The sequence below is a fragment of the Cajanus cajan genome, chromosome 10, assembly GCF_000230855.2.
Source record: "Cajanus cajan strain Asha chromosome 10, NIPB_CcT2T_4, whole genome shotgun sequence".
In the NCBI taxonomy this organism is placed as follows: domain Eukaryota; kingdom Viridiplantae; phylum Streptophyta; class Magnoliopsida; order Fabales; family Fabaceae; genus Cajanus; species Cajanus cajan.
Window position 1 is genome coordinate 49,860,839 of NC_138526.1, and position 72,089 is coordinate 49,932,927.

At 31.0% G+C, this 72,089-nt stretch overlaps 3 protein-coding genes across 4 annotated transcripts; 2 read left to right on the top strand and 1 right to left on the bottom strand.

Annotated features, from left to right (window-relative positions):
- Positions 1-12,013: 12,013 nt before the first annotated feature.
- On the bottom strand, positions 12,014-15,824 carry LOC109806091 (beta-fructofuranosidase, cell wall isozyme). 2 transcript variants are annotated; one of them, XM_020368447.3, is made up of 7 exons: positions 15,610-15,824; positions 15,444-15,452; positions 14,122-14,990; positions 13,700-13,858; positions 12,967-13,202; positions 12,758-12,848; positions 12,014-12,446 (listed from the first exon to the last, which is right to left on the bottom strand). In XM_020368447.3, the coding sequence occupies exons 1-7, from the start codon at positions 15,785-15,787 to the stop codon at positions 12,267-12,269; spliced, it is 1,722 nt and encodes a 573-aa protein (XP_020224036.1). In that variant the 5' UTR covers positions 15,788-15,824; the 3' UTR covers positions 12,014-12,266. The 2 variants fall into 2 exon arrangements, with proteins under 2 accessions (XP_020224036.1, XP_082921713.1); XM_083065587.1 differs by lacking the exon at positions 15,444-15,452.
- Positions 15,825-29,724: 13,900 nt separating this feature from the next.
- Positions 29,725-33,177, top strand: LOC109806334 (protein indeterminate-domain 11). The gene is made up of 3 exons (XM_020368705.3): positions 29,725-30,882; positions 31,003-31,399; positions 32,231-33,177. The coding sequence occupies exons 1-3, from the start codon at positions 30,729-30,731 to the stop codon at positions 32,913-32,915; spliced, it is 1,236 nt and encodes a 411-aa protein (XP_020224294.1). The 5' UTR covers positions 29,725-30,728; the 3' UTR covers positions 32,916-33,177.
- Positions 33,178-45,959: 12,782 nt separating this feature from the next.
- Positions 45,960-60,179, top strand: BGAL17 (beta-galactosidase 17). Its single transcript, XM_020367948.3, has 19 exons — positions 45,960-46,230; positions 46,500-46,601; positions 47,114-47,309; positions 48,075-48,163; positions 49,807-49,887; positions 50,495-50,589; positions 51,750-51,820; positions 53,296-53,386; positions 53,458-53,575; positions 53,657-53,752; positions 53,845-53,893; positions 55,290-55,477; positions 55,551-55,622; positions 55,786-55,935; positions 58,827-58,877; positions 58,956-59,127; positions 59,274-59,419; positions 59,547-59,612; positions 59,909-60,179. Exons 1-19 carry the CDS (start codon positions 46,036-46,038, stop codon positions 60,002-60,004), a joined length of 2,124 nt encoding a protein of 707 aa, XP_020223537.1. The 5' UTR covers positions 45,960-46,035; the 3' UTR covers positions 60,005-60,179.
- Positions 60,180-72,089: the final 11,910 nt, after the last annotated feature.

Consider the following 72,089-nt stretch of genomic DNA (forward strand, 5'->3'; position numbering starts at 1 on the left):
TGCTACAACTATAAGTAGTGATGACCTCAATGGTAAGGCCTTAGTAAACACATCCACTCTTTTGAACAATTCATGAATAATCGACTCTATATGCTCCAATCATGTGACTTTTGATGCTAGATATATTAAAAATCTTAAACTTTCCTTACAAAAAAGTATTTTCATAGCTAATGACAGTAAATCCACTATCATTAGAGAGGGAATTGTCTCTTTTTCAAATAATTTGAACCTTGATACTATCCTTGTTCCTTATCTAAAATATACTTATTGTCAATCTCTCAAATAATCAAAACTTTATTATGTGTTGTAATTTTTGGACTTGACTTTTTGTGTTTTTAAGGACATTCAAACAGGAAAGACGATTGGTTGTGGTATTAAACAATGAAGGTTATATTACTTGGATTTAACAAAAAAAGATTTAGAGAGGCTTGGTCAAGTGCTAGCAACAAAAAGGATCTTAAGAAGTAAGAAAAGGCAAGGATATTTGGTTACGACATAAATGTCTAGGACATGCATCTTTTGGTTACATAAAGAAGTTATTTCCAAATGTATTTGATCAAATAGACACTTCAAGTTTGTATTATGATGTTTGTGAGCTTACAAAGAGTCACAACTTCTTTTCCTTTAGTTTCAAATAAAAGTTCTCTTTCATTTATTATTAATCACTTTAATGTATGGGTCCATCTAAGGTTACAACGTTGGGTGGCTCAACATGGTTTAAAACGTTTATTGAGGATTGTACTCGAATGATTTGGATTTGTATGATGAAGTCTAAAAGTGAAGTTAGAGGACTATTTCATAAATCTTGCAAAATGATTGAAACTCAGTACAAAGCACAAGTTTAGGTGTTGCGCAGTGATAATGAAGGAGAGTATATGCAATCAAAACTTTAAAATTTTCTGATAGCTAAAGGAATTTTTCATCAAAGGTCTTGCCCAAATACCCCACAACGAAACGGCATGGCAAAATGAAAGAAACATCATCTATTGGAGGTGGTCCAAGTTTCACTAATTGGAGCTCACATGCCAACTGTCGCCACCCGCCGAAACGGACATTGGCATTCGCGACGATGGTCGGACTCTTTTTTAGTTTTGAAAAATGATGGATTGTTAGAACGACTTATTCTCAAACTGAGACCTCATCGAACTAACAATTTTATTAAATGATTCACCAATCCATGTTAATCCCAAGCGGGACCCTCCATGGATTAGTGGTTTTCGCAAAAAGAAGGGTTCTTGGAGTCGCCACCAATGTTTTACTCAAAACATTGGAAAAAGATATAAGGCAATTGATTTTCGTAAATCAACTTCGGCCATTACAACCAGAGTTGGGTAAGGGAGTCGGTTACGTGTGAGGAAGGTGTTAGCACCCCACAACGCCCCTTTCGGGTTCCCTATGACGGATTATTTCATAAATAATAGTGTAAAGTTACTAAATTACCCCTATTTATTAGAAACGATTATAAGTATAATATTTACATGATGAAAGCTTTAAACGTGTAATGCAGCAATCAAAAAGCGGTAAAAGAGAGGATTTTGGGAATAAACCTTCAAAGCGTGCTTTTATATATTCAAAACGAAGTTTAGGAGGCTTTTTGGCGCTCCTTCCCACTACACGTCCGCTCGCTCCTTTCCCTAAAGATAATTTTTACTATGGAAATCAAAGAGATTTCCCTTCGACTTGTTCGAGTCTCAAGCTAATGGCTCATGACTCAAGAACTTCGTCGGATTGGCTCTCGGAGAGACTTCTAGGGCAGAGAATAGCTCAAAAACCCAAGAATACTCAGCACGAGGGTCCAGAAGTGTGGAAAAAGTGTGGGAGGACGTGCAAATGACGTCCTATTTATAGGATTGAGGCGCAATACGGCCTGGGAGGTCAATACGGCCCGTACTGGGTTTTTGAACTACAGTACGGCCGTATTGAATTTAGTACGGCCGTACTGAAGTTCAAAAACTTCAGTACGGCCGTATTGAGTTCACTACGGCCGTATTGCAGTTCAAATGGCTCAGTACGGTCGTACTGAACCTCTGGGAGGGTGTATTGAGCTCCAATCCTGGCACACCCTTATTCTAAGCTACTCTAAGACTTCTAGACCTACAAAGAATCATCCTAGGGTCTTCCAAGAGTCCTTCCGGCTGACTTTCCTTCGGTCTTCGAGAGTCTTTGAGTCTTATTTCCGACCCGGACAATTTTAGGGGTCTACAGCTGCCCCCCCTTTACTTAGTCGAACGGCTTTTTGGTGTACCGGTTGACAAGTAAAGGAGTTGACCCAATTGTCCGGGGAGTAAGCCATCCTTCCGACTTGTAGTGTCTTCCGGTGGGAAAATTGTTGAGTGGCCTCTCCAGGTTGAGTATTAGTCGTCGCCTCTCCAGGCTCGTGCGTACCTCAGTGTTTCTGATCACCTTGGCAGCTGCATACCTCCGTGTTTCTGACGACGTCGGTAGCTGAGTATTGGTCGTCGCCTCTCCAGGCTCGTGCATACCTCAGTGTTTCTGACAACCTCGGTAGCTGCATACCTCCGTGTTTCTGACGACGGGGTAGCTGAGTATTAGTCGTCGCCTCTCCAGGCTCGTGCATACCTCGGTGTTTCTAACAACCTCGGTAGCTGCATACCTCCGTGTTTCTGACGACGGGGTAGCTGAGTATTAGTCGTCGCCTCTCCAGGCTCGTGCATACCTCGGTGTTTCTGACAACCTCGGTAGCTGCATACCTCCGTGTTTTTGACGACGGGGTAGCTGAGTATTAGTCGTCGCCTCTCCAGGCTCGTGCATACCTCGGTGTTTCTGATGACCTCGGTAGCGTGAGTTTGCCCTCTCCAGGGTCTGCGGTTTGCCCTCCCCAGGGTTGCATACCTCCGTGCTTCTGGTCACTTTGGTAGCGTGAGTTTGCCCTCTCCAGGGATTTGTGATGATTTTGTCTCCACAGTCCACGATGCTGCTTCGACGGTTGTTTTTGATTTTGGTGCCGCTGAGGGCTGGATAACGCAGGGATCCGTCTAGGGGATGTGCAGTTACTCATAGGTTCTTGTGTCCCAACTTTCCATTGCGTAGTTGGTGCCCACTGGGAAATTCTGATTCCTTGGGGATGTAGACACAAAGATGCTCTTTCTGATGTGAGCGGTGCCTTATGGTTGGCTGACGTCCTTTCGACGGTGGTGGAGTATCCCGGTTATCCTTATTCGGGTGACTCTTTTGATTTTCTGGTTTTGTTGCCTCTGCGTAGGCTGTTATCCGCTGGGGGATTCTGTTGTGATGATTTTGTCTCCACAGTCCACGATGCTGCTTCGACGGTTGTTTTTTATTTTGGTGCCGCTGAGGGCTGGATAACGCAGGGATCCGTCTAGGGGATGTGCAGTTACTCATAGGTTCTTGTGTCCCAACTTTCCATTGCGTAGTTGGTGCCCACTGGGGAAATTATGGTTCCTTGGGGATGCAGACACAAAGATGCTCTTTCTGAGGTGAGCGATGCCTTATGGTTGGCTGACGTCCTTTCGACGGTGGTGGAGTATCTCGGTTATCCTTATTCGGGTGACTCTTTTGATTTTCTGGTTTTGTTGCCTCTGCGTAGGCTGTTATCCACTGAGAGATTCTGTCGTATTGATCTTGATTGGCCTCTTCTGTTAGGCGGATTATCTTGACGTTCGGTGTTTGGCTGAATACCGAATTCCGCTTGGGGAATGGTTATTGATCTTTTCAGATTTTTCTCTTTTTTGAAGGAGTGTCTCTGAGTAGGCGAATGGGGATTGAGGATCTTGTGTATCCCAGAGTATTATTTAGAAAGCCTCTTCAGGCTTAGCTTCACTCGTCGCTTGAGTTGGAAAGCTATCTTCCACTGAGGAAGTCTAAGTCCTTTGACTTGGATATTTTGTTTGGACGATCATGCTTCCATTGGGGAATCTTGCTGATCTTGCTCTGATAGCTTTCACTGGGAATTCGGCCCAAGAGTGCAAGCTGAGATGTCTCTGGGGAGTATTATTTCGGCAAGCCTCTCCAGGCTCAGTTATTCTGTATGATTGTCGGATTTTTTGAATTTTTGCCTTTTTTGTCGATTTTCGGCTTTTTCTGTTGGCTGCTGTCATACACAAGAAATTTTTCCTATTTTCTATTTTATGCGACTGCCTCATGATAAGGTCTTTGAATGTGCAACTAATGTGGTGGACGTTATGGCCAATGCTGCCGTATTCATTTCAGTACGCCCGTATTGAGTTGAAAATTTGTTCATAACCCTAATTTTAGTACGGGTGTACTGAACATGGTACGGGCGCTTTGTTTTTTCTGAAGTTTATATGTTTTTTTGTTTTTTTTGTTTTTTTGTTTTTTGTTTGTTTTTTCAATAAACAGAGAATAAGTGATCTTCTAGTACACCTATCATCTGTATGCATGTATGCGGTATGATGCACCTAATTCTATTTGATTTATTTTTCAAAAGAATTAACCGATGCGTTTCTTTGCTTGGATTTTGCCATTCCTCTTAGACGGGCTGTGCGCTGCCGATTTCTGTAACTGAGGAATGATGCGTGTTATATCGAGATTGGTGTCATCAACCCAGTGATCGTTCCCTTCCTTTAGAAGATGTATCAACCTTCCTATTGACCACTATATCTTCATGTTTCCACTAGATTATTCTAAAATCGTTTGGGACAAGAGAAAAGAAAGGAAAGATATTTTTGTTCAAAAGTTTGTGTTTTAGAGGGGATTATTTATTGTTTTGAAAACGGTTTTTGTAAGAATGGCTGGCCAAGGTAGGCTCATGTGTTTAGGCTTGTTTGATTAAACACTTATGAAGTTAATAAAGACTTGTTATTGACGTTGTGATTCGACAACTTAGATAGTTTCCCTTGAACCTTTCTTTTTGGATTCAGCTCATGGTACCATCATGGATTTCTTTTGTTTTTTGATTGTCCTTATTTTTTGCCTAAAACACCCCTTTTGTGGCGTCTCAGCGGACCTTTGTTTTTGTTCATTTTTGCAACCCTAATTTTTGCCTAGGTTACCCTTTCGTGGGATTCCTAGCGGGTTCTTTGCTCTTATTTTTGCGCAGCCCCCTTTTTGGGTTTCCTGCCGAGCTTTTTTGTTTTTATGATTTTTGTTTTTAAAGGATTTCTTTTTTATCCATGATGGCACTTGTTGAGGCCAAGGAAAGGTGCTCCAAGTTGTTACACACACTTCCACATAAAAATGATACGGGTTTATTGTTATTAAGACGATTTTAACCTCATTCATGCTTATTCAAACAGGGTTAAAATAATGTGGTCTAGAAATTTATTGCAAGCAAGAAAAGAAGCAATAAGAAATAATAAAGAACGATTTTATTATAATTATAGCGGAAACATGTGCCCTATCGAGGCTCGGGGGTCGGGCTGTCCCCGAGGAGTAATCTCTAACAGTCATCAGGTCTATACATCTCTATCGGAAGGAGAAGAGCACTTGATGACGACGACCGGCCTTGACGCTTGTGAACCGGCCTTCCTAAAGATCTGGCTTAAAGAACGTCGAGAAGGATCTTGGTTCCTCTTCGTCCTTTGATCTTTATCCTCGGATTCTTTATTTTCCTCGGTTTTCTCTTTTTCTTTTTCCTTTTCTTTATTCTTGGGAGCTTTATCATGAAGATCTTCGGGAGTGTAGATCCTGCCACTCCTAGTCATGCCCCCAAGTCCAGCGATGTTAGAGATATCGCTGTCGGCAGAAGAATGGATGTCGTATATCCATGGCACAACCTTATTCAATTCGTAGGGAGAAGGTCTTGGAGCAGTGATCCTTAACGGTGTCGGACCTTCCCCTTTATTCGTCTTGATTACCAACAACGGAGTTGATGTGCGTTCGCTTGGCGCGGTTGTTGGCTTACACTTAATAACAAACGGCGTGCGATCCATTCTGAACATACGCATCGATTAATTCTTTCTTTTTATTAATGTTTATTAATGAATTACTGGGAGAGATATATGCAAATGAATGACTATGGAATGCAAAGGCAATTGAAAGATTTCATAGATCTCAAAAATTCGATTTATTAATCAAAGAAAGTGTACAACTTATTATACAATGCTTTGAAGCAATTTTTTACAAAATGAGAAAAGCCGATAGAAACCCACAGGCGGGTTCATGTTTCTTCTCCATTCATCTTCGGCTTCCTCTACATGACGGGCCATTGTTTCGGCTTGCGTATGGACTGCTTGGCTCATATTATCGCTAAGCTTTTGAGCGTCCTTCGCCTTTTGAATGTGGTAGTTGATCATGGCTTGCAATTCTTTAAGCTCGTCTTCGGCTCGATCCTTCTCCTCTCGGAGCTTAGCCATCTGTGCTAATCCTTCCCTTTCCTTCTTGCGAAAATCGGAAAGGCTTGCGGTTTGTTGTTGAGCAACTTCCCGCCATTGCTGCGCATCGGATCGAGTCAAGAGTAGATCATCTTGCATGTCCTTGATCAACTGTGCCTGCCTTGCGTACTCGGCTTCAAGGTGTGCTATCTTTGCGTCAACATCTCGGAGTTGACTATTCGGTTCGACCTTTGGCATTTTGGATGCCCGAATAGCCTTTTCATTAAGGTTAGCACACTCGTCCTTGAGCCGCTCTATCTCATGATCTTTTTTCTTGCACTGCCTTTGTAGACCATCAATGGCGAAACTGGATTCTTCGTTTTTCTCCTCAAGAACTCTCATCTGAGCTCCCATGATTTCCAGCTTCTTGGTCAAGGCGTCGACTTGTTCTTGCAACACCCTCCTTGTGACTGTGGTCGCGCAAGAGGTGGATGGTTGGGGTACCCCCCTCTCGCTCCTCCAAATCTCGTAGTCGGTGGAGACGGATACCCGAGGCTTTCCAAGCTCTCGATCTCCCTCATAGATTGGTATCTCCCACGCTCTAATGACAGCGTGCATGTCCCTCTGATGCTCGGAATCAAAGGAGAAACACAATCCTCCAAGCTCCTCTTTAGTAGGAACAATCTGAGTCCTCATAAGTTGCCTCATAGCCACTCTAGGTGAGTAGGCTATGCAACCTCTGAGGCCCATCAAAGGTATGCTTGGGTAACTGCCGCATCTCATCAATATATTGCTCGGACGGAACCAAGGACAAACCCATGTGAAGTGCTCAATACTCCACTGTTCCATCTCTTCCTTCCATTCGGAAGCATAACGGCGGCATACGGGGATCTTCGAAAAGCTCCTCAATGGATCGGGCAAAGTCCCCATGTGACTAGAGGCGTAGAAGTGTGTGATGCTCCACACATATAACAAGGAGGTGCAGCATCGGATAATCTTCCCTTGCTTCTGCTGAGACAGGTGGACAGAAAGCAAGGTGTCGGCAAGAATGGCAGGCACGGGACTCTTCATGTGCACGTCCCATGCGAAGAAAGCGTCCATAGCAGCATGATCCACAGTGTTAGCGTGAAAGGGGAATAAGACGGTCCCAAACACTGCTAACGCTAGAGTCTTGTTGAAAGCTAACCAATCTCCCTCACCAGCTAAGGAAGAAAGGTGGTCCTCAATCATAGCGAGCTTCCAACCTTTGATATTGTCGTTCCCCACTAAAGCAAATGATCGTGATGGTAGTTTGACTTGAGTAGCGACCCTCTCCACGGCCACATAATTACCATGAAAGACATAGACCCCTGCTGATTTGGGTCATCGCAACATGAGCTCGTACTCCTCGAGAGTAGGAACTAAGTCAAACTGGGGGAACTCGAAGCAATGCAGATCGAGACTCCAAAAATGAACCAATGCTCTCAGAAAAGCTGGATCCACACATATCTTCATCAAATCGAGGACTCGTCCATAAGATTTCTCGAATTCAACACGAGCCTCACGTGGCATCAAAGAACAGAGGTGGTCCAACCTCTCGGCACGGTACAATAAGAAGTCCACTTTCTTCAACTGCCCTTGCATTCCCCTAGATCCCTCCATGATCTACGATAAAAATGCATGATATGAGATGATGGCGTTGAATATGCATGCATTGTGTTTATTCAACTAGGCAGTTATCATGTTTTCGGGATGTTCCTAAGATGATGCATGATATTGCTTGGTTTGGATAAATATATTTTTCTTTTTTCTTTTGGGTATTCTTTTTTGTATTTTTTGGGTGAAAAGGGAAACTACCTATATGAATGTGATGAAAGTAGATGTTAACACCATGTAATGGAAGATTCTTATTCCTATTTATTCTTATTTAAAAAGGGAATGTTGTATGTTTAAATAATGCAATGTATGCTCAAACAATGTCACATAAACAATGCACAAACAATTCACTCATCCACGAACAGTCACGAGCGAATCACGAGGTAGGGGTATCCTGCAGAAAAGTGCATATTCAAGGAGGTTTTAACTGTTCTCACCGGTCCAAGGCCCCCAAGGTGCCCCCATTATAGGGACCCAATTCCTCTCGTCGTAAGTCGATGGAAAGCTCCAATGCACTGTCGGACTCGAGTTCATGGTTATCACCTTGAGTGATGTTTTTCGACAACGGTCTACGGGCACCTATAGACCCATTCGACAACCGGCCGTACTAACATCCACTCCCTATGGCTTTCCACTCATGCCCCCGGGTATAGAGGGAACTGTTGTGTGCAAAGGTTTGTGTGCAATTTATATTTCAAACAATTGCGAAAATTTAAACACGCAATAGTTATTAAAGCCAGCTAGATAAAACATGTTATCATACAAGTGAGGGGTAATGAAGTAATTTTAAACTATTATTTTAGAAACAATCCATCACTAAATGGGACTGACTCTCGAGGCTTCCCCAGCGGAGTCGCCATCTGTCGCCACCCGCCGAAACGGACATTGGCATTCGCGACGATGGTCGGACTCTTTTTTAGTTTTGAAAAATGATGGATTGTTAGAACGACTTATTCTCAAACTGAGACCTCATCGAACTAACAATTTTATTAAATGATTCACCAATCCATGTTAATCCCAAGCGGGACCCTCCATGGATTAGTGGTTTTCGCAAAAAGAAAGGTTCTTGGAGTCGCCACCAATGTTTTACTCAAAACATTGGAAAAAGATATAAGGCAATTGATTTTCGTAAATCAACTTCGGCCATTACAACCAGAGTTGGGTAAGGGAGTCGGTTACGTGTGAGGAAGGTGTTAGCACCCCACAACGCCCCTTTCGGGTTCCCTATGACGGATTATTTCATAAATAATGGTGTAAAGTTACTAAATTACCCCTATTTATTAGAAACGATTATAAGTATAATATTTACATGATGAAAGCTTTAAACGTGTAATGCAGCAATCAAAAAGCGGTAAAAGAAAGGATTTTGGGAATAAACCTTCGAAGCGTGCTTTTATATATTCAAAACGAAGTTTAGGAGGCTTTTTGGCGCTCCTTCCCACTACACGTCCGCTCGCTCCTTTCCCTAAAGATAATTTTTACTATGGAAATCAAAGAGATTTCCCTTCGACTTGTTCGAGTCTCAAGCTAATGGCTCATGACTCAAGAACTTCGTCGGATTGGCTCTCGGAGAGACTTCTAGGGCAGAGAATAGCTCAAAAACCCAAGAATACTCAGCACGAGGGTCCAGAAGTGTGGAAAAAGTGTGGGAGGACGTGCAAATGACGTCCTATTTATAGGATTGAGGCGCAATACGGCCTAAGAGGTGAATACGGCCCGTACTGGGTTTTTGAACTACAGTACGGCCGTATTGAATTTAGTACGGCCGTACTGAAGTTCAAAAACTTCAGTACGGCTGTATTGAGTTCACTACGGCCGTATTGCAGTTCAAATGGCTCAGTACGGCCGTACTGAACCTCTGGGAGGGTGTATTGAGCTCCAATCCTCGCACACCCTTATTCTAAGCTACTCTAAGACTTCTAGACCTACAAAGAATCATCCTAGGGTCTTCCAGGAGTCCTTCCGGCTGACTTTCCTTCGGTCTTCGAGAGTCTTTGAGTCTTATTTCCGACCCGGACAATTTTAGGGGTCTACACCAACAATATATTGGGGAGAAGCCCTCGCATATGTAGTATACACTATCAACCGAACATCATCCATATCTCTTAAGTATAAAACACCTCTTCAATCACTTATGGATGAAATAGTAAGTCCTAACATTGTTGAATTAACACACAAAGTTTTTTGGTTGTGTCACTTATGTTCACTTACACACGCACTAGAGAACTAAGTTGTCTCCTAGAACTGAAAAGTGTGTGTTCCTTGGCTATGCTGCTCATCAGAAAGGATACCGGTGCTACCATCCACAAACTAAGCGAATGTTCACTACTATAAATGTAATTTTTCATGAGACATTGATGTATTTTTCACCCGAGTTTGAAATTCAAGGAGAGAATTGTGATGAAATTTAGACTCTTGTCCCTCAAGAAGTTAATACTGAGGTTAGATTGGAGAAAGGAAGTTACTAAATTGTACCAAGAGAAGATGACAGTGTGTAATAATATGGCAATCAGCAGTCACATAATGAGGAAGAGGTACATCATGGAGGATTTGAATATGTCGAGATTGAAATTTTTCCAATTAATATTGACAATATACCACACTAGTCGTCCCAACAAGAACCAAATACAGTTAGAAGAATCCTACCAGATAGTGTCACTAGAGGTACCCCTAAGCTTACTTATAATCCTAACTTCACTAGTAAGACCAAATACCCTATGAGCAATTACATTTCTAACCAAAATATGTCTAACTCAAATAGCGCATTTATAAGTCAATTATCTATAACAATGTGTAGGAAGCTTTAGCTGACTCGAGGTGGAAGGATGCTATGAATGAGATGAGATCCTTACAAAGAAATGAAATGTGGGAATTTGTGGATTGTCTAATTCGAAAGAAACCAATAAGATGTCGATGGGTACACAACGAAATTTAATGTAGATGGTACAATTGAGAGATTTAAAGCTAGACTAGTGGCAAGGGGGTATACACAAGCATATGAATTAGATTATATTGAAATGTTTGCTCCTGTAGCCAAAATTAACACAATTCGAGTTTTATTATCTCTAATTGTAAACCTTGATTGACCCTTACAACAATTTGATATAAAAAAAATGTCTTCTTACACAAAGAGCTATTTGAAGAAGTTTATATGAAACTACAAGAAGGATGTGTGATCTCAAATACACAAAGTAATAAGGTATGCAAGTTGAAAAAGTCATTGTATGGACTAAAGCAATTGCCACAAGCGTGGTTTGGTATATTTACCAAGTCAATTTTTATATTTGGATATTGACAGAGCAACCAAGATCATACCTTGTTTCTAAAGAAAAAAGAAGGAAAGATTACAATTCTTATTGTTTATGTTGAAAGAATATTTGGCAAAGGAGTTTGAGATGAAGGATCTTGGACCTTTGAAGTACTTTCTTAGAAATAAGGTTTCAAGATCAAAGTCGGACATTTTTATGTCTCAGTGAAAGTACGCATTGGATTTGTTGAAAGAAACTGATGCAGATTTGGTAGGTGCTCTTAATGATAAAAGATCAACCTCCGGATATTTCACATTTGTAGGAGATAACCTTGTCACATGTAGAAGCAAGTAGTAGAGTGTTGTAGCTAGATCCAATGCAGAAGTTGAACTCATAGAAATGGTTCTTGGACTCTATGAAGGTTTGTGGCTTAGACTATGTCCCATTCATTTATATTGTGATAATAAAGTTACATGTGACATTACCCACAACCATGTCCAACATGATCGTATGAAGCATGTGGAGGTTGATAGATTTTTTTTTTATCAAAGAAAAGCTTGATGAGAATATTATAGAATTACCTAATATTCGACCTGAAGATAGTTGATAGATACTCTTACCAAAATTATGACAAGTCAAATTTTTTGGAGATTGTTAGACAAGTTGGGAATGTATGACATTCATCATTTACCAACTTGAGATAAAGTGTTGAGATGAACATATCTGATTAATTAAATTGTAGGTTTGCATAATTTATTTTGTATAATTAAGATTTTCTTAATTTTGTCCATGATTAGTAAACTCCCTTATTTAATCTCCAATTTGTAGGAGTAAAATACTATAAGAATAAAGTATTTTGTATATCGAAAACAAAAATAAAAATTATTGAATTTATTTTATTTTTCAATTAAAAGTCAATACAATAAGTTGTGAAGCATCTTGAATATGTTTACAAAACGTATTGTTTTCATATATTTCTTATCAAATATTTTTTAAGATGAATAACACGCACCATTGTTACAAGATAATAACAAATTCTTAGGCACTAATAAAAGAAAAATATTGGTTATCATGACATGAATCCTTAATTGGGTTCCTCTTTTTTAGTCTTTATCACTAGCACTTGGTTTCAGTTGATTTTTGCCTTGTTCATGCTCCAAGCACTCAAACTTGTGATCTTGACAGCAGCAGTTCCATTATTGAAAGTAAATAGTTGTGCCTTATCATTAATTGCTAATGTGGGATATACTCTGGCTGTGATGCATGCCCTTCCTTCTCCTCCAAAACTCTCCACTATTGAGTGATCAATCTGTGAATGTAAAAAATGAAGCCATGAATAACACGTAGTACATGATTTCTTTTCTTGTATGTATTCTATAAAAATCATATTAACAAATATTATATTAGCTGACGGTGTAAAACTACTCTACTGCGATATACATGACTATTAATCCTAACTTTTATACAATACAAAAGTTATATAAATTGTGCAATTGTAATTTTTTTGAAGAAAATCTAATAACTATAAGCAATCTATGATGGGTCCTCACTACAATCCACAAACATACTTTTCATCCATTAAACTTTGTTTAAATAGTCTCATGAATTACATCAACTTACCAAAGTTCTTAGCGACAGCTTCTCATGAAGAGGGTCTATGTCCACAAAAGTCCCATAGGTGGTCATATCGTTATCTTTATTCAAAGAAGATCTGTCAAAGTATTACATTTGCATATATCAGAGAGAGAAAGGTTTGGACTATCTCAAGTTTGACAAGTAACTAAGTTTGATAAAAAGTATAGGGAAAGGGACAGAGGACAAGGACAAACCTGCTTTGGTCGCTACACATGAGAACCAAATTTTTATTTTGGTATCTAAATATTCTAAAGAAAACAGCTGTGTACTCTTGCATGCCACGAGAAGCAAAAACTAGCAAACCAAAGGGTCCCAAACCACCTTTTACGGATGCACCCTTTCGTCCACACAGGATTTGGGGATCTACCCATTGGTCCAATACTTCGGCCTTTCCAAAATCATTCACTTCAAATGAAATTTCAACGTCAGCCTGCCAACAAAAGACAATTTATTGATATATACAACATTTTTGTATAGGGGATAATGTTAACTATTCATGTGTATTCAATTTTCTTCTATTCTCTTGGTCACATTTCATTTTACTATTTAAGATAAGTACGTAGTGAGTAGAATTTTTTTTTTCTTTTTGTTATAGTGCTCCTTTCCTAGATGATAGCGTAATTAATTATTGAATGCTTCCAACGAGGCATTGCTACGATACTCCAATATGGATTTAATACGTTGTTGAAAAAAATGATTCTACTAAACATAATTTGTCAAGTTCCACTAAAGATAATTCAAGTAGAAGTCCACGTGATAGAACTCATTCCCGGATTATATATTTCATTTATATTCATTCCCACGTAAGATGTATTCATATCCTAGTTCAAGCAACGTAGCATATGGTTGTGCACCAATATAAATGCAAGATTTCACATATTACAGATATAGTATTACTCTTAAAAGATTATAACAAGTGAAAAATACCTGGGATGCAGTAACACCAGTAACTTGAAGCAGTTCACCACCTTTGACCTCTTTGGTGGGCCAGTGGACAGGGTTCACACGCAGGCTTTCAATTTCCACAACCGGCCATTGGACCAACTGTTTTCCCGATTTATGAAGCCAGATAGCCCTTGGAATAGTCTACAAATATAGTATTACATTATTGAAGAAAGTTTAGTCCAATAATTTTATTAAAACTATTCGTTCAACATAAATCTGTGTTTAGTCTAGCTCGCACAGTCTCACTTCACGACCAACCATGCCATGAGCTAGCTCGTGTAATACTAAACCATATAATATATCATAAACCATATAAACTATAATAAGTTCAAGGCCTTTTATGTTTAATCAAGTTTTAAAAATGAACAAAAGTGTAAGAAATAAAGAAATTGAGTCCAACTTACATGGATTCCAGACCATCCTTTCTTTCTATCATCAGCAACACTTGAGGATTCGTTAACCCAACCGAATAAGACCCTTCTGTTCTTTCCATCCTCAAAAATCGTTTTTGAAGCATAATATTTTCCATAGTCATATCTCAAGACAGATTGGCTATCCTGGAATCCCTTGTCCGGAATAAAGATATCCTTGGCAGTGTCATAAGTCCCAATCAAATAATGATCATGTTTGGTATCATCCAAACTAACCTTGAGCACATGCCTAACATCATCACCATTCTCAGATGTGTCAAGGCCCAAAGTTAATGGGTCCTTGTTCAAAACTGGATAGAAATCAGGACACTCCCACATTCCAGTTCCTTCTGCTGAATGTAGGGGGTGTTTGGCTTGGACCCAATTAACAAAGTTTTTGCTCTTGTACAAAATTACCATACCCCTAGTGTTTATTTTGCTTCCAATCAGCACCCTCCAGTACCCATCTTTGCCTAGCCAAGCAGTGGTGGGGTCTCTAAATGAGCTTGCATTGATCTTGTTAGCAATAGTTGGTGCCATCAGAGGGTTTTTTGGGGACTTGACCCATTCCCTAAGTAATGGGTCAGACATGTTTTTGGGAAAGGCTAAGTTTTGGACTTGTTTATTCATAGGATTTATTCCTGTGTATAAAATGGCTGGCTTGCCCCCAGGAAGCATTGTGGCGGAGCCTGACCAACATCCATTGATATCAGACGGCTGAGAAGGGTAGATGGCATGATCTAGTGGAGTCCAATTCACTAGATCCTTTGACACAGAGTGGGCCCACACAATATTGCCCCAAACAGCACCTTTTGGATTGTATTGATAGAACAAATGGTAGAGTCCTTTATACCTCATTGGCCCTACATAAAAGTCCACACACAAGCACATCTTCAACCAAGAGTAAACATGTACACACCTTCACCTGTTGTCTACTATAAGTATGCATGTTTTAAATATATAAGCGGGGACCATGGAGTATACTTTTCGATTATTAATTTAATTTGAGGACAAAACTTAGTTTGTTCAATCAGAGTTAAAATTCTAATTTGCTAATATACGAAATGAAGGATTTTGTTAAATATCAATGGATATTAATAAAATGAAATTTAAATTTTAATTAAAAAACAAAATATCGATAATATAGAAAATGTGTCTAAATTTTGTCCTAAGTTTAATTTTAAGTAAAGGGATTTCTTAAAAAAATATTCATTTTGTCCCTACTAAAGAGAATTTGGATATAAGATTTGAGCATTTCAGTCATTTTGAGAAGTAAAGAGCATAAATGAAGGAGTGTAACAGAGAATAGAACTAACCATTAGGGTCTGCATGATGTCCACAGCATAACATCAAATGACAACCAAAAATAAAAAGCAAAATGAAAAATAATAGTTAGAGAAATGAAATATTTCCCACGGAAAATTGAAGAAAGGTATAATTTAGAAAGAAGATTTAGACTATTTTGTATGGAAATATAATTACCATTAATCCAATTCTTGGGAGGTTGGAAATGATAAGCAGTTCTATAAGGTTGATTAGAGGAATCAGAAGAAAGAGTCTGAAGATTTGTGTAAACGTGGTGGCTGGCTTGAATGGGAGGAACAGCATTGCCAAAAATGAGAGAGAAGATAGCTAGCAAGAAAATTGGAGAGATAGCCATGGTGGTTTTTAATGGATTGAGGTGAGATGTGGGGAACTTGTGCTGCCTCTCGTAGCTATTTATAGATTCGGATCTTTTACAATTTGGTAAACAGTGTGTGTAATCTTGACTGTTAATAATTTAATGTTTTAAAGCAAAGTAATATTATTATAAGCACAGGTGCACAACGAAAAGGAAATTGTAGATTTTTCAACTGTAAACTATCCTAAATCATATTTGCATGGAAAAAACAGATGGCTATTGTTGAAATTTGCAAATGGGATATGACAGAAATCAAAGTAAGAAATGATTAGTCCAATTGGTTATTAAATACTATTTAGAAAGAAAATTCAAAGATCATGTCAGAGAAGTATCTAGGAAAAAATATATAACGTTCCAAGTTTTCTTATAAGTAAAACTAATGTCGAAAGTCAACTATAAGGGGGTGCAGTTTTGAAAATATAACTGCAGCTTATCCATTTCAATTGAAGAGTATGATTTGTGACTTTGTCATCAGATTCAGAGAGTCAATAAAATACAATCATACTGTTATTTTTCATTTCCCGTGACTTCCGTGCTTGTTTGCAACTTGCTCACTTACATTGAATATTTTATAAATTCACTTTATAATTTATATATATGGTCAACATATAAAAACTTAAACATTAGAATTAGAGACATATATACCATGAATACACATTTAACTCAATCTCAAAGGATTAACTTGGTTCATGAGTTATTTCCACTTACTTGTTACTTGTTATCCAATTTACCTAATAAACTTTTTCTCTAACAAAATATTATAGTGCATCTTGATTCTTGATATGAAACACAATACGTAAATTGGTGTACGGGTTGACCCAAATTCAAATATTGTTATTTTTTTTCTTCTGATTTATTAAGGAAGCAACAAGTGTAATTGATATCGTGGATCGTTGCTGACCAAGAAACACAGGAAAAGCACCGAATTGAAGTTATCCGGAAAACATGGTTAACGTATAGCGACCAATTAATCCATCATAAGATTTAAAGGAGGAGTATGAACACATGCAATGCAATGCAACTTCGTGTTGCATTTAAATGACAGAACTTCAATCTTTTTTTTTTTTTTTTTTTCAACAACTGCTCGTGCTTAATTAATTACTTTTAGACATTACCTCAAAATCTGGTGAATTTGCCATGTCCAACTCAGAGTATATCCTGTGCTTATCTACAATACATATATATCCCTCATAGATATGCTGATTTTGTGTGCCAACTTTTGTTTTGGACCATAAACTTTTTTTCTTCCATCAGTTCAATCCATGTATATCCTTTTAGAGAGGATAAAGGTTGAGATTTTCTCGTGAGAGTATTCAAGTTTATTCAAAAGTAAAAGCTTCCGTGAGCTTTATACTGAAGTGAATTTTAATTGATTTGTTTCAACATTTTTCTATCTAATTACTTGAAAACTTAGAAATTATTTACTTCAACAGTTTACACGTACATTGGGGAGTCTATTAAGTGAGAGCTTCATGTTGACTACAGTCGACCACTTTTACAAAATTCGATTTGAAATCCTGACTAATAAAAATAAAGGAACTTAACTCTATTATTTTTACAGGACAAAATAATTAATAAGATTTTTTCAACTAAATTACACCTTTTAAGAAAATTAATTAATTTAATTAAGAATATTAAATTTTTTAATAATTTAAACTATTTTTCTAAAATTAACTTTCTCTTTTTTCATTTAATTATTTTTTATCTAATTAATTAATGCTTGAAAGAGACATACTTAATTATGTGTTTGTTTATTTGAGAGATAAATTTTTTATCTAATTAATTTCAAAAAGTTATTATTTTTTGCCCAAAATTATTTATTAAATAAGGATATTTTAGATATAATTAATACAATTAACAATTAGAAGATGATCTTATAATAAAATTGGACAAACCAAAAAATAAAAAAGAGTCTTAAGGCAAAGATAATATATATATATATATATATATATATATATATATATATATATTTATTTATTTATTTATTTACTAGCTAGAACGGTTCTATTTTAAAATGTGGAAACTTTAAATTTGAGTTATATAATACATAAATAGTTAAGATTAAAAGTTATATAGAAGTCACTTAAAAATTTGTGTATTTTATTCTCTTAATTAATATTGACTATTAAAATAAAAAATTTATAATTTGATTCTCATTTCTCACAATAAAAGTGTTCTTATTTGATATACTCTTAATTGCATAACATATTTAAGTAGTCATTAGTTACTTTTGACCGTCCATGTATACGATTGTAAGATTTAGATTTAGTGTTCGCATTTCTCAAAGGAAGAAAAATTCTTCTCACTTGCTCATATTTCACAATTGACACAGCATTTTTCTGGATATAAAGAACATACATACATACATATATATATATATATATATATATATATATATATATATATATATATATATATATATATATATATATATATAATTAACTAGTTTTAATATTTAATTTGTTGGTAAATGTGTGGTTTTTTATTTCACGACATTTTCAATTCTAACAAAAAAAATACTTACCAAAATTAACTAAAAAAAATAAACTTTACCCTAATGTTAAAATATGAAGAAAAAAAATTAATATTTCATTATTTTCTTTCTAAAATAAAAACAAACGTCCCGAAAATTCTAAAACACTAAATTACATTTTTTTTTTCAATAATAGATTCTATCGATACAAACGTCCCAAAAATTCTAAAATATTAAAATATTAAATTACATAAATGCATGACATGGAGATGAATAAATTTTATAAACCTGGCTGCTTTATATTTTATAAGAAAAAGGGTGGAGAGTTGGCTTAAACATTACATGCCAAAAATATTTCTACTATCAATTTTGACGAGAAAAAAACCAGCAAAATCCAACGACAGTTAGGTTTATTAAATATATTAACAGGGTTCGATTTACTAACCGAATGTATAGAGAAAATTTTGTTGAAAATACAAAATTCACTTCGATAATCTCTATGCTTTGAGGAATTGGTCTTTGATGGTTGTAACATATTCTGATGAGAAAAAAAAAATATTGTAGATTCACATATAAATAGCAGGAGACAAGTTTAGGGATACAAATATGAAATATCTGAATGAAAGAAGGGAAGGAACAAGGAAGTGAGAACTGAGTTTGGTATTATTTTTTTCTTCTTCAGAAAAGATAGGAATTAATGGATTTAGGGACAGAAAATCTCCTTTTCCACCTCATATCCCATCTTGCCCCTTCATATTTACTTAAAGTTAAAACATGAAATTACAATAATGTTCTGCATTTTTATTTAAATAAATACTAGTTTTATTTAATTTTTGGTTACATGAATGGCCGTTGAGCCGAAGAAAGCTTGGTGAAAAAGTGGTTTACGAAAATGTTTCACAAAACTGTTTTATGCATTTTTAATTTGTTTCATTTGGAAATTAACTTCCACAAACCATGTTAACATTCGGTTAATCTTCCTTGTTTACTTCTCCAATGCACCAAAAACAGGTTTCCACAAACCCTTTTGAAAATCGTGTGAATTTGTATTTCAATTTATGGAACTATTTTCACATCAAACCTTTTCCATATTTAAAAGTTTATGACGGTGAAATTATTAGTTTTTATAATAATTTTTTTAAAATGATAGTTAAGATAATTTAAGTTAATGAACAATGTAAAGATATTTATATAATTTTAAAAAAATTAAACTATAAATAAAATGAAAAGAGTGTAATGGCAAGTGCACATTTATTTGTCTCAACTGCTCATCTTTTTTCGGTTTTCTAAATCCAAAGTCTACAATGTCAAATAAGATTCTGCAAAAAAAAAAGTATTAATTAAAATAAATTACAGCGTAATTACATTAAAAATACGTAAGAAAAATTTAATAAAAACTTTTCATAATATTTCTATATTTTTTATTTTCAACCAGTACAGGGAATTTACTGTTTGGATGCAAGCAAAATCTCACAATTGTCTCCATTGGTTGAGAGATTTTTTGGGTGGTATCCAAAAGCAAAACTGTGAGAACTTTGACCCAAAACAAGTAATATCTTGCCAATGTTGTCCCCCTATCATGAGAGAGGTCATGTATGATGTATGAGTATGTGTGTGGTAACTCCACACTTAGAGCATATATATGCATGTGTGTGGTAACCCCGGGTGCACAACACTTACAGCAACAATGTCAAATAATTTTCACAAAAGCAAAACTGTGATGGTTTGGATCAAAAGCGGACAATATCTTACCAATGTTGTCCCCCTGTCATGAGGAAAGTCATGTATGTGTATGTGCGTAATAATCTCGCACTCAAAACATATATATCTATGTGTGTGTGGTAATTTCGGGTGCACAACACTTACAACAAAAATTTATGATCAAATTATTCAAAAGTATACTTTTCTTCGATGCAATTTTCAAACTTACTATGCTATATATGTGGGTCTTATATATAATATTGTATTGGAGAATATAATTTAATTAGCCACATTCACATATGATCACCATTAGCATCGTTGTGTCAACAGCGAATGGGCCTTCCTGAAATGATTGGAGTGTCTTGGGCTGAATATAGCGGGCCTTCAGCTAGAGTCCAATTAACGAAGTCATTGCCCAGCCAAGAAGTTGTGGAGCCTCAGCCACTAATTGCTACGACCAATTGGATTTGGCTGATCATATATACACCTCCTATTTTTTATAAGTACATCTTCAATCTCTTTTTTTTTAAATAAAATTTTTAAAATATCTTTCTAACTAAATTTTTATTTTAAGTTCTATTTTTAAATTTGTTTTTTATTGATCCCTTTTTTCATCGTTCTTCTTTTTCTTTCTTCTTTTTTTTATTCTCTTTTTTCATCACTCTAGTCATTTTTTGATGATTTTATTATTTTTCGTTTTTCATTCTTGATTTTTCTTCTTTTACAATCAACATAATCATATTTTATCTTTCTATCTTTTAAATTCTATTTTTCACTTTCTACTCTATTCTTTCTTAAACCCTAATTTTTCATTCAATCTTTATTAGTCTCTACATTCAATACAAGGTACAAATTAATATATTAAATTATATTTTATATTTATAATTTTTTTAACTTATTTAACATTACTTATGGATAACAGGATTGTAGACGACGATGATAGATGAGGAGATAAAGAAACACGTAAGTTAAATTTGTCATACCGAAAAGTAAGATTCGAAATTTAATTTTAGCATTCCAGAAAGTATTTTCTGAAATAGTAAAATTATTATTCCAAAAAAACATTTTCCGGAAGTGTGTTTCTTATATAATTCCGGAAAGAACTTTCCGGAACAGTAACTTTAGTATCCTGGAAAGTACTTTCTGGAATTATGTAACAAAACTTTTCCGGAAAATACTTTTCGGAATAAGAATTTACTATTATAGAAAGTATTTTCTGGAATAAAAACTTTATTATTTGGGAAAGTAATTTTCAGAACAAAAACTTTACTATTCCATAAAGGGGGAGTGTGAGAAAAAGAAAGAAGAAGGGGGTGAGAGAAAAAGAAAGAAGAAGAGAGGTGCGGGGAAGAGAAAAAACAGGGGTGCGGGGTGCGGGAAAAAGAAAGAAGAAGAGGGGTGCAAGTGCGGGAAAAAGAAAGAAGAAGAAGGGTGTGAGGAAGAGAAAGAAGGGGGGTGCGAGGTGCGGGAAAAACAAAGAAGAAGAGGAGTGCAGGGAAGAGAAAGAAGAGTGTGGGGTGCAAATTTAAAATTTTTTTATATATATATATATTTTTTAAAAAGTAATTTAGAGATTTTATATATATTTAAAAAAAAAGTGTTTATACGAAAATGGAGGTGTATTTATCATCACCCATTGAATTTTCTAGAGACTTAACCCATTCCTTTAAGATACTTTTCTTGGCCCAGTTATGAAGTGTATCTATAAGTATTCCATTATTATAAATTTAATTATCTCTTTTTAAATTATTTATGCACGTAATATCTCATTCTCCCTTGGAAAAGGTTTGCCTCCATGAAGCATTGTGGCAGAACCTGAAATATCTTTATGAAAATCCTGAGATGGATACAAGAATCTGGCCCCTCCAATTCACCAAATCCTTTGATGCAGATTGATACCAGAAGAGAAGACATGCTAAAGTCTTTTCTACCTCATTCTTCTTATATAAAAACCCATACAACACACTTCTAGTTCTAGCCGAGCCAACTCATAACAAACTTCTGCACAATTTTATAAAGATAGAATTCTTTTTTGCTTTTGTTAGCCGGTATAGAATTAAAGGCTAATTTCTCAATATATTAAAATTCATTTATAGGACTAACATTTTTAATCTTTTTTTGTTTTTGTTAGACTGTAATTATTATATTGTTACTATTATTGGTTGGTACGACCTCGGCCAACTTAATTATCACTCATATTTATGTTGTAACATATAATGTATAAATACTTAACTGCCATTATTTTGGAATAATTAGAAAGAAAAGAAAAAAATATTGAGAAGACCACTTTGTGAGTCACTATGAAACGGAGTGGACCATAACCAAATCCATTGTCTGCATATAAGGGAAAAAGGTTTCAATTGAAGCTATGGGAAATCTTAATTGAAAATCGAGCTTTGAAATTTGAAACATGTATAGACAAGCGGTGTATGCATGATTGAAGGACTTGGATGCACCATTACTTAATTAGTTTGATAATTTTTGTTTGGATCATGTAGAAAAAATCAAAATGACGAAACCTGAGATAAGGAAAGAAAAGAGAAAACAATAAGATTTTTTTTATAAACAAATCACTCTTATAAATGAGTAAAAAATAAATAAATAAATAATAAGGATATGAAAACTTATTTTTTCGTAATTGTAATTTCTTAAAATAAGAGTGATTGAAGGAAATTCACGTGATTGGTACGTATGTGTGTATGATTTATTGTTAAATTAAGTGTGAAGGAAATGTGAGGCATATATGAGCATAAACATAAACTTTTCTAAAATAATAATTTATTAAATTTTTTATTTTTATTCTTGATAATTAATGTGTATTTATTAAATAATATATTTATTCATTTTTAATATATCTATTTCTTCTCTAACTACCTAAAGGGCATAACAAGAAAATAAGTAATAAATATTCTAAAAAAAACTAAAATATCAATTTTTTATTATTATTCTACATAAACTTTAAACGTAAAAAAAATAGAGGAAATAATGATTATAATATAATATAATAAAATTATTTTAATATTAACAAATATACTTAAATAGTACATGTAGATACACTTTCAATTTTCAATCAATATTTTTTTTTATTAATTATTCGTAATTAATTATTATTCGAGTAATAGATACAAGTGTGGGTACTTATATACCTAATGTATAAGAGTACAAGAATTAAAATTATTATGACATGTTTGGATAACTTTTTTTATAAATTGTTTTAGGTAAAGAAAATATAATAAGAATAAAATAATGTTTTAAAGTTACATAAGTAAAAATAGAAAAAAAAATGTTATGAGAAAGTTGTATAATTTAATTTATATGAAAACTAATTTTATTTTTAAAAAAATAATTTTCTTTTTTTCTTTTTTTGTTGTATATTTATGGAGAAATTCATCTAAAGAGATTTTTAATATGGATGATGGATCTAGATTCAAATATTTCTTTTATAATATAATACGAATATAAGAATAAATATTAAAATACGTACGGTAGTCATTGTTATTCCTAAATGAAAACATATTTTTAATCAATATTTTATAGATACTTTATTGTTTTTCTTCATTTGATTCTAAATAAATTTGAAAGGCTGCACAATTTTTAACGTACATTTAGGCGCAACATCTTTTTGTGCTGCCTTTCTAGTTTCTACCACAATGAGTGCCCAATAACGTTGTTAGCGTCGTTAGTTGAATATAATTACTACCATATAGACTTGACTTGGATCACTAAATAAATTTAACTTGGTTTAATACACAATCTCTTCCGAATAAATACTATATTTAGATTTAGCAAAGGATTATAAATAATGAGAGGAAAACACAAAATAAAAGAGAGATAGATAATGGTGAGAAAATACCCAAAAAAAATTATATTTTGTTTTTAGTTAAAGAGACATAGTTTTCTCTTGTTTGTTTGTCCGTGGAGAAAGAGTAAGGGAAAAAAAATGTAAAAGTTAACCATTTTAAATATAATTTAAAATTATTTATGTCAAATTCTGTTTATGATAAAAACGATTTTGAAAAGGATTTAAGCCTAAAGTATTTGATTTTTTTTTACCATCAAACATTAATTTGCGCAAAATTTATTATTAGCAACTTTAAATTAGGGGTGTAAACAGGTCAAATTAGATCGGATTTGGATAAATCTGTTATCCTATCCAATTAAAATTTAGTAAGTTGGGTCGAGTTTGTACAATTTTTTAAAAACCCAATCCAACCCAATCTAATGAGGATTGAGTTAATCGGGTTAAAATAATTAAATTTATTTTTTTTAAAACATTTAAATATTTTAAAATATATGTAAATCATTTGATACATTACTGCAAATACAATGTTATTAACCTATAAAATAAATAATGATACAAAATAAATTATAAAATAAGTATATTATTTTGTTATATTATTATCAACTCAAAAATTAACATTAATTAATATAAATAAATTTTAAAACAAATATATTGTATTTTTATAATGTTTCCAACTTAAAACATAAAAACTTATTATTAAATAAAAGTGAAAGCGAATATTATTATGAGTAAATGATCATTCAAATATTATTATCATTATTATTGTTATTATTGTTGTAGTTGTTGTTATTATGATCGGGATGAATTAAATAACGGGTTAAAAAAATAAAATTCATTATTCAATCATATAATACCGAATTTTGATCAAATTTAGTTAAATTTAATCCAAAAATTAAAAAAATTTGATACAAATTTATTGGATCAATTCAAATTAATTGGGATTCACATGTTATTATACCTACTTACATCCTACTTAAAAGTGATTCATTTACATCCATTGGATTACTTTAATTTCATTCGGCCCCTCAAAATTTGAATGACCAATAGAAGCATGTATCTTTTGGCATGTGGGTTATCATATGATAACATCACACAATGCAGCACTTAGAGCAACAAATTATTAATTTCAAGGGTGTGGTTCAGCGAAAAGAATTGATCCACATTTAAGTAATGTTAGAGGTTCGAATCTTAATTTGTGTATGCAGTTGCGTTAAATCTTGGGACCAGCTATCCCACCCTCGACCCTAGATATTCCTGGGAAAAAAAAAAAGCAACAGATTATTGCACTTTTGTTTGTTGAGTAAATTGGAAATAACACCAATATCAAGCTGCATATATATTCTTCAAGACATTCATGTGATCTAGCTAGGTACTTTACTATAACGGACAGTAACAAGTGTGTACTCTGCCTACAACCATTCCAATTATAAATTTTTTGTCAGATAGGATAAAGAAACAAAGACACTCGGGAAAACGAATACTAGAATTTTCAATTTTAGACTACATGACATGCAAGGAAGAAAGAGCATGCACATGTTTTTTGGGAACTCGCATGTAAAATTAAGAAAGAGCAACCACAAAAAAATATATTTTAGACCATTACAAATGTTGATTTCCATTCCTTTGAAAAAAAATATTTATTTTTCATACCTCTAAAATTTAAAATTATTATTTTTAATATATATTATTATATAATTATTTTTAACTACTTATTTATTCATTAAAAGGTTAAGTAGCTCTCTTATATATCACAATAGTTAATGAAATAATGTATGTGTGGGACATCTTTTTAGATGTCCTTATAATAAATTTTATTCATATACCTTAAAAGTATTGTTAAGGACAAAAAATTATGACTTTATATTTTAAAAAAATGAAAATTAAATAAATTTTTTTATAAAAATTAAAATCATAACTTACTCATTTTATAAAGATAAAAAATATTTTACAAAAATGAAAAAATAATGTTTATAAATTTTAGAAAGATAAAAAAAATTACAATATCAAAATCAAAACTTGCTTATTTTATGAAGATAGAAAATATATTTAAATCTTTTTAATTTAAGAAACTTACATTTATCTATCATTTTATTTAAAAATATTAAATTAGAAATTAGATAATTATTAAAATTAAAAAAAAAATTCTTTTGATTTTGATTTTCCCGTCAACACCTAACTTACAATCATTGACATATCTTAAATCATTAATTAGTCACTACTGCACAGTGAACCCAATTAATAGTGAATTAACGTCCCTTTACGTACTCTTCAAATCTTCATGCCACCAAAATAGTTAATTATCCCCTTTATTTTTTAAAATATTAATTAAAAAATATTTATGAAAAATGAAAAAAAAAATCTCATTTTCTTTTTGTCTCGAAACCTAACTTTCAAAGTTCGTAACACATGTATATTAAATCGTTCTATGATGAAATCTAACCCTCAAATTAAAACCACCATGTAGAACAAAGTGGTGAACCATAGCAACCACCAGCAGCTCCACCTAGCTTTGACTTTGACTACCCAACATTCCTTTATTTCCACACCTCTATTGGCGAGCTCACGGATGAAGAAGGTGGCAATGACAAAGTTGATGGTGACATTCATGGATGCCAGAGATGGTGATAAGGGAAGGTACGTAAACAAATGAGAATAAACAAATTTTCGATTTATGTTTCCATCTTCATTCATATGTATTGAAAAGGAATTTGAATGTAAGATTTTTTATTTCCTTCTCTTTCTTTATTTTTTCCACTTACTAAACAAAATGTACATGGAATTAATCATTGTTTTTGAAACACTACTTGTAATTTGAATTCGAGTTCGATGAATACAGTTGTTTTAAATATTTAAAAGGAACATTTTTTTTTGCTCAAGATACAGTTCATTTAAGTTAAGCTAGATTGCTTATAAAGAATACGTGTGGTTTCTATAAGAAAAATGCTATAATAATATATGTAATATATATATATATATATATATATATATATATATATATATATATAACCATTTAAAACATTACTGCTCATATTTTTATTTTTTAATATGATAAATATATTTATTTATACGTTTTTATTTTAATACACTAAAAATATTCGTTAGCTTTTTTATAAAAGTAATTAATGAACTTTTTTGCTTATGAAATGAGAGTAATGATATGGAAATTACAGTTGTAAGCTGTTTTTGTTTTATGTCAGCCAATTAATGTTTTAGAATATTGGTTAAAAAGCAAAATGATTTAACATAATCTATTTTTTTAAAAAGTATTATTTAACATGATATCTAAAATTCCTCTTTAAAAATGTTATTAATACTTTTTATATTAGTAAGATCTTTAGGTTATGTCTGCCAAAAATAGTTAAAAAGTTAGTTAAAATTTGCAAAGACTAGTTAAAAAATAAAAATAAAATAAAAAAGAGAAAAATGTTAGTTAATTAAAAGTTGTTAAACTAGTTTATTAAATTATAATAAGTATGTAGTAAAGTTATCGGTCGAAGCAATTGATAAACTTTAAATGATGGAAGTGAATGTATTTATGTAATATTTTTAATATAAATTTTAATTTTATTTACAAATAAATAATATTTTTGAGTAATTATAACTTTAGTTTATTGTTTAAAGATCAAGTTTTTAATTATATTTTTAGTTTCAATTAATTTTTTTTCATACTTGCATTTTATTAACAACCCATATGTTATATCACTACAACACAAATGGTATTTAGCAACATTTGAAAAATGTTACTTAATTATGTATAAATGTTGCTAATTTGTTTTAGCAACATATTATCAAATGTTGTATATAGTCCATGTTGCTAAAGACTTTTAATAACATTTTTGCATAATTAGGTAACATTTTTTAAATGTTACCAAAGTAGTATTTTTGTAACATTTTAATAATTTTTTGTAACATTTTAATGATGTTACCAATATTTTGTTAATCTTATAAAATAAAAATTAATTTTAATTAATATTACTATCAATTATTACCAAAGTAGTATTTTTGTAACATTTTAATAATTTTTTGTAACATTTTAATGATGTTACCAATATTTTGTTAATCTTATAAAATAAAAATTAATTTTAATTAATATTACTATCAATTATTATATTTTTATGTTTCCTAAACTTCTAAGAGTTCCTTAAGTTTTTAGGGAAATACATTTTTAGTTAGTCACCACTAATTATATATAGAATATCAAATTTCATTTATCTTAAATATAACTATATGAGTATATATACTCTTTATAAGTCATTAACCTATTCGATGTGGGACTTTAATTATGAGTTACAATTAGATATAAGAGAAATATATTTTTTTTTACTCGATGTGGGACTTTGATTTTAAAAGCAATTATAGTAACATTTTTCAAAAAAATGTTGCAAAATAACTTATGTAAAAAAATTTATTCGATATGGGACTTTGATTTTGAAAACAATTAGAAAGAATAATATTGAAATAAAAAATGTTACTCTATCTATAATGACATTTTTCAAAAAAGTGTTACAAAATAATATTTATTTAATATATAGTAACATTTTAACAAATGTAAACAAGAAAATGTTGTTAAAAGATTAAAATCTAGTAGTGTATATTCAATTATTCCTAATCAAGTTTAAAATAATAATAAAAAATACTCAAGCAGACATCATACTTTCATTGTGTTAAGTTTGTATCTTAATACCATTACATATTAGTATTTTATATTAATTAATTATCAATATTTTGAAACACAATGTTAAAACAACAAAAAAATTATATATAATAATATATTAATATGGAGGAACTGAATGCTATTGCATTCACCTTTGTTCACTTTTATTTTATTTATTAGTAAATGGTATTTTATTGGGACAGATGAGCTGGGAGAGCATGTGTTTCGGTCGTGCAAGATCCCATTTTCAAAATCCTAATCACCGAACAATAAAACAAGATAATGACAAAAGGAAATGTTTTTTCTATTGCCATTTTTTTAAAGTTCATACGTGGTGCAGGCAACACAAACTCGTTGAAAGCTGAGCAAACATAAAACAATGTAGTTCTGCTGTACCCACATACCTTAAATATTGCAATAATAAAAATTATTCTTACATAAATCAAATTGTAATATATATATTTAGAAACATTCATATATGTTACATTTAATATAATATAATCAAGCTCAATAACCAAACCAGACATATGTCAAGTGGACTGATCTAAAGGCTGAAAACATGCATTAATTATTAGCAAAACTTTCGATTAGTTTATATTTTCAGCGTTCGCCAAACGCCAGATCTATTTGTGATACAAGTTGAAAGCATCCTAATACAGACTAACTTCAATCAATTTTCTACACCATGAAACTTGAAGCTGAAAAGTCCAATATTCAATCATTCAAAAATTCTTCTCACGAGTCACTCTTTAATTACAATGCAAGGAATAAAAAAGTAATAAAAAAACAAAATTAATTTTCAGTCAAGACTCGTTTAGTCGTTTTCTATTGATTTTGGAGTCAACTCGAGCACAAGTATCGGCAATTGGCAAAGCAACGTTAGCCCAAGTAGGAGTGACATTTGTTTTAACGTAGTTGGATATAAACAAGTATAGGACGGTGGGAGTATTGTCGAAGATGATGGTAGTAAGATGAGGTTGTATCCGTACTGTAGCTGCAACATTAATAGTTGTTATTAATGGTGATAATGACCATTAGGAAATGAAAATGACAAGGCCGACAAAAAATTAGTGGTCGTATAAGTTACGATGGCGATACGAAGGATGCAGAAGGGGGGGCCGATAAGGATTTCGGTGTCTGTGTAGATCCATAACCAATGTGTTTGTCTGTTTAGAATTTAATTTAATTCGTATCCATAACCATGCAAAAAAAATGTCGGAAATTTCAGCTTTTTTTAATAGGCAATGATAATGAAATGAAGTGTAGAAAAGAAAAAAAGAATTAAGGGCAGAAGTGAGAATCTTTTAGCCATGCCGGTTGGAATTGAATCAATGAATCAATCATGTCACTGTAAAATTTGGAAAGCAGGGAGGGTCCACTGCCTATGATGTTAAGTTACATAAGGGGACTTCTCTCATGCTATCATTCTCTTTCTCTGTTTCTCTCTCTCTAAAATGTTTACATCTTATACATCTTTTCTTTCTATCTGCATATACAAATCGATGATATGATATGATACTCTCTTTTTACATGCTTGCTTTTCCTACCCTTTTTTCTGTTTACTTTACGAGAGAAGGGAAAGGAGTGTATGTATGTGTATATTAACAAAAGTTCATAGCAAAAATAATTGAGCTTGGTTGAAAGCAAGCAAGCAAAAATATAAACAATAGAGAAAGAAAAGATTTTTGTGGTTCTGAGAAAGAGAACAGAGGAAAAGAAAAGACAGAAAGCGCAACGTCAGAGTTAGCCGTAGGGTTCTCCTTGCTTTGTGGTTTCCGGTATTCAGATACAGAGGGAATCCTTCTTCTCATCTCTCATCTCTCTCTTTTTCTGATTTTCAACTTTCAGTACCTTGGTCTATATTTTTGTTCATATTACTGTGGCCATCACTGGATTTAATTTCTTGGTATATATATAAAAATAAATAAATTCTCTTGGGTTGGTGCCAAACAAATTTTGCTTCATAGATGTAGAGAACTCTCTCCACTTTTCATTTTTTCCCCCATGTATACTAATTTTCGTTCTTTGTTGGGATTTCAAAGACTATATATTCCTGAGCTGTCTATCAATTTTGCCTCTATGTTCTGTTGTTTTTCCCACTAGTCCAGTTCATGGTCCTTTCTGTTTTGGATGAGGGCTGTCCTTAGATCCTAGATTTAGAAGCTAGCAAGACGTGTAAGATAAGAAAAACTCAGATCTATGGCTCACGACAAATCAAATAACTCCAAATATGAGAAAAGATGATGAAGGGTTTGATACTTTGATGTTCCAATAACAAGTAGAAGAAAGCATGTCTAATTTGACTTGTGCATCCGGTGAAGCTAGTGCTTCTTCAGGCAACAGAACCGAAATTGGCACTGATTACTCTCAACAATACTTTGCTCCACCAACAACTCAAACTCAGCCTCCACTAAAGAAAAAGAGAAACCTTCCTGGCAACCCAGGTTTCTTAATTATATCTCTACACAAACTTCGAAACATAGTTTGTCTTGTTTGTAGTATGTCCTTGTCTTGTTTATCACAATTGGGTGTTTGTTTTTTCTTTACGTGAATTGTTTATTTAGACCCGGAAGCTGAAGTGGTCGCGTTGTCTCCAAAGACCCTTTTGGCGACCAATAGGTTCATTTGTGAGATCTGCAACAAGGGATTTCAAAGAGATCAGAATCTTCAACTTCACAGAAGAGGGCATAACTTACCGTGGAAGCTGAAGCAGAGAACAAGCAAGGAGATAAGGAAGAAGGTGTATGTGTGTCCAGAAGTTACTTGCGTACACCACGACCCTTCGAGGGCACTGGGGGACCTAACCGGTATCAAGAAGCACTTCTGCAGAAAACACGGCGAGAAGAAGTGGAAATGTGACAAATGCTCCAAGAAGTATGCTGTTCAATCTGACTGGAAAGCACACTCCAAAACCTGTGGCACTAGAGAGTACAGATGTGACTGTGGAACCCTCTTCTCAAGGTAACTAACCCTTTAGTTACAGCTTCAGTTTTCAAGTCAAACACATCATTCATTTATCAAGGATAAGTTGACTCAGATTCACATCTCTCTCTCTTTTTTTTTTTTTTTTGCTACAGCGTTAAACCCACATTCCTTATCTCTTCTTATGTACAGATGATCATTATATCCTCAACAAATATACCTAACTATAATATCCCTGTGAGAGAATGTTATAGTGTTTTGCATGTCCTAGATGAGTTTTTTATTTTTTTTTATTTTTTTTAAATAGATATGTTTAACAACTATATAAGCTCATACAACTTTGAGACCTATCTTTATCTTGATGAGTACTCATAACTTAATTCACCTAAACTTTTAAGCACAAAAAAAAATCTATGTTTGTGAATGAGCTTTTTTTAGTAGACATGATTCATGCATATGTCAAAGTGAGAATCAAAGATTAATTTACTGTTTGATTTCAATTTTTAAACGCAAGTTTTTCATCTCTCTCCACGTTTAAGTATCAATTTACAGAGAAGTTGCTATTTTTTCCTTCCATTCAAACGTGAAAAATCACGTTTTGACGCTGAAACAAACACACACTACATATGTGTGTGAGAATCAATTTTTGCATATCTTATAAGTTTCAAAATTTTAAATTTCTAATTTATAACTTATAAATTAGTTTAATGAAATAGAGCCTAAGGAAATAAACTAAAATTGAGAAATTTGAATGCAGTGGCAGGTGCCTAAGATGGAGTAGGTATTAGGTGTTGGGAAAAGACAGTAAAAATAGTATAGTTTAGGGAGATGGTTTGGTAATTTGTTTGTATGTGTGTGAGAATGATGCAGGAGGGACAGTTTCATAACCCACAGAGCCTTCTGTGATGCATTAGCAGAGGAGAGTGGAAGATCTGTGGCAGGCACAGGCACAGGAATAGGCTTAGGCATAGGCAACTCAAGTGAAACTCCTGAAGCAGCTCATGCAGGAATGATGATCTCTTCAGCTTCAGCCACTCACGATGAAGACATATTCCATGGATTGAAGGAAGAGCAACAAAGTTTGATGGCCCCTTGGGTTGGAGCACCATCATCATCATTCTTCTCTCCTCACGAAAACCCTAACCCTAGAGGTGGTCCCACTCTTCCTCACATGTCAGCCACAGCGTTGCTGCAGAAAGCAGCGGAAATGGGTGCAACGATGAGCTTGACTAGGACCCACCAACAACAGCAACAGGCTCACGTGTGTACCAATGCTGCTTTGGATTTGTCCTCACGTGAGGACCAGATGACCCCCACACTCCTTCACCATGTTATCAACTCTTTCTCTTCTCCCTTTCAAGGGACTTCTTTTGACCACACTTTTGGTGGCTGTGCGCCCAAAACAACCACCGCTCATGCCGCCGGAAATAATAACAGTGAAGCCCTCACCAGAGATTTCTTGGGTCTTACATCCCTCTCTCACAATGATTTTCTCAACATTGCTGCCATGGGAAACTGCATCAATAACCAAACCCAAAACCCTTGGCAAGGTTAGTTACTTTCATATTTTTTCTTTAATAAAATCACACCTTCCACAACGACAACCGAATCTATCTCATAATCCGACCAAGGGTGGTTGCTTATAGGTTAGCTCAGATGTCTTACATATACATATGTGGATTTTCTTTTTCTTTATTTCATTAATATATATACATATATTTTAGCTTTTTACTTATTTATTTTGCTTCTGTGTATGATGTATTGTCCATCTTCTCAATGGGAATGACCTTTCAGAATCCCAATATTTTCTTTCCTTATATATATAGAGAGAGGTATTTCACAAATGTCTATGACCTTAGTTCAATATTCTTGATCCTGGATGGTTAACACACACTAATGTCGTCAATGTTGATGCCATCAATTTTAAATATTGTAATGAAATATGATATGAATAAAATATAATTATAAAACTGGTTATAATATTATATTAAAGCATAAATACAACTAAAATAAATGCATCAATGTTTCATAACTCATTTTAGTTGTATTGGTATTTTTTTTTTAAATAATTGAACTGAAGTATATAAACATTTTAAAGTAACAATTATCTGATATGGTATGTTTTGGTTACCAGAACGATAACTGTTTTAAAGTATCGTGCTTCTAATTACTTGTGCCAGCAATGACACCCGTGAAATGATTTTTTGAATTACTCTTGTGAAGTGGATAAAAATGAGGTTTTTTTATTTTAATTTTTAATTTTTTTTATGGTTTTATGAAGAAATGTAGTTTAGAACAACAAGTGTAAGTATAATATTATTATATTGGGATTGTGAAAATAAAACTATATATGATAAATACTAGGGCTTGTACATATCAGAGAGTATGATGTATATATATGTTATTCAATTTTCATTATTGCTGTATTTCATAATTTAAAAAAAAAATGAGAGAAACACCGATATTTTTGTGATATAACTATTCATCTTTTGTTATTTTCCACTTTTAGAACGGGGTGATACTTTTTTTTAATCAAACATTTGGATTTTAGCTTAATATTCTTTTCTGACAATATTTTGTCATTTATGCTTTCTTGCCATTGGCTTTAAGATGAAGTCTGTTTGTTATGATAGGAATAACATGATCAGTCCTTATCACATTTGCATTCTTTATTTTGTACCACGCAGCTTTACAGAGGTTAAAGAAATTAAATAGAAAAACATTAAGTATGATAAACGTTAATGGGCAAAATGTGTCATCCATGTCGTGCGTCCTTTTCATATTTCTACTTTTATAGTTTAGCAAACCCTCTTATGCATACAAAAAGAAACATGATAAATAATAAATAACCTTGAACATGAAGAACCTACGCCAAAGAAAAAATCAAGCTGACCTGACCATCCAGTTCAACTGAATTTAAATGAACTTCATTACTATATAAATGAGTTTATGTAGTGTAATATTCATCATTTTTAATTGAAAATCCTTCCAATTCAAATTCTACTTCAACACAAGTTTTTGTTGTGTTTGATGGGAAAGTGTTAGAGTTGGTCTTGTATTCTGTCAAATGCAATTTTAGTAAAGATACAAATATTTAGTTACTGTCAAATAAAATTCATTTTGCTTTTAAATTTTGATTAATTTATAAGTGATGACAAACTAAGTTTAATTTACATCATGTTTTTACCTTCTAAAAACATTTGAACATAAATCATTTCACTTTAAAACCAAATTTTTTTTAAAATTAATTTTACAAAACACTTATCCAAATGCAAAGACATACTTAAAGGACAGATAATTAACTTATTTTTTTGTTTTGAACCGAAAATTTTACACAAACTTTCTCAGTTCAAGTGTTCAACACAAAAATGCAATCTTTTCTTTCAATAAAAAAATAGCATTAGTATATGTCTTACAAAAATTATCACGTATTAAAATTTTAAAATTGCACATATATGTAGCTGTAAGACTTTTTTTTCCTCATTTTGTTTAAGAGATACCAGGTAGTGATTTTAATTGTATTAGTTTTCTAATACCTAATAACAAAGTGGAAGATTTGTCTTTTGATGGAGTAAATATACTATTTGTTCCGTTGACTCTCATTGTGTGGTATTAGTTTTAATCCAATCTGTACATGGAATGGAGGACTCAACAATCAAATCTGCATAATATGTTAGCTCTTGATCACTGTTTCTTTATTTAGGTCGGTAATTATGAACCAATGAAATGTTCTCATGATAGCTTTGAATCTTTATAGGATAGTAGGCCTACGTGAAAATTTATCCACCTTTCCACTTTTTCTTATATCAAAACCTTGTTTCTCATCTCTGCTACCAAATCTTAATCATTAACCTTTTTCTTTAATTATTTGCAATTTCATTTTTTAAAATAGCTCATTCATGCAAATATATGATTCAGAGATTAATTTAGATAAATATTCAGTCACGTACATTTAAGTCTAACCATTAAAAATTAATCAATTGTACCAAGCCAACACTACCAGTATATTTGCTATTATATACGTCCAAACACCACTTCAAAATGAGTTGGACGCAAAAGCAATTCATTCATTTGAAGTCCGTCAATGCTAGTTAAATTACTGAAGTTCAAAACATTTTAGCTCAATAAAGATACTAAAGAAACAAGACATGGCTATGGAAGCAACATGGATATTCGATAAGAATTTATGGAAAAGTTTGATTATGGAGACGTATGCATGTAAAGTTTATTAAGGGATATATGATGGATGGGATGGGTGTCGGGTTTTAAAAAAGCATTGGATTCTTTGTGATGGGAAGGATTCGTGACTATGATATGCATGTTAGCCTGATTTGGATTTGTTGCTGTTTGATTTTTGAGAAATTTAAATAAAAGAAAAGAAAGATGTGGTTTGATACCCAATGTAGGTGCAAGTGGGATTCAATCCCGAGGGAGAATCCATTCATATCCATCCTCTTTTATATATATATATATATATATATATATATATATATATATATAATGTTAATTCCCAGCTCTAGCAGAAAAAACTTGCTACCATTGGGATATATATCCTTAATTGTAAAAAGTTGAAGTAATATCTACATTTTTAGACTCGAATTCTGTTGCGGTCCTATGATAAAAATATATAAATATAATCTTTCTATACTTAGTCGTGTTGTGGTTGACAGTGCGGATTAATGGTTTTCTTTGAAAAGTTATGTGCAAATTGAATACCATCTCACCTGTCGATTTTTAAATGATATATATATGGCTAGCTTAAGATAGCAATTTCAATTCAAATTAAATTAAGAAATTCAAAAACTTTAAATTATAACATGTCCACAGACACAAACATCTCATGATTAAAATGTAAAACATTCTCTTCTTATTCTTGAAATATGAATAAATGAAAGTTTAACTCGAAAGTGTTTTATGAAGTTCACGAAATTTGATTTATTTATTATTTTCTTTTTACATGAAAAAAAATAACTTGAATCTCAAAAATAATCAACAAAAAGTTACTTCACCTCTTTTTACTTTTTATGATATATTGACTAAATTAAGAAAAAATAAAAAAAAATAACATTGAAATCTATTTTTATTGATCAACTCGAATTCCCTCCTAGGTACACAATGTGATTGCAAACTAAGTAAATAAACTTTAGTATATTACCAACGAAATATTTAGCTAGAAATTAAAGTTCATGTATAATCTAATACAAAAACTGTTACATAATATTATTATTCGTAAAATAACGTTTATGTTTATTATTTTCCTTTCAAATTAAGCATATGTTTAATTTAACAAGATATTTTATAATAACTTATAATTAAAAAAGCCTTACTTTCACTAATATAGCTTCTAGTATATTTTTTCAAGAGAATATATATATATATATATATATATATATATATATATATATATATATATATATATTAACATTATGTAGGTAAGGTATTTCAAAAGACCAACAATCTCATAATGCTTGCAAATTCGTCGATATCGGCCTCCTTTTCACAACATTCTGAAGGGTGTGTTTTTCCTCTATGAATATCGGCTTTACTTTTCACCAAAAACTAATCACTTCATTTCTCCATCACTTTACAAAGATACTCTAATGTGAACGCCGTCTGTGACTTCAGTCTTCTAAGCCTAGAATTTTAGTCTTCTATTACTTATATTTATCAATTAAAATTAAAAGAAATTATAAAAAGCTAAGGTGTAGCTGAAGGTTAGATTTCAAAATTTGTACAATATTTCATGCTAGAAAAAGGCTATAAGGTGGAGGATATTTATGAGAAGTTGAGTGGATAGTTCTTCGATATGTTGGGGTGAGAAGAGAATTTTGTTTTGATGGGGCGTGAATTATTTAGAGGATTTGCTAGAGCTAGTAGAGGAGTCTTGTACATTACACTTGGAGGAACAAGAACAATAATGTTGGAATAAGGATACAATTGGTGCTTATATTATTTATTCAACATATAGTTCAAATGTTGGATGTTTAAGAACAAGTGTGAAATAAGGTGGCCCCTCTAAAGATATCAATATGAATAAAAATTATTACACAATAAGTTCGTTTCCAAAGTCAATCTTAATCAAATAAATAGTACTTTGCTAGTTGAGGAGATTTGGTGCACCAATTGTAAAAAGGAGATGGAATCAACAAATCAGTTGTTTCATGAGTATTCTTAATTTTCAAAAACATGATCTTTATGCTTATCATGGATAAGGTGTGAAACAATTTTTCATAATAATGTTTAGTGTCAATTTAAATAATTTATATGCTTATTTAGCGACTTTGAGAATGATGAAGAGGGGTGGAAGATGATTTGGTTTGTTGCAGTGTAGGTCAGACTAAAAATTGTTGTTTAAAGATAAACAAATAAATTTGTTTAGACTTTGTTAGGAGGAAAATATCCACCTGATATGTGCTTTTGATCTTTAATAAAGATTAATTATTATTTTTAGTAATGAATAGTTCCTACCAATATTATGATTAAAAAAATGTTAAATATTGTAGATTGAACAAAGTTTAAAGCTTGAAGTTAATTGAGGGTAAAAAGGGATTCATTTACTAAATTTGAATACTATTGACTTGTGTGAAAGTAATTAGTTAAATGGATTCATTGGGAGTAAAAGGAAATAAGCTAGTGTTGATGTGATGTGGTGGCATGGACATTAAACTTGCAAAACTCTCAATTTTGAAAAAAAGTAGTTAGTTTAGATTTATATCATTAAATAATATGCTTTAACGTTTCGGTATATTTCAGAGCATGTAATTTGGATTAGTACACACTTTATATTTGTTATATTCTATAGAAACATATATTATACTTTATTGGATATGATTTAATAATAAAAAAAACCTATTGTACTCTTAAAAAAATTAAAAGACTCATAAAATGACCGCACAATAATGATTAATGTTAATCAATTACAATCAAATAATATAGCTTCATTGTTACAATTTCTTTTATGTAAATAACTCCTAGTCGAAGCAATTAACTTTTTTTTTTTTTTTACAACATCAGAATCATATTCATTCCGTTAAAAGTTCAATTAACTTAAAAGTCAGTAATATGTAAACAAATCCAATATGGATTTTTTTGGGGGTACGGGAGAGGTTTGCACCAAGATAAAATTGAACTTCTTTTATATTTAAATTATCCAAGCATCTACCAAATATGTGTTGGACCTTGCTCATATGTAATACGTTCTTTTAGTGGATGTGGATATGGATTTAGATTTTGGACTTGTCATTAGCATAGTTTGATCAGTGCAAAATGCGTCAGACACTTATCCCTGCCCTAAGATTTTGGCACCTCTCTTTTTATTGGTTTGACAAAGGCAAAACATCTCCGCAGCAAAGGATTCCTCTGAATCTCAATGCATTAGTCTTGCGAATCTTCATCTTAGTACCTTTCAGATGAAAAGGAAATGATATACATAAAAATAAACAATAATGATCTATATATAATCATTCAAATTTAAAAGGTAAGATCAAATAATTAAGTGTGTATTTGATTTATTATTTAAAATATTCAATCAACTTTCACTCATTCTAATCTTTAAAATATAGAAATAATTATTTTGTCATATAGATTTAATGTAAGTTACGTTTAACATAACTTTTTTACAGACACAATAATAATTCCAAAAAGTATTCTATTTAAACTCTAAAACAAAAAGAATATACATGTCACAAATTTTGGTCCGTCTAATATTTCATTTAATGAATCTATCATGATTTAGTAGAAAGAAGATACAAAATTTTATGATTTCTGATATGAGGTAAATTACTATATATATAATCAGTGATGTTCTTCTGTAGCTTCACATAGAAAGGATCAATTTTATTCTTTTATGATAAAAGGAAAGGGTAATGAGGTAGCTAGACTTGTAACGTAACAGGAAGAGTGAATAAAGCACAGTCCACTAAGGCTGCCTGAGCCTGAGACTGTTCTTGTATGCATTAGTTGTACGTCATTTTATTGGGGTTGAATTGCTTCATTTCGTCTCGGGGCCAAATAAGAATATGCATATTTTGGATGTAAATTTGAGATTCACATGTAAGAAAAAATTATATAAATTGATAGATAAATTACTCTTTATTGTTTATGTTAGATGTGCAGAGAAAATGATGATCTACATTCTAGATTTAGTTTCAAACCTACACTAAAATTAACAAAAACATATGTTAGTAATATATAAATAAGTGAATTTATTTAGTATGCATATAGATGAAAGTTCAATTCTTTGTATGTGGGTATATAAATGATTTTGTTAAGAAAGACAACCAATTTTGATAATTTTCTACGTACCCTTCAAAAAGGAATTAGACTTTCAATATTACTAGTAAAAGAATATGTATGTATTTAAAATAAAAAATTTAGTCATTATTAGATAATTATTGTTCTACGACAATAATTTTATATAGATTCTACCAAAAACGATATAAAACATGAATATGATGATATTTTTTAATTAAATATAAAAAATTAGGACATTTACATCAACGTATCTCATGTTAATTTTAAAATAGCTATTTTATTACTTTAATATTTTATATATTAATAAGTGAAATTACGTGTTTTAAAACTTTGAAGCAGATAATCATGTACACTCTACATAGTTATAAGTCTAAAAGGCGAGAGAATGATTGAAGGTTTGTGTATTTAATTGGAGGACATGTAGAGGACATGATCCTAGTTGACTTGTCATTGTAAAGACGCTTCCCCTTCGGCAAAAATAATGTCACCACCTTTTCTCTTTGACTCCACTTTCCTCTATCCTATGCAGTGTCGATCTAATATGTATTTTTGAGGTCTAAAGTAAATTTTGAAATTAAACCTTTTTTAAAATTAATAACAATAATTTATTTTAATTTTATTTAAAATTTATTTTTTAAACTTTTTGGGATGTAAAATTACTTAATAAGTTATTATAATCAAGAGAGGGATTGAGAAAAAAGAGAGGGAAAGAGGCCGGGAGAGAAGATGAAAAAGATAGTAAGTTTAGTCGGTGACTTCATAATTTAGAGCTTAATTTAGTGGAGGAAGAAAAATTAATAGAAAAGTGGGTAAATAACATTAAAAATTTGGGTCTGATTTAGTAGGGAAAGATGAATTAATAGGAAAATGGACCTAATTTAAAGATGAGAGAGAGTGACAAGAAAATTAACGGTCACTCATAAAAAAAATGAACTTTCAGCAAAAAATCATAATACTAAGATCAAACCCTAAAAATGAATCCCCTGACTTTATGGAGGGAAAGTTATGATAACTTAATGTATTTAAACCGTTAGATTTAAATAACCATCAAACCCCAGTCCTTACAATATTAAGTTTAAACAATAACCAACAAACCAAAATTAATATTAATATAATTAATTCATTAAATTTTATAAATAGAAAAAATATTTTAAAACCCTAATTTACATAAGGCCAGCCTAAAATATTTTTAAGGGCCTAAAATTAGAATTTGGGCTGCTTACGCCAGGCCTAATCCTATGTACATCAATGCCTGCATGCGGGCTTTCAGTTTTCTCTCTCCATTCACCACTTCATCTCAAACTCAAAGGGGTTACCAATGAAGTGAAAAATCATTTTATATATATAAAGAACCAAAAAGTGAAGAGGACTAAGGCTCAGGAGCCCAAGCCCCAGGTTTAGATTGGGCTGGATGTTGATGAATAATGTGAATTGAGGGGCTTGGAGCTATAATGATGAATAGGCTTTTTGACCAAAGTGGGGTTGTTTTAAAAGTTTATTACGTAAATGAGGTTGTTTTGAAACTATTTACGCCTTTGGGGCTGTTTATAACGGTGTCGCTATGGGCCATAGCGACACCGGTGACACGTGGCATTTTTTTCACTTCAGGGAAGCCATGAAAACCATATAGATAAAGTCGTTACAGCCCATAGCGTCACTAAACGGCTTAAATAAAGTCGCTATAGCCCATAGCGCCACCAAATGGCTTAAAAAAAATAAATTCAAATGTAAAAAAAATTAAGTTAATAATTTAAAAAAAATAAAAAATAGTGGAGCTATGGCCTATAGCGACACAGTGTCGCTATAGGCCAAAGCGCCACTGTGATAAATAATAAAGTACATATTTAATTCGTGATAAAATAATCTAAAGGAAAAAAATATATATAAAGAAAAGAAATTACACAAAAAATAAGTTTATAAATAGAAATTAATATTTAATTTGTAATATAAAATAAATAAATTTTAAAAATAATTAAGTAAATAATTCAAATAAAAAAAAATAGTGGCGCTATAGATATGTATAAAATAAACAAATTATAGAAATAATAAATTTATAAATATATATTTATATGAAATTGGTAATATAATTTACTAGAATGTTGAGTATATAATAATTTTTAACAGATATATTTTATTTAAAAAAACTGGGCAAAAAATAAGTGAAGGAAAAAAATGTAGAAAAACAAAAATGAAAAAGAAAAACTGGTAGAATAAATCTGGAGAAAAAAAGAGACTCAATAACCAAAAAAAAAGAAAAAAAGAAAAAAAAAAAGCTAGTGTCGCTGTGTCGCTGTGGCCCATAGCGACACCAGCCTTTTTTTTTATTTTATATTTTTAAATTTTCGTTTTTTTTTTCTACTTAAAGTCGCTATGGGCTATAGCGACAAAAAGTCGCTGTAGCCCATAGCGACTCCAGCCTTTTTTTTTTTTTTTTTTTTAGTTTTTCATTTTTTTTACCTCAGTTTTTTTTAAAATTTTTTTTTTTGTGTTTTTCGGTTATTGGGTCATTTTTTTCTCCAGATTTATTCTACCAGTTTTTTTTTAAAAAAAATTTTGTAATTCATTTTCTTTTGTTTTTCTACAGTTTTTTTCCTTCACTTATTTTTTGCCCAGTTTTTTTTTTTAAATTTACATATAAAAAATTATTAATAAACTTAAATAATAAATTTTCTTTAAACTACACAATTAATTATTTTTAATTAAATTTATTAACAAATTAATGATAATATATTAATTTTCTTTATTTACTTATTTTTGCCACAATTTTTTTTAAATTTAACATATTATAATATAATTTTATTTTAATTATTTAGTTTCTGTACTTTTAATTTTAAATATAAAAACGCAAAATTAAAAATAAAATCTCATTATTGCACAGTGTCGCTATAGGCCATAGCGCCACTTAAAAAAAGCATTAAATAATAAAGGAAAAAAATATATATACACAAACCTAATTACAGAAAAATTAAGTTTACAATTACAATATTATTTAACTGGTAATATAAAAATAAACAAATGGTAAAATAAAATAAGTAAATAATTAAAAAAAAAAACAAATTAAATAGTGTCGTTGTGGCCTATAGCGACACTGTGTCGCTATAGGCCATAGCGCCACTTAAAAAAATAAATAAATGCATTATTTAATTTGTCATAAAATAATAAACAAAAAAATATATATACATAAAACTAATAAGAGAAAAATTAACTTTATAACTACAAATTAACATTTTTAACTGGTATTATAAAAATAATTTTAAAATAAAAGAAAATAATAACTAAAAAAAAAAACAAATTAGTAGTGTCGCTATAGCCTATAGCGACACCGTGTCGCTATAGGCCATAGCGCCACTTGTAGAATAATTATATATATTTTTTATGATTACGTTTTTAAATAAATATTTTTTATTTTTATAAATATATAAGTTCATTTCATTATTTTTAAATTTAGAAATTATTTTACTTTTTTTTGTTTTTTTTCTTAAATGGTGTCGCTATGGGCTACACCATTTTTAATGGCGCACAAACTGTGTCGCCTCAGCCCATAGCGACACTGTTTTGGCTCATTCGAGCCCACCCCACACAAAAAAAAAAAAACCACGTGGCATTGGTGTCGCTATGGCCCATAGCGACACCGTTGTAAACAGTCCTAAAGGCGTAAATAGTTTTCAAACAACACCATTTACGTAAATAACTTCTCATTCAACACTACTTTGGTCAAAAAGCCTGATGAATATGCATTTACACCTCCCTTTTTTTTAGCACCGATTGCTTTTTCCTTTGTAATTCTTTTAACAAAAATGTCAAATAGAAACTATTTTTTCTTTTTTTATCTATTTGGATTAGATATAGTTTAAATACGCAATAAAAACTAATACAACAGAAATTCATTTTTATAAATGACACTTTTATGAAGAAAACTTACAAAGGAAAAGGAAAGCGTAAATTATATCATACTCGTGTAGCAAAAACTAAAATTTCATGGCATTGACTGAACTTTTGGTCCTACAAAACCAAAAGACTCCTTCACAAATTTTATCAAACATTTTTAATTTATTGAAAAAAAAATTTCCATCTCTAAACTATTTTCATTATCTTCCAACTATCTTATCATTTTTTTTCTTATACTATAACTTAAGTCAAATCAATTGCATTTCGTAAAAATATTAATATTCCTATATTTGTAAATATGTAGTTCATAAATTCAATATTCCAGCATATATATAAAGTTTAAAATATCCCATACAACATATATCAGTTATTCTTGAAAAACACATAAATGTTGCGATGCCTTGTCTGGTCTAAAACGTGGATGACTCAGTTTGACATTGATGCGATTGTGTAAACATGGCCAATATTGGTTAATTAAGGAGGCTTCATAGTGTCTTAGATTTTATATGTGCCTCTGCTCAGGAAGGATACATCATATGATGGGACGAGAAGGGTCACAACCCCTTTTGTTTACCTTTACAGTTTTTTTTTTTTATAAATATTAAACATAGACTACATATATCTTTTATAGAAAATAATTTTATTCCGTCGGACTAAGATTATTATTAATAGTAAAATTTTCTTATAAATATTTGATGTAATTAGATATTCAACTCAATTTGAATAAAACAATTTTACACCATTTAATTTGCATTCTCAATAGTGGTTTACAAGTTTTATTGTTGGTTAGGGACAAGTTTTTATTTTTCAAATAAAACATAAATAAAAGAGAAAAGTTTGAGCTTAAATAATAGATAGGGATTTAATGATAAGGAAAAAATGTCTAAAGCAAAGAAAAGTAAAGATAAAAAGTTGTTTATGTTATAAATTGTAAATTTATAATTAAATGGTGAAATATCTTCTATATATATATATATTTTATCATTTAGGTTATGCCAAAAGTTTATTCTGATCATTTATTTTTACAAGATTTATATTTTTATTCTTTAACTCTAAAATTGAATTAATATTGTCATTATGAAACGTTATTTTTTACTTTAAGATATCGTGAAATATATTCTATTAGATTCATTTGCATTAAAATTATAAAATTTTAATTAATGTTCTAAATAAAAATATCATAAATATGATAAAAAATTACATAAAAAAATGAATTTTATAAGACTAATAAAAAAATTTGATATTTTTTTTTGCTTTATTGCGAAATTCACTTTTAACATGATTCTTGTTTTGTTTATAATTTTTTATATTTAAACATTAGTTGAGTTTTATATTCTAAAAATCAACATTATGTTTAAAGGGAAATATTCACCTTATGTATACTCACAATTCCTAACAAAGATTAGTCACTCATTTTGACAATGAATATTTTTTAATAATATTATGATTATCCAAAAAATATAAATAAATCTAATAAAATAATTTTTATGTCATAAAAATGTTCAAAATCATGTTTCAAGATTAACATAATATTTGTTTTGAAAAGGATATATTAACTCAAATTTTAAAGATAAGTAATTAAAATAAATATTTTAATAGTTAGATAGTAAAAATAATTTTTCACAATAAGATAAAAGGAAAAAATATATTTCAGCCTCTAACATGTGTTTGATACATTGAAAGTAAAAATATAAATAATAATAATAACACAAGAGAAACACTTCAATCACTAAATAATTTTTTTTACTTTTGTTTGATAAATAATCAATACAAATAAAATAATATTAAATTTATTATAATATCTCTTTTAATATTGATTATTTTAATAAATTATTATTATGTAAATAAAAATAAAAATAATTATAATAATGATAATGATAACAAAATTTTGTACGTTTGGAATATCTTAATAGTTGAACTAGATGATTATATTGCATTTGAGGATAAGAAAAATGTAATTGAACAAAAATCAAGTAAGATAGTATCAAAGTTTCACATGCAATCGTATATTTATTCCACAAGTGTTTATTCATTCAATCTTGCAATAATTTTTAAGTAAGCTATTTTTATCCATATAAATTATTAGAAGGATGCAACAACAATCGGATCTAGATTTTTTTGTTTCTATTCTAATTCCTTCCTTTAACTACTAGGTTAAACCCTAAACACATAGAACAATTATGATAGATAATAGTAATAAGAGTTACAATAATAACATTGTAATGATAATGTTAAAGATAATATTAACAATAATAATAAAAAATAGTGACAAGTCTCGTGGTGATAATGATAATAAATATTGAATAAAAAAAATTGTGATATATTTTTTAACTAATTTGTCTGGTCACAAAGTGTTCTTTCTATAAATCAGTGGTGAAAATAACTCTATTTGTGTCCTAGTTTTAAACTTGAACGAATTAAATGAACCCCAAGAACAAAAGAGTGTATTATTACATGCTGTTATTGATTATAAATGAGAGTAAAGGGGATGGTAAATATGAAATATGACCCCCTAGATTAAAGTGTGTGGGTGAATGAGAATCGAATTGAAGAAGAAGAAGACCAACGCTCCAGGTTCCAAACTGCTATCCATGGCCAAGAAGCTAAACTCGAAACCCACACTTTTCTTCATCTTGGTCTCTTTCATGCTTTTATGTGCCTTTCTCCCTGTTTTCGCTCCTCTTCCTTCTTTCAACTCTCACCCTCACCGTCGTTCTCATCGCAATACAGTTAGTTCCTTTACTCATTCTCTCTTACACATTCAATTTTTGCATCTGAGTATTGCCAATTAGTTGACATGAACTAGCACTCTGCTAAATGCTAAGGAAACTAAAATTGTTGTTGTAGCTGATAGAGTTTTTAACTTTTAGTTTACCCCTTTTTATTTAAACAAAAAATGCTATGATATAAGTTCTGTCTTCGATTCTAAATTTCTAATATTGCTTGAACTAGTTTGTTCGTTATTTTATAGCTTAAGTAACTGATTGTTTGTTATCAGGTTGAGAGAAAGTTTGAGATCGCCAACGATAGGTTCTGGAAAGATGGTGAACCTTTTCAGATCATTGGTGGCGACTTGCATTATTTTCGAGTGCATCCAGAGGTACTATACCGGTTTCTGACATCTCTTATTTTAGTGAGAGGAATTTTTAACATTCTGAACATCACACATCATAATTGTTTTACAGTCAATGGCAATATTATTGCTTCTTCCTCAACACTTTGAATGTGGAATTGAGTTTAACATATCTTATAAAACCGATTTGTAAAATGATGATTGTTCCTCAGCTATGTACTATATTTTGACCATATTACTAGTGGATGTGGGAGAACCAACCTAGGTATTTTATCTTGGTATTTTAACCATATTACCTGGATATTTTGACCATATACTTTATTTTTAAATACATTTGAGTTCTTTTATCTTGGTATTTTGCACAGCAGAAGAAAAAAATGTTGTGACCGATCATGATCTCTTGTTATCATCCTAATAAGGATGACACTAACTGATTAATGAAGTTTGCCCCACTATGAGATGTCATAATTCATAAGCAATTTATTTTGTTGAAGTTAAATGCTTTTATATAGTGGTATCATTTTTCTTCTAATTTGCAGTACTGGGAAGATAGACTGTTAAAAGCCAAGGCTTTGGGCTTGAACACAATCCAAACATATGTTCCTTGGAATCTGCATGAGCCAGCACCGGGAAAGCTTGTTTTTGAGGGTTTTGCTAACATTGAAGCATTCCTCAACCTTTGTCACAAACTTGGTCTCCTCGTGATGATTCGACCCGGACCATACGTATGTACAGGTTAGATATCATATCTTACAACTTAAATGCCCAATCGCTCAATTTATCAGGGAGCTTCAAGTTTGTCTAGGTTGCCAAAACATAATTTGCTTATTTTCTTGTATATCTTAACGGAGGATAATGTAATTTTTGGTATATTCAGATTTTTATATTTCTTTTTAACAAAAAGTAGAATTGTAAAACCCATATCAAGCAAGTTCCATAAAGTGCACAAAGGATGATATTTTTAAATTCCCTCACTGATTTATTCTATTCAGGTTCACCTTCAAGATTATATGGAATATTATAATTGTGTTAGATTCACTTGCTGAAATTTCTTGTAATATTTAACCAGTCTTAAATTGAAATTCGTAATTACCATGTTTCTCTTTGCTCTGCCTTTTCAAATTGTAGTTCTTTGAGAGACCTGTCTAATTTATTATCCTGATCCACGATGGCAAATAATTATTTCTTCCTGTTTAATATGGCTGGCAAAACAAAGCAACATGTGTTTCCTGTTGTCGCCAAGCCCATTGTCATCTTTTAGCACAGTTATTTCCATTTCTTATTCTTTATAAACAATATAGAAAAGCAAAAGAGTATTTGACTTCTATATGCTCTGCACTAACTTTGACAATGTTCTAGAATACAATCTTATTTCCTCTTTTATATTTATTTAATAGCCCCACCCCCCTCCTCTGGTTGCCTCCTCCATTGGTGTTGATATTTTGTGTAAAATGGTGAACAAGGATTCAAGATGATGATGTTACTGTTGATTTATTTCAGAGTGGGATTGGGGCGGTTTCCCAGGTTGGTTCTATTCCATGAACCCAACCCCCAAACTAAGATCATCTGATCCTTCTTTTCTTCAACTGGTATGCGCTCCTCAATATATTTTAAGATAATGTTGTTAGCGTTATTTTGTTGGTTTTGTTTGATGGGATATATTTTTATCAAAAAGAGGGTTATATCTTGTTATTTTTATTGGGTATTTAAGGTATTTGCACATACATCTCCACATTGGTATTGATATTGTCCACTTTGAACTTTTACACTCATTATTTTACTTTTGATTATCACTCAAAAGGCTTCTAACCAATAGTGTATGTATATGTTATATAAACTCTTATTTCTCCTCTTGTTTTAATGATGAGAGACTTGGTTTGTATCTCCAACAATCATCCCCTCAAATAAAGGACCTGACCTCCCAATTAGTAGAATCTGTCTTGCATTGCATTATATTTTTGTTATTGCTTGTATGTATGGTTATGGGTTATTGGTTGTCATCGAATCCAATATGTGACTATCATACCACTGCTATGATTATGTTATGCTATTGGTCTTTGAAAGAATATATTTATCAATAGGAGAGAGTTATATCTTGTTATTTTTATCGGAGTATTTATACACATAATTTGACATTAGTTAGATATTGTCCACTTTAGATACGGACAAAACCATATTCATAAGAAAATTTTTCTCTCATTATTATATAGTATAGATTATATTATATTACATGTTAATTATCTTTAATATATTTAATATATTAGTATTTTATTCACACTTTTGGATTAAAAAAACCTATTTCCTGTATATTGATGTTATAATTTAATTTATTAAAATATCCTGTTTTTTAATTCTTTTATTTTTGAACCCTTTTGATCTTATATGGTAGGTATAATATGTGTTGGTAGGGGCTAATTTATTTCCAAAATAATAGGTACTATCCCCGTAAAAAAACATTTATATATATATATATATATATTTAAAATGAATGTAAAAAATTAGGAGAGATGAAAAAGAAAATAAATTAGTGCTAGTTTTATTCTTTTAATTTTTACTATTTTGTTTCTCTAATATTAAATAAATCGCACAAAATCATAAATTCATACTTTAATATAATCTAAAATAAAGAAGAAGAAAAAAAAAGGAAAATTTTGTCATTTTATTCACGAGATAATTATAATTTAGAAAAAAATAGATATTTTAGATTTTTTATCACAAAAATATGTATTTGATAAAAAAATATTATATTTTTCTTCTGTATAAATATTATAAAATATTTTATTGCCCCCACTACTCATGATTTGCCTTTATGTTATCACCCAAATGACCTCTCAACCAATAGAGCATGTATGTGCTTTATAAACTCTTATTTTTTTTCTTATTTTAATGATATGAGACTTAATTTGCATCCTCAACGAATGTTGGTCTTCCATGTGACTGACTTTTGTATTCACAAATCTTATGATTGGAGTTGTATTTTTATGTTTCTTCTTCTACATTTCTCTTTTAATATGGCTGGCTTTCTGTTTTCTGCTTTTCCCTTTCATGTTTTGCAATTTTGGGAACACAAAAAAAGTTCACCTTTCCCATGTGATTATTGAGCTCGTAACATTTTGTAAACAATTCTAGATTGTGACTCTAAATACTATGATTTTCATTATGATGTTTATGTTCACCATGTTTATACATTACTTTTATTAAAGTTTGGACTTATTATAGTTTGGCATTTAAGGTTGAAAGATGGTGGGGTAACCTGCTTCCAAAGTTTGTTCCTCTCCTATATGATAATGGAGGCCCTATAATAATGGTTCAGGTATGTTGTTTTTGGTAGAATTTATTAATTGTATTTACCTGGTTGGCATTATTATACCAGATGTTTACAGAACATAAAATATATGAAAATATGTGCTTAAGTTGGAAAATGGAATAATTTGCTTCTTGAAATTATAGAGGGTATGATTGGAAATGAAAAGAGATATTCTGAATAATAGGTATGAATCATATGATGTGTATTTGAGACAAACCACTGATACCACGCTCTAATAATTTAGGTCAAATACTAATTCTAATGTTGTACATAGAACAAGACTTGTATAAGCCCGGCTAAATAATACCAGTAACATCACAAGATTCAAAAACAATAAGAATCCTATTATTTTAACATTCTCATCCTATATGTTTTCTCCAAAACTTAAATTATGTGTGGTTTGCTTACATTTAGCGGAATGTAGTTTGCCTAAATACGAAAGTATTACTCTACTGTTGTGAATTCCTGATTGCTGGATTTTCTTGATTACAATTGGACTTAATGTCAGCATGATTGAATATTTTTTAAGATTTAGGCATTTCTTCTCTTTTGAATGTTAACCAATAACCACTTATCTCATGAAAGGATAATTAGATTAACTTATATGACACAGATCGAAAACGAGTATGGTTCTTATGGAGATGACAAAGCATATCTCCATCACCTGGTCACCCTGGCTAGAGGTCATCTCGGTCATGAAGTTATTTTGTAAGAGTTGTTTAGTTTTTAAACCCTCTCATATCATTGTTTTTAAAATGAAATATCCTGCCGTAATATGATGTAGATGTTATAGTAAAAGATGTTGGTTTGTTATCAATTTATCTAAACACAATCATTTCAGCCAATTTAATTGGTCTAATGCTCTAGTGTGCCATCCTTGTCATTGTAGGTGTACGGTCATTTGAAGAGTTGGCTCATAGGTTTTAGTTCTCCTTTTTCTGTCTATATCTATCAGTCTGATAGTGATTTATTGCCAAAATTTCAATGCAAAGAAGATAGTGATAAGAAATGGACATAATTGGAATAAAAGAGAGACAGGTTATAAAAAGAGGAGGATGTAGTGGGAGAAGCTAAGGAGAGAGACAAAAAGAAGTCATTCAAGACTCTCTGATTATGTAATAATCTCTGTATAGGAACATTTTAGTAGTCCTATTTCTATTGAATAAAGAGAATTTCAACCCCAAATAGTCCCAATTTTGAGCTATTATTAAATCCTGGCATGAGGACAAGTTTCTAGTCAAACAATTAAATCAATAATTAGGAACATCATAAGTGTTCCTAGTTCTTGTTTCATTTTTCTACACTTAATCTTACTTTATCCAATACATCCTTCAAGGAAGACATCCATACATGTCCTGCACCCCTTACTATGGGTGTATCTAAAAAATATGCATTTTTTTTTTAATTTTCTTGTATCTTCATAATTAACTTTATCAAATTTAGTTGAAAGCCTCATTCATAGGAGTTCATGTCTAGAGACTAGAAATATTATAATTTGGGCAAGGAATGAAAAGATGTAAGCAATTTTTTGTAGAACCAATCGTTTGGTGACAGTAAAAGTTCTCTTGTCTACTACACAAACACTTTTGGTGGAGTGATCTTCTGAATGTTGACTTTTTAGACAAATCAGATAATGTGCAATAGTGGTATATTTTTCATAATAAGATATTGATATGTTTATCTATTGGGAAGGGTTGGTTAATAATTGAAACATGAAGTTGAATTCCAAATTTTAAACTTCTATTTAGTGGAAAAGATACCCCTAAAAATCCAAAATTTAAACCAAAATTTGAAAAAAGCAATATCTAGGTTAGTTTGAGGGAGATCTCCTTTTTTATTAACGTTTTCCTAATATTCACTGTTTTCAGATACACTACAGATGGAGGCTCTAGGGAAAATCTTGAGAAAGGAACTATTCGTGGGGATGCTGTCTTTTCAGGTGAATTTTGATATTATAAATGTTAGTTGTAAGGTTTACAAACATGTTTTCTCATCCTCCTCTTTTTCTCCATCCCTCCCTCCCTGTAAAGATAGGTGAATGAGGAAAATACTCAATTTGTGATACAGGACAGATTTGTTTTTGTGAACTCCAACCTTATTTTCTTATCCTTACTGTTGACTGACATGTGTTTCTTATGTGGCAATGTGTGAATACTTTTAAATCAGGATATAACATATCTTAACGATTCCAATTCATTAAGCAAAATTAATTTAATGCTGTACCATATTAAGAAATCTAAAACCAAAAAATAACTGGATGTTGAATTAAGGAGTACTATACACATTTCTTTATAAAATGTCAGTACAATATGAATCATTCCTCCAATTTTAATTTATCAATGCTTCACAGTGATCATGTCACTGTTGCTGTTGATATAGTATTATACATTTTATACTTATGTAATGCATAGACTTTGCCCTTTATGCCCCCACCCCCCCCCCCCCCCTCTCTTTTTTATCCATCCTTATTTCCCATTTAATACTTTGCTAATGAGTTACTTGTGCCTTACGTCAAAATTTTAGGGTCTGTTTACTTTGAGAAATGTTTTCTATTTTCATTTTATATTTTCACTTTTAATTACTAAACTGCCACCTTATTTTTTATTTGTATCTTGTTTTCAAAGATTTGAACAAGAAACAATGAAAACAACTATTTGTTTTTGGTTTCTCTGATTCTTGTATAAATCTTGGAAAATAAGAAACAAATTGAAAACAAGAAATGAAAACAAAAAAATTCTTAAAGTAAACAAGACCTTGGATAATCTTAATCATATTATTAATATTTTATTTTTCTCATTCATATTATAAATATATAAATATTTAAACAAAGTATTGAAATATATCTTATTTTATTCTTTCCAGATTTAATTTATGTTGTAAGTTATTGTTAATAATAGAATTATATTAAAAATATATAGATTAATTAAGAAAACTAAAAGATAGATAAGAATGTTAAAACTCAAAAAGAGAGACAAAAACAACAAAGTCTTATCCTGGAATTGCAAGATACCATTGGGCTTGGTTAAAAACCAATTTTTTCCCTATTTTGCTAATACATTAAAAAAAATTACACGTGGCAGTGGGTTTTGTAATAGAGAGTAGCATAATAAATTTACTATCAAGGTATAAACTTGTACTTAAAGAACATATGGCATTCAAATTGGGAATTAATATAACAATCTTTCAAGAAAAAATACTCAATTCTTATATATCGGTAGATTACATCTTTAGAAGTCTCGAGAACCTTGCAAGTTTATAGTATTTTTAGGATAGTTGAGATTTCCATTAGTTGATGCGAATAAGTGGATCGACCTATTTTTACTGTAACTGCTTATTGTTCACATCAGTTTACGCCACAAACATTTCATTGACCATATTTGATCATGTAACGTAATACATATTCTCTTTTTATAGCTGTCGACTTCTCTACTGGTGATGATCCTTGGCCTATATTCAAGTTACAAAAGGAGTTCAATGCCCCAGGAAAATCACCACCTTTGTCATCGTAAGTTTACTACTATGAAATATTATTTTTGTTTATAAAATGCTAAATACTGAAAGTGCTTGTCATATCAGCGAATTTTACACTGGGTGGCTTACACACTGGGGAGAGAAATTTGCTAAGACTGATGCTGATTTTACAGCTGCTGCACTTGAAAAAATTTTGCAAAAAAATGGTTCGGCAGTCCTCTATGTACGTCTCACACTCTACCTTTGTACTGTTTGAAAGTCACATTTTGAATAATCCTTTTGGTTTGGATTTTCTAATTTTCAGATGGTGCATGGTGGGACAAACTTTGGATTTTACAATGGAGCAAATACTGGTGTAAACGAGGCTGACTACAAAGCTGATCTCACTTCATATGATTATGTTAGAAATCTTTTAACCGTTATGTGTTGCACCTTCCATAGTGAACTGTCATATGCACATATCATAAACTGGACTAACTATCTCATATCCAGGATGCACCAATTAGGGAATCTGGTGATGTTGACAATTCAAAATTCAATGGTATGGATGTCGAATTTGTCTCTTATTTTCAAACTATCAACTGTATTTTTGAGGTTGCTAATATTTACATCTTTAATAATTTTTGTGTGTATGTTGACTATTTTGCAAATCTCTAGCCCAAACCACTTTTTCATGGTATGCAAGCTATAGTAATTGAGTCAAATGGAAACCCCATGTCCAAGAGTTTATTTGGCACAACTTATTTGTAACTTAATTTTTACTAATAAATAAAGTTGGGCCAAACAGTTGTATAAACGTCCTTAAAATACATAAGTAGCATATTATTTGTGAAGAATTAATAAAAAAAATTGTTTTTGGAAAACTAAAATAATTTCAGCAGTTTTTTTTTGTAAGTATCCCACTTTGAATCTCATCCATTGCCATTTGCTTGCATTTTATTTTATTTTCTTTTATTTTGTTATGGGTTTAAAAACTCTTGCTCTATTTTATTTTGTTGAAACTCTTGTTCTCTAAAAACTCTCATTAGTTATTTTTTCTCTTGCAAGATTGTTTTTTCTTATTTTAACTAGCTGGATTTCCTTTTCTGAGTTCTCCATCTGTGGGCATTTCAGTAATATGTATACCTTCTTCTAAGAAGGGATTTTTAATTTCCCCCTAGTAAAGTGTATCACTTCTGGAATTCATGTACTACTCTCCATTGTTACATGGTGCTAGGGTCGAAGGAGTTCTTGAACTCTAATGCGTATCAACTTTAGTTGAAAACTCTACATAAATCCTTTAGCATCATAATTTCAAACTTTTGAAAGAGCTGTGTATATGAGATTGCAATGAATCCAAAACTTGTTTGAGATGCATATATTATGTATTGCTGCAAAAAAAAATGATGTCACCATCACAAATACAGAAAGTTTAGCAACTTCTAGTTGAAAGTTGAAACTTTAAAGTTCTAAGTACTCAAATTACAACTTCTAATTTCTACTTATGTCTTTCTATGTTTTATGCTTTTCATTTTTATTATGTTGTTTTAGGCATAGTCGAGGTTTAAAGCCACACCCTTTGTAACTTAGGCTTTCAGGATGAAGAGATTCCTCTTATTTTATAGGGAAAAGAAAATATGATATTTGTTTTAGTGTAGAGATAGAAAACATTCCCCCTCCCCATAAAATACATTGGACAAGCCAGTTTCAACAGGAGTTATGCTTTTCTCAGCAGTCACCCTCTCACATATTATGAATCCAATTTATGAGGAACTTAAAAATCTATAATGTTTAATACTTTAATCCCTTCTGTACTGTCATAAAATATTATGTATTCAATTGCAGAATATCTTTTCATTGATCCAACCCCTTCTGGTTTTTTCATTATTTGTTAAATTTTGTTATTTCACTATGATCATCTCAGCAAAATTTTAAATTTGTGCTTGTGTATGTTTCAGCTATTCGAAAGGTTATTGCTCGATATAGCTCAGTACCTCTTCCATCTGTTCCCTCTAATATTGAAAAGGCAAGATACGGACCAATTCACTTACAAAGAAAAGCGCTTTTATTCGACATGTTAGATTTAACCAATTCTACCAATGTGTTCGAATCCGAAGCTCCAATGTCAATGGAGTATGTGGGCCAGGTATGTGATTGCTGTTCATACTGGTGCAAGATTCCTAATTTGTATATTATTAAAGCTTAGCCTTTGTGTTCAGTTTTTTGGTTTCACACTATATGTCACTGAATACAAAGCAAAGGGAGGTGGAAGAATTTTGTTTATACCAAAGGTGCTATTTGAATTCTTTCATTAATTCTCATTTTGTTTTCTAGCTATTTTCTTCAGATACTATCATCTTATTTCTATAACCCAATAGCTAGGAAGTTTACATAATGTCTCATCTATCTAGAAGAATATAGATTCTCTAAATACAATAAATGATGAATGTGCAGTTACATGACAGAGCTCAAGTATTTATTTCATGCCCTTCTGATGACAGTGGTGCAAGGCCAACTTATGTTGGAATTGTTGAAAGGGGTTTAAATAACAAACTAAATCTTCCTGATGTTAAATGTCATTCTAACGTCAACTTATTTATTCTGGTATGTACCTGCTTTCTTTATGTATTCTTATTCCTTTTTGTACAAAAAAATACTTTGGCCATTTTTTAGTTGAACAGCTTATGTCTTGGACAGAGCAAATATTAATGCTTTTATTGTTTCGCATGGTGGGAATTCATGATCTCATCCCCATCCTTCATAGTTGAGATGCAAGGGAGTACCGGAGAATTTAAATAATAATTATTGTGGACTTTAACTTTAGTTTCAATGGTGCTTTAAGAGAATCACAAGTTCATAACACTTTCCTTTACGATACTCAAAGAAGATACGATAAATTAAGGTAAAATATGTTTAGTCTTTCAATGTTTTCAAATATAAGTTTTAGTCGCTATAAAAATTCTACACATTTTTAGTCTTTACGTTATAACATAAGTACATGTTTTTAGTTCCTCTCGAGGGACTAAAATCATCACTTTTGGTAAATGTGAAGTCTAAATTTATTGAGTGGTATCAAGAACTTGCTTCCTACGGACTGTGAGAAAAAAAATTATTGAGTGCTAAACACATTGAGATTGAGTGCAAATATTAAATTGAGTGATTTATTATTTAGACAATTTTTGGTGCAAGGATGTCTACTTTCACCAATTCACCTGTAATTCCAATGTTTAATGGGGAAAATTATCATATTTGGACCGTCAAGATGAAATTTGTTTTAAGATCTCAAGGTTTATGAAATGTTATAATTTCTGAAGCTGATCCATCACCATTGAGAGAAAATCCAACCATTGCACAAATCAAAGCTTATGAGGAGGAGAAGCTGAAGAAAGATAAAGCCATCACTTGCCTATATGCAGGACTTGCAGATCATATTTTTACTAAAATCATGGACTTTGAAACACCTAAACAGGTGTGGGACAAGATTCAAGATGAATTTGAAGGCAGTAGCAAAGTCAAATATGTTAGACTTCTCACATTGAAGAGAGAATTTGAATTGATGAAGATGAAGGATAATGAATCTGTCAAAGATTATTCTAGCAGATTAATGAATGTTGTGAACCAAATGCGACTTCTTGGTGAAACATCATTTACAGATCAAAAGGTTGTCGAAAAAATCATGGTTTCGATGCCTAAAAGATTTGAAGCCAAAATTTCTGCAATTGAAGAGTCTTGTGATTTGCAAACTCTGACAATTACTGAATTGACTAGTAAGCTTCATGCACAAGAGCAAAAAGTCTCCATTAGAAGTGATGAAGCTATTGAAGGTGCCTTTCGAGCAAAGCACAATGGAAGGAATTTTGGAAAGTCACAAACTTTCAACAGGAACAAAGGAAAAATGAAGGTTCTTTGAGAAAAGGGAATTTTTTGCCTTGTTTTCATTGCCAAAGAACCAACCATTCTAAAGAAGATTGTTGGTTTAAAGATAAACCACTTTTTAACTGTAATTTTTGCAATAAAAATGGTTATTGTGAAAAGTATTGCAGATTAAAGAAGAATCGGCCTGAACAACAGCTAGAAAAATAAGCAAATGTGATTGAAGGAAAAAAATGATGATGAAGATGAGTATTTATTTATGGCATCTCAAGAATTCAATTCACATGAATTGAATACTTGACTCATTGATAGTGGTTGCACTAGTCACATGACTAAATATTTATCGTTTTTTACTTCCATTGACAAATCAATTGAGTCAAAAGTCAAGATGAGAAATGGTGAAATTGTACAAGTCAATGGAAAAGGATAATTTCTATTGCAACCAAGAAAGGTATGATAATTGTTAAAGATGTTCTCTACATTCCAAAATTGGATCAAAATGTTCTTAGTGTTTCATAAATGCTAAGGAATGGTTATGGAATCTCTTTTAAAGAGAATTATTGTTTTTATCATGGATGAACATGGTTTAGAGATTGCAAAGATTAAGATGACCAAAAACAGTTTTTATTTGAAATTTGATTTGGTTGAAAATCATGATTTTATTGCTAAAATTGATGAGAGTAATGTTTGACAAGGAAGATTTGGTCACACTTTTATGCAACATGTATTTGATATGACAAATTCCAGCAAATGGTATTCAAAGACAGGAGGAGGAGTTAGATTGAATGACTATGAAGACAATGATTTGGGTCAAGAAATTGATGTGCAACAACTTGATGACATAACATTTCAAAACTCAATTTTTGGAGTTCATGAAACTAAAATTTGTGATGTTCATGGAAAATCTCAAGGAGGAGTTTTAGATTTATGAGATTTTTCTTTATTTAAATTTTGAATTTTGAATAATTTTAGATAAGATATTTGTTATTGTTACAATTTTATTTTTTATATTTTATTTTCAGTTATTCAATATAATCTTAACAAGTAGAGTTGTTAGTAGATGAGATTTGTTAGGAATTTTAAATTGATTGTAAGCCTATATATAGGCATCCTCTTCTATGAATTTTCAATGGTAATTTTAATGATAATTTTTCATCTTCAATTTTAATTTTAATTTGTCTACAAGATCTAATTTTTCTATATTTTTCACAAAATATTTTCAACAGTTCCTCGCGAGAGACTAAAATCATCACTTTTGGTAAATGTGAAGTCTAAAATCATAAATTTTTATAGGAACTACAACATTGTAAAATTTAGGGAACCAAAATCACATTTTACTTAATCAATAATTTAATTATATATATATATATATATATATTTTTTTCCTTATTTATTTCTAGTTGTAAAGCGAGTCATGGTAATTAAATATTGTGGCTAATAATAGCATCGTCAATATCAGAAATTAGTTGCTGAACTGGTACATTTCAAATCTATTTAAGTTGACATTATTTATTAATTAACTTCTTACTTAGTTATATAGTTGAGTATTTATGATTAGAAGTTATGTAGATCAAGATGTCATACATGAACTTAGTTGAATCCTCTCTTCCCCCCTTTTGTAGGTTGAAAACATGGGTCGTGTAAATTACGGGCCTTTCATGTTTGATAGGAAGGTAAAGGACATCTGAAGTTGATGCTGCTGCGCTAAATGTTTGACTGTAATTGGTTGATGTTTGTCCCAACTTCTACAGGGCATTCTGTCTTCTGTTTATCTGGACGAGGAAAAAGTAAAAGGGTGGAAAATGTTCCCTATTCCTTTGCACAACCTGAATGAATTATCAACCTACAATCCCATCAAGCAAGCTGCATATTCTGCGTTCAGTGAAATTTCATCGTCCAGAAAGAAGTTGATTCATAAGTATGGTATGTACAAAAAATACATTTGAGAGGAAAAAATACATTTTTCTATCATTGCTCTTTTGTATCTCGTACTTTGTTCAGTCATCACTTCCATGGTATTTTGTATCATTTGAGAGGAAAATCTGTGATCGAAGTCTCTTTTTCTGCAGAGAATACTTCAAAAGAGCCTGCTTTTTATTCTGGCAAGTTCTCAATTGATAAATCAAGTCAGGTCAAGGATACATTTATATCATTCAACAATTGGGGAAAAGGCATTGTGTTTGTTAATGACTTCAATATAGGAAGATATTGGCCGGTAAAATAGTCTTTTATTTCTCTTAAATGAATCATAGTACTACTATTTATGATTATGTTACAGACTAAAACAGTTCTCTTACTCTGATGTTTTTTGCTTTCAAATATTAATTATGGTTCTTTGATAGTTGAGAGGACCACAATGCAACCTCTACGTTCCTGCTCCAATCCTTAAGCAAGGAGATAACTTTTTGGTATGTCTTGGGAAACATTATTATTTAACTCTAGCATTTGTTATTGTTTCATGTAATGTAAATTCATCTATCTTAAGTTAACATAAATGCAACTATTCAAGGAAAATCCTAATCTTAAGCGTAGCTTCTAACCGTCTTGAATCAAATTGTTATCCAACTATTTATAGTTGTCATTTATCAACTTGATTTTATTATGATGAATTATGTCAGAATTAAATCCACTTGTATATATAAATGAGAATCAGAACTTGATTCGTAGTGCAAATGTGATTACATTTTTGTCAACCAATGTACAGGTAATACTCGAGTTGGAATCAGCAGACCCTGAACTTGTGATACACACAGTTGATGAGCCGGACTTCACATGTGGTTTTAGTGTCCATCAGCTGTAATAAAATGTGCTTGATCTTTGAAAATACTTGTTCAAGTTGGAGGTTACTGAGTCCATCTGATCTAATAATTTGCTTTTAAAGCAACGTAATACATATACTTAATCTTTGGCTCTGTGTATACTTAATCTTATTAACTGTATATCTTTTCTCGATAATTATTTTATTTCGACTCTAAGTTTGTTGACATCATTAAGATCACATATTAGGCTTGATCTACATCTGCAGCTGTCTCCCAAGATACTTATGGTGGATTTCAATAGATCTCTTTTCCACCTAGGTCAAAGTGGGGTATGCGGCTATATACGCTACACCGAAGTATGCTCCTCGGTAAGTGTCTGCCTTTGGATCTGCCTCTCGAGCACGAGGGTCGTATTCCTAAAAGGCTATTGATCATGAAGGTTTGCCAATGGCTCAGTATCTACCTCTGTTTGCTGGTGCTTATTTTGATAAGTTGGATCAATGTCTTAAACTACTGCTTCTTCAACGCCTCCTGCGACTTGTTCTCCTTTCGTCCTTGCTCCTACACGCACATAAAGGTATAGTATCTAAACGTTCCTCTACTCTTGGGAAAGGGGGCCCAAGGCTCATCCTTATATGCTTTCGGTTTTCGAATGAAAAACAGAGTTGGGAAAATCTATCAAGCTTTAGGATAACGCTTTTCAAAATAGATTCTTGTAATAGAAGTTAAGCCTTTATACCGAATCGGGTTTGTTGATGGAATCATAGCCGGCCAGAACTCTTGATCTATCCATAGAAGGTGAGAACTCAATCAAGAACTCAATTAGGATTACTGCTTTTGAAGTATTGCTTGCTTTGGTGTTGGTTGGGTCATCACGAATCATTATTTTGTTTTTTAAAATGTGTCTTAGTGGATTAAGAAGGAAAAATGTTTATAAATTATTTTTAATCTCAATTTTTAAATAATATGAGACTTTTAGACATATCTAAAAATTATGGGGTAAGAGTGACCTAAATCCTTCTTCTAACACAAATGTTTTGACTGTAAGTCTATTGACATTGTTAGGATCATTACATCTAAGGTATTATCTATTGACATAAAAAACATTGAAAGAACACCATATTCTTCATATTAAACATTTTAAAATTATAATTTATGTCTGAATAACAATAAAATCATAATACAATATTCAAATAAATTATAATAGACTACGTTACATGAATTAAAACCAATTTGAATATGTAGGATTTCATCATGTACATCATCAATCAGTTAGGTTTAGCTTAGTTCACAAATAAACAAAATTATCAAAAACTAATTTATATATTATATGTACTTATGTGTTTTATAAGTTTGGAATTATACTATTTTTTATGCAATTATTATTTGTACATGTTTCAGTAAAATGAAATTTGACCTTAAGAAAATGAGATGTGAGAATTAGATACTTATCCTTTTATTTCAAGCTTGATGATAATCGCATAAACCTGTTGGAGGGATCAAAAGGTGTCTAATGGCAGGGTTGGAATTTAATCATGTGATTGTGGATTGTAGTTGTAGTGGTCATGAGAAGAGTTTTCTTGAAGTATCGTAGTGGATGCCAAAATGTTCCAGTGTGGAAATCGCTCTAATAAAAACCTAGCTGTTATCCAAGTTTGAAACATTTAAAAATGTGAGTTCTAGGGTGTAGTACCCTTGAAACAAAGTCTTATACTTGTTTATCCTGCATTTATGAGTCCATGATTTTTGTAGTTTCCGCCTAAGTCTTCGAATGATTGGCATTGCGTTATGGCATTCAATCCGTATATTAATGATGTTGATTCTCATATTAAATCTATTGATTTAGTAAATATTTGACAACTTTTGAATACAAACGATTAACTTGAGCATTGTACAATAGGTAGGTCTCTTAGAATATTTCTGAAACGATACACTTATCCTCCAACTTTAAGCACAAGGTGCGTAAAGGCTGTAGGTGTCTCTCTTCATTTTTTGTTGATTAGTCAATGTCTCTTGAAATATTACTGAGATAGTAAAATAACCTTGAAGACAATTGTGTATCAACTATAGTGAGAGAAGATAAAAGTCTTGGAGTGAAATGAAAAATAAGACATGATAAAAGGTAGGGAAAAAAGACAATTATGTGAATGGTTGGAAGTTCTCATTTGCAATAGGAATATACTGTGCAGTTACTTAATTGAAGTTTTCATTTGAAGAACAAAATGGTTCTATTAAGAATGAAGATCAAAAGAAGTTGAGGAAAAAAGGTATCCTTTTATCTATAGTTATAGATTTACATTTAATTTGAAATTTAATAATTTAAAAAATGTTAATACTTGTTCCCAAGCGTGTGGTTCAGCGGTAGGGGTTGATCCACGCTTAAGCAAGGTCAGGGGTTCGAATCCTGCCTTGTGTATGCAGCCGCGTTAAATCTTGGGGCCAGCTATCCCACCTTTTGAGGTGCCTCCAACGTAGCGAGGAGATTAGTCACTGCTGTCGGCGGTGGATACTCCAGGGACGAACCAAATATGTCTAAAGAGTCTTACATCACTTAAGAAGCGGTGGATACTCCAGGGACGAACCAAATATGTCTAAAGAGTCTTACATCACTTAAGAATTGAGACTAAGGGTAGTTTATAAATATTATCTCACCTAGACCTACTAAGACACCTTTTTAAGGATAAAAGCATAACGATCCAATAAGTGTCAAAGCAGACAATACCTTGAAAGTAGTAATCCTAGTGATGTCAACAGACTTACAGTCGAAACAGACAAAATCCTGATGACCCAACAAGTATCAAAACAGATAATATCTCGGATGCGGTTATCTTAATGATACCAGCAAAGATGCTAGAAGGAGGGCTTAAGTGACTCTTGTCCCTTAGCCTTGACTAGGGGCCTTGTTCCGGTATGTCTTCCCTCCTTAATCCATTGAAGCATCTTTTTAAAGACAAAAACGTGATAATCCAATGAACGTCAAAACAAACAATACTTTGAACGCAGTGACTCTAACGATACCAATAAACTTACAATCGGAATAACACTAATTTATCCAACTTGGAAACACTAGGTCAACCTCCATGTCCAATATGATAAGAATTTATTGGATTTGAATTTCTTTTTCAATCTATCCGAATCAATTCAAAATTTTCACTTTGAATTGTTTTAGATTCATCAATTTTTCATATTGATTTGAATATGTGACCACTCTTAACCATAACCACTACCACACAAACACACTTTAAATTAATTTTAAAGATGACAACATATTTTTTAAAAAAATTAGTTTAAAAATAAATTTAGAAGAAAAAAAAACTAAATTTTAAAAAACTAAAAATCAGCTATATATTTGAAAATCTCTTGACTCAATAGTTGTAAGACTTGGTACTCTCAAGTTTGATTCTTGTTTGTATTAAAATAATATTTGACCATCGGAAGTTATGTCTCCTAAGCGTAGATTAATCTCTGGTTATTAACTTTGAAACATTATATGAATTATGTCTATAGAAAGAAAAAAATACTCGTATTTAAGTACTTATTTTATAAAAGAATAAATTTTACTCCCTTGGTATATCTCTTATATTTCTTTATAGCAATGTATTATCTAGCATGCAGTAATCAATTATCAAGCTATATTTGGTAGAACACAATTAAGATTTTATGACTCAAGACTGGATCCTCACGTTTCAGAGTTTCAGCATACCAAGGAAACTTTGTTGCAGACGGCCTGGCAAAAGAGTAGTTGATCTTCATGGTCCAAATCCAATGATTGTGTATTCTATTTGCCTTCAGGATCTGCAGGATATGGTTTTTTTTCCCCAGATATAGTAGGGGTTATTTCCACAAAAACCTTGTAATATGCTTTCTTTAATTTCAAGATGAATCAGAAAAAAATAAAACAATTAAATATGAAAATAAAATATATATTTTATCTTTAAAATTCAAATATTATATTTTATATCATTTTTATATTTTTATTTCAATATTTTTTAACTTCTTATTTTTAATATACTATTTTTATATTTATTTTAATATTTTTATCAAAAAATATTATCGATAGTCAAAATTAATTTTGAATCACAATATAAATTATTTATATAAATCTAAAATATAGTTTTGTTCAAAATTATTTATTTATTATAAATTTTAATTATAATACAATACATTTAATAAAAAATATTTATTTTATAATTTAATTATATAAATAAATAATTATCATATGCATTATATAGACTAAAATATTAATTTATGACACTAGAATTGCAAAAAAAGAAAAAAAAAGTCTCAAACTAACAATATTTTACCATTTGTTTGTTATGTTAACAATATAATTTATGTTGTATTTTGCATAGCGATTTTCTAGAGGAACTTATCATATTTGTGTTCATGGTCTTTCTATATATAGTGAGTGCAGAAGTGAAATACAAAATTCAAATTTAAATATATTCTAATGTTAAAATTACTAATAATATCTTAAATTAACATGATAAGAATAACATCCTTATTATTATTTATTAATGAAAAAGAGACACATCATGATTCGTGCCATTATAAATTTTGTTTAAAAATAATAAAAATAAAAATAATGAAGGTTATAACATATAAATTATTTAGTGAGTAATATATAATTAGAAAATGATAATGTATAATTAAAGAAAAATGAAAACCAAAAGTAATTACAAAATAAGTAAATAATTATTATTGATTGAGTGGATTATTAATTTTTTTTAATTAACTACATGTTTCTTTTTCTATTTTAATCTTAAGAGATATAATGATGGAAAAAAGATTAATATGTAATAAATGAGTATAAATGTCTAAAAAAAAATGTGAAAATCAAATGGATGTATTCTCTTTATATATAGTATAGATAAACAATATCCTAAAAATTTGAAACATAACAAACTTGTTAAAAACTAAAATATTTATTTTTTTCAAACTAAAAATATTCAAACATATACTAAACACCCTCATTGACTCAATATCTTTAAACAAACTCTTTGAATTTTAACTTCAAAATTTGGCTCATCTCCTTTTAATGTTTGCTTTATTTGCTTATAATTTTTATCAATATCTTTTTTTTTTAGTATAACCACCTTAGTGTTTGATTTGAACTTCTTCTTTGAAGTTGGTTCTTCACCATCCATATTCTCTTCCTAAAAATTAAGTTTCTTCAAAACACATATCTTTGTGCTTTAAATTTGATTTTGGTCTTTCATTTTTATATTTTCCATCTATAGTTTACTTTGTCAAAACTACAACAAAGTTCTTGCCTTTCATTCGAACTTTGATCATTCTATGTTGTTTGTATTTTTAATAATATAATTTTTATCATCAAACAACCCTTTTTAACCTTTTTCCAATAATTGCACAACACTTCAAATATTTTGATTAATTTAAGGAATATATAAAACATTAAATACTAATTTCAAATATGAATTACTTTTAATTGCATATGTTCCTATGCAATTGTTCCTATGCAACATGTGCTTTATTTCCCATTCTGACTTTAGACATGTCAATTTTGTTGAGCTTTTTGGAGAGCTTTTGATCATTTGTCATATGTTTTGTAGAATTGCTATCAAAAAGTCAAGCTTTTGTGGTTGTAAAATATGATATTGAAAGTAATTGTTTCTTCATCTTCTTATTGAATTTCAATAATGTTAGTCTCTTATGATAGGACTTGCATAATTTCTTCATGTCCTAATTTGATGGGTTATTTTGTATTTATATTTTATAAAGATATATTTATATAAAAGAGCATAATCTAATTTTATTCATGAACTCTCTATATATGGAGAAAAAAATGTGATGCAAGAATTAAATATTGATATTATCAAATTTTAAAAATAAAAAAACAAATCCTAAAATAATCTAAATACATTATATTTAAATATTTGAAATATAAATACATGATTCCTATCAAAACTAATTTATTCTTCTAAAGATATTTATGCATATTCTCAACGTCAAGGTATTTGCACACACTTCACAATAGTAAGAAATTGTCCACTTTGAACTTTCATCCTTATGTTTTTCCTTTCACCCTAAACCCTAACAATGGTATCAAAGTTATCGATTGAATTCGGTGACAACCAATAAACCATGATTATGACAAAAAAATAATATACAAAAATAGATTTTGCTGAATGGAAAGTTAGGTCATTTGTTGTTGAAGGAGAAGATTGTTGGAATACAAAGCAAATCTCAAATCATTAGAACAGAAGAGAAATAAGAGTTCATAAAGCACATATATACTTCATTGGTTGGAGGCCTTTTCTCCTCCTTAAATAAATATATTTATTACTCAATTTCAATTTCAATTTCAAAATCTGCCTTTTTATCTTTTTGATTGTTTTCTTCCTTTTATTTTGCTTGTAATTTTTTTTTTCATAATCTTTGTTGAGTGGGACCACCTTAGCATTTGATTTAAACTTCTCTTTTCAAGGTAGTTTTTCATCATCTTCCTTCTCCTTCTGATCATCAAACTTTTTCTGAAGACATGCATATTTGTATTCTTCACTTATACCTTCATCTATAATTAGCTTCTCTTTAACCAAATCTAAAGCAAAACTTTTGAACATTGAGCACTTCTCTATTTTTTATATCTTTAATCATACAATTTTTATCTTGAATTAACATTTTGTAGCCTTTGTCCAACAATTGAGCAACATTCAAATAGTTTTGATTAATATCAAAAACATATAAAACATCATATATTAATTTCAAACTTGAATAACTTTTAATAGCAATTGTTCCTCTTCCTTTTTTCCACAAGGTGTGCTCCATTTCCCATTTGTACCTTAGAAATATCAGTTTTAAGTTCTTTGAAGAGCTTTTGATTATAAGTCATATGGTTTGTGTAACAAATGTCAATAAGAAACCTTTGAGGGTTTTTTGGTTGTAAAGTATGACATTGAGAGTAGTTGTTCTTCTTCCTATTCTTGTTAATTTTCAACAATGTTGACTTCTTCTTGTTGCTTGTGAGACTTGCATACTTTTTCACGTGTCATAATTATTTGCACTTGTAAGAATCTGTGTCAGGCTCCACCAACATCTTTGTTGTGGATAACTAGTCTTTACAATAAGGACATGATGACAAATTTTTAGTGCTATTATTTTGCCACCATTGTTGTTCTTACTTGGCTAAATATACACCCCCCACAGTTCCTTCTTGCCTCATAAACCTTCTTTGCTCTAATGCTTGCAATGCATATAACATCTCCACTGTGACACCCTCTACCCCACATACATAATACACAATAAATATAAAGTACATTCCTTAGCAAATAAAACTTTCTTAATCAAAACAAGGTTCCAAAACACATAGATAGAGAGTTCACATTCATATTTCACAAATCGTAGTCCAATGCAGAAATGATGACAAAATAAAACATTAATCTTTCTAAAACACAATAACAGTAATGAAACTCCAATGCTAATCCTAACTAAGTCCCGATGTCACATGTCCTATCAGAGCACATCCTACAATGAGACTTAAACCTCATCACCAATATCCCCATGTTGATGATCATTTGCAATACAATAAAAATACACATAAAGCAATAAAGGAGTGAGAAACATCTCGCTCTGATTCAGATGTAGAAATAAATGTTAGGCAACATACACACAATCATAACAAATACCACACAAGTTACACATAACCAAGCATAACTCTCAAGTTATAAATACATTAGAATACATATACATTTACTTATCATGCAATAATGTCATGAACTCGACTCATCAATGCATTCATGTGGTGTCATACAAAAGTTGCACATTTATCATCACTGGTATACTGCTATAGCAAAATACCTAGGGGCACGTTCATTCATGAATACATCACTAGTGACCAAAGGTACACCTAGAATAGCTCAATACATCTCTAGCGGCACACCTAAAATAGCTCAATACATCACTGGTGACCCAAGGTAAACCTGAAATAGCTCAATACATCACTGGCATGCAGCCTAAGTAACACACCTGGAATAACTTAATACATCACTAGTGACCCAAGGTACTCCTAGAATAGCTTAATACATCACTGACATATGGCCTAAGCGGCACACTTAGAGTCATATATGCGCATGATGCATGTCACACATTCACTATTTCATTGACTCAATATTTTACTTATCACGTCTCATCATATCTCATGTCACATTATCTCATAATATCATATCACAGATCACATGTTCACTTTTCATATTTTCACATCATATTCACATAGTCTCATACAAGGAACTTTTCATAGTCATATACATCAAAATAGCACATAAACCATACCAATAAATTATCCAACATCATACTCATTCAGTTCGCAATTCATAACATATGAAGCATAAAGGCCATAGATTCAACTTCATAATTTCACGCATTTTCTACAACCAACCAGTTAATATAATATTTCAATTGGTCAAAACACTTCAAATATCATCCAAAACATGAATCCATCATTAATTTTACATATAATGGCTCAAAATTCATCCAAAGATCATATCCTTACTTTCACTTCATAGGATTTCCCACAAGAACTCACAGAGCACTCTAATTCACATCAAAACTTATCTATTTTTGAAATTAAACACATATTCACACTCAGTAAACATCAAGGAACACAACAGAAAACTTAGAAGCCAAAACAGAAAACATTCAAAATTTGTCTATTTCTTATAGGATTTCCTGTAGGAACCCATAGAGCACTCTAATCCATATCAAAATATATCTAAACTCAAAATTAGACATACATTCATGCTCAGTAATCATCAGAGAATGCAACAGAAAACTCAGAAGCCAAAACAGAAAACATTCAAAATTTGTCCGTTTCTCATAGGGTTTCTCGTAGGAACCTACAAAACACTCAAATTCATATCAAAACTTATCTATTCTTGAAATTGAACACATATTTACACTTAAATTATACAAGGAACGCAACAGAACAGTCAAAAAGCAAAACAGAAAACATTCATAAAGTACCTGTTTTCGTAGGCTTGCATCAGGCAAAGGATTGGGGGCCAATCTGACTACCCAACATATATTCCCACACCCCCCAAGTGAGGTCTCTCACTCCCCCCCTTAACTTGATGAGTAGAAGACAAAGGACGTACGGTTCTCCGGTGACCTCCTCCTCATGCTTCTCTTGAGTCTTTAGAGCACACGCGTAGAAAAGAAGGAGAAAGTGAGAAGCGTGAAAATAACTTTTGACAACCTTCTTTCTTAAAATCATAAAAATAGATAATAATAATAATAATAATAATAATAATAATAATAAATAATAATAATAATAATACTATTTAGCAAAAGACTACTACGTCCCTCCTTCCCTTCTTATAAAATAATTAAACATATTTCCTCCTTTTAAAAAAACATAAATATAATTCTTGATAAAAAACATATTTTCATAAAAATAGTCTTGTAGCAAATAATATAAATATTAATTAAAAATCATGTTTTATATTAAAATAGAGGTCACATAAAACAGATAAATAATATAAACTATACTTCTTTTTTTTAGTAAAAATAACATATGTTTTATATAAATAAAAAAAAGCTCATACCAAATAGCTAAATAATATTAAAAATCCTTCTAATAAACACATTAAAATATTAAAATAAATACTACATAATATTAATATAATTTTATAAAAATTAGGGTGTTACATCCTCCAAAGTGATTTTACTTAGATCTTTTGTGTTCTCCAAAGCTTCCATTAAAGCTTTATATCTCTCACGTATAGTTACTATAATTTTTTTCAACATTTTAGTAATTGCACCTGATTAACAATGCCAAACAACTTCTCTAAGTATTGTTTGATTGTCTCATACTCCTTCATTATTTGTAACTCGAATTCTCTCATCAAATTTAGCACTTACATGCTTTAAATTCTTTCATCTCCTACATAATCTTCCTTCAAGTAATCCTAGATTACTTTTGGCAATTTCAGAGTCATGATTTTGGTGAAAATATTTTGTGAAACAAGAAAATAGATAAACTTTTACCTTTACCTTCTTGATTTTTCTCCTTTTGAGAATTTTCATTAATTTGGATTATAGTGGGATTGTCTGGCAACGTGGAAACATTATAATCTTTCTTCTATGACTTCCTAAAGATCTATAGCCTCTAAGTATGCCTCCATTCTCATGACCCCAAGATCATTACTTTCTCCATCAAAGATAGGTGGAAATTTTTTTGAAAAGTTTGCTTCCCCTTCCATATACACAGGTTGTAAAAACCTTGAATCTAGATACCAATTAAGGCTATAGATAACTTCTTGATTTTTCTTTCTTCGTTAATTTTTATTTAAGCTATGGTGAGATTGTCTAGCCATGTAAAAACATCGTAATTTTCTTTTATGGCTTCCGATATATCTAAAGTCTAAGTATGTTCCATCTCACCACCCAAAGATCATTGTTTTCTTTATCAAAGGTAAGAGATCAAATTTGGAAAATTTTGTTGAGTTCCATCTTCACAAGTCTGTGAGAACCAAGTTTTGATATCACTAATGATTTTTTTCTATGTTGTATTTTGTAGAAAGTAGGGTTGTGAAAAAATTCAAATTGATTCGAATCAGTCCATAACTAATCTGATCCATTTTGATAAAAAATATGAACCAATCCACTTTATAAAATCAGTTCAGTTATCCAACCCATTTTTATAAAGTGGATTGATTCAGTTCGGTTCAGTTTTTTAAAAAATTTGATCCTTATATGAGTAAAAAATGGATAATTGCACCATATCCAATCGATCCAATTTCAAAAAAATTAATCTATATTTTAAAAAAAACCAAACATATCCACTTTATAAAAAATAGATCAATTAACCGATCCTTTTATAAAATAATTCGGTTTAGATTTTTCAAAAAATCGATCCATAAACACCTTTAGTAAGATTTTTAAATGGTGGTTTGTTATATTTGTATTCATGGTCTCTCCATATGTAGAGAACAAAAGTGCAATGCAAAATTTTAATGCTAACATCATCCTAATATTAAAATTAAAATGATAATATCTTAAACTTACATGATAGGAATAACATTCTTATCATTATCTAAACAATATCTTAAAAATTTGAAACATAATAAACTATCTAAAAATTGAATTCTTTTTTCAAACTAAATAAATTTAGACATATTCTCAATAAGAAATATTGTTACATCATCACTTAAAGATGATACTTGATTAGAAGGCTAAAATCAATAAAAAACAATAACTGAAAGATTGATATTGATCAAAAAATTGTTGAAGGACTAAAAATAAATTTCATGAGAAATTAGGGACTAAGGGGGGTGTTTAGTGTACACAATTTTTTTCTCAAAATCTCAAGTTGAGAATGTTAATTTCTTATATTTGAATTATTATTTTAAAAAAAATAATTTAACTAAGAATCATGATTTCTCATGAAATTGTTCTCATGTGACCCAAGTTAAAAGGAATGTTTATTGTGATGAAAATATCATGTAACCTTGATTTACTTATTTAATGCATTGAAAATATGTAATTTATAAGTAACATTTATAAATATTATAAAAATTTATGATTAACTAAACAAATTTTAATCATTTCATTTTTGGGATTTATATTTTCCATTAACCATAATTCTTGGGATTTATATTTTCCATTAACCATAATTCTTGGATATAAATTTTTAGTCTTCTTGTACCAAACACTCCCCAACATAATGTTTAGTTGAAGGGAAATGAAGGAAATGTTTTTTAAAAAATATTTGTTTTCTCTAGTTCAAATTTTAGGAAGGAAGGGGAGTAAAATCCTTCATAACCCCATTTTAACTTCCCTCCTATATTAGAGGATTTGGAGGAGAGGAAAAAGATTTTACTTACTTATGTTTTTAAATTTAGAATTATAAGTATACAAAGATAAATTGGCTTTTAAAATCTTTTTTCTCCTAGTGTGATTACTAAACAAGAAAAAAGTTATCTTTCATTTTCTCCTTTTCTCTCAACTAAACAAAATGTCCCATTCTTTTCCTCATTTTCTTTTGAATGATAGAGGCCCTAGCAAAAAGTAAATTTTGAAAAAAAGATGAAAAAGTAAAAAAGACAATTTAAAAAAGAAGTGTAAAGCTAAAAAAACAAATCTAAGTCTAATATTTTGTAGGGTAATTTA

Bases quoted from the DNA above. Each gene is read 5' to 3' on its own strand.
- LOC109806334 (XM_020368705.3), top strand. From the start codon at position 30,729: ATGTCTAATTTGACTTGTGCATCCGGTGAAGCTAGTGCTTCTTCAGGC. The intron at 30,883-31,002 runs GTTTCTTAATTA...TTGTTTATTTAG, and splicing joins AAACCTTCCTGGCAACCCAG to ACCCGGAAGCTGAAGTGGTC. The intron at 31,400-32,230 runs GTAACTAACCCT...AGAATGATGCAG, and splicing joins TGTGGAACCCTCTTCTCAAG to GAGGGACAGTTTCATAACCC.
- BGAL17 (XM_020367948.3), top strand. From the start codon at position 46,036: ATGAGAATCGAATTGAAGAAGAAGAAGACCAACGCTCCAGGTTCCAAA. The intron at 51,821-53,295 runs GTGAATTTTGAT...CTCTTTTTATAG, and splicing joins TGGGGATGCTGTCTTTTCAG to CTGTCGACTTCTCTACTGGT. The intron at 53,387-53,457 runs GTAAGTTTACTA...TTGTCATATCAG, and splicing joins AAATCACCACCTTTGTCATC to CGAATTTTACACTGGGTGGC.
- LOC109806091 (XM_020368447.3), bottom strand. From the start codon at position 15,787: ATGGCTATCTCTCCAATTTTCTTGCTAGCTATCTTCTCTCTCATTTTT. The intron at 13,203-13,699 runs GTATTTTTCACT...TTTTGTTGGCAG, and splicing joins CTGGTGTTACTGCATCCCAG to GCTGACGTTGAAATTTCATT. The intron at 12,849-12,966 runs GTTTGTCCTTGT...ATACTTTGACAG, and splicing joins ATGTGTAGCGACCAAAGCAG to ATCTTCTTTGAATAAAGATA.